We start from the raw sequence: 72,089 nt of genomic DNA, 5'->3' as shown, positions 1-72,089 counted from the left end.
AATAATGCATACGGAATGGAGTTGGTGTCTTGTTTCCGTTTATTAGGACTCACCAGCTCCATAGGGCCAGATGGATAAATTAAATGAGGGGAGAAGAAATGAGAGACCAAAGCACAGAGAGGGAAGGGAAGTTAGAGAGGTCAGAGACTGCTGATTAGACTCCGGTCCAATTCCTACCCGGCCCCTACACCGCCCCAAACCGTGACAGAGTGAACTCTGTTCGTAGTCGCACTCACAGCTGAATGAAGCGCTCTTCTTTAAGGTGTAAGATATAAATACAGTGGCAAGCTTCGGGATGAACACCCCTCTCTCTGGAAAGGACACTTAAAATAAATATCAGAATCAAAATGCTTTATTAATCCTCGGAGGTAAATTGGGTTACTGCTCCCATTCTAGAATAGAAAGATATAACATAGAGAAATGATAAGAAAACATAAATAAGTATCTAAACATATGCGCATTATACTACAACATAATGACACGCATATGACATAAGAAATAAATGAATTATATACTACAATGTATAACAAATAATAATGCTGAAAATGACATCTGATCAAATGAGAAAAAATGCAAGAATAATCTATCTCAATGTCTATCTCAGTTTGAGCAGTTTAGGACGAAATATTTGTCCCGGTGGTCCCGCGGAATCATTTCTACAGAGAATGTTCCATGATGAACACAAAACAGCGTTGCACGTGGTCCGTAAGGGCGGTTGGTTAAGTCGGCACCAATACAGACTCGTTGTAAAAGGATTTTAGAACCCATTACCACTTCCGTCTAATTGGTTTTAGACAGCACTTGAAAAAGGGGGCTGAGGGACTATGTGCAGCATACCGATAAGTCAGGCATGTAAAGGTGGTGGGGTAACAAGGAACAGGAAGAAATGGTGTATAGGGAGAAGAAAGGAGGAAGAAATTAGATAACAGTCGGTGAAGATGAGAGGCAAAGAAGTGGAAAGGGAGAGACAAAATACTGTGAAGAGGAAAGAGGAAAAGGGGTGTGAGAGGGAGAGAAAAGGAGAGGGGGAGGACTGCAGCCAGTCCCTTCATATGAGAGAGAGAGAAGGAGAATAAATCAATACAGATAGAGAAAGGAAGCCATGCATTAGCAGGAGAAAAGGCCACTCAGTGTCTGTTCTACTGCAGTGCGAGGACATAGGTGTGTTTGTGTGTGTGTGCGTGTGTGTGTGCACGAGCAGAGCATGCATCGGCCATCTGATATCCTTCAATCTGAGCTCTATCCCCACACATAGGGCTCTCACGATATTAGATTTTCACTCCACAATTATCATGAAATTCATATTTAACGTTGATCATTGTGCGTTTTGTCTTCTTTTTTGGTATATAAATTACACTCAAAATACAAGTCTGGAGGTGTAGAGAGTCTGTAACCATAAAATTATTTGGATGCGCTGAATTTGCTGAAACACATTCTCACTGCCAACTGTCATCAACGTGATATAAATATTTCATTTTAAAATATCACGGTTATCGTCACTACCAGTAAATTGTGACACGCCTACACACACATTTACATTCTTTGTGAATTTCTCATTACAGCTAATGTGTGCCTTGCAGTATCATTTACACTATTTCTATTAGAAAAAAGAAGAAAACTATTATTTGTTGTTTTACGAAGCATTTATTGTGATAAACAGGGTTTGAAAATGACCTATTCTTTTTAACACGTCTGAAATGATATCATTTTGGTAATAAAATGAAAGCTAAGCCACAATCAAAGTGGTCCTAAAATATATTTTCAGGTGTGTGTGTGTGTGCATGTGTGTGTGTGTGGGTGTATTAATGTGCAGACTGAGAAGGGCAGATGGTGGAAGTCCACTCAGCACATGCCAAAGCCAAATGATGGGAGGGTGAAGGAGGGAGAGCTGCGGAGCAATACGGAGAAAAACTGAGTGAGAAAGAAAAGATAGGTTCAGTAGCATTAAGAGCCAAGCCAATTAGAGGTATGGCTGTTCTGGACGGTGGCCACACAGAGAGTAGAGAGAGAGGGAGGATGACAGACAGTGGTCAGCAAAATAGAGCATTATCAAAGTTTATGTTGGAGAGCTGAAAGACAGATAAAGTGTGTCTGTGTGCACGAGTGTGTGTGTGTGTGTGTGTGTGCATGAGAGAGAAATGTTTGATAATCATGGCATGTGTTACACTTGATCTGCAACCTCCATGACACTCATCAGTTGCCCTCCTTATCACTCAATTGCCCTGCTGTGCTCTGATCTGCGGATTTGCTTCTTTGATCTTCTCTGTAGCTTTCCCCTAGTTTGTGTAAAGGACATCCCAGATAAAAGCTCTTATCCTCTTTCAATTTACTTTCAGACAGGCTGTTCATATGCACGTTTGTATTGTGCCGACAGACCCCTGTTTAGATGAACAAACTGCATATTCTCAATACTGTAGCATGGCTGAAAATATAATTCATTTAAAGAATTCATTATTGATGAATTAATTATCGTCATTATTTCAACCGCGTATGAAATGTGGTAACAGCATATTGATGTACATAAACATATTTTCTCCCGTATCCCTTTAACTGAAAAACACATTTTTCATGTTCATTATATGCTATTATAGAATTTCCCAACTCCATAAGCATGTTTTACTATCATTTATTGCTAAATCAGCTTTTGAACACAAGAACACCATCACCGATATGTTATCACCAATGGCCAGGAAGTGTATAGCTTGGACGTAGGCAATATATGTAACACCCTGTGAGCGATTGCACACACACAATCGTTATCTGCTGATGAAAATCATATGATCGAAACTTCCTAGACTGTTTTGTCAACTGTTGTTTGAAATGTCAAGAATGAATGTTTTGATCAAAAGCTCCAGAACAGCTGCTACACGGACCGTAAAGGCTCTCTAAACGACATTGAAAGCATGACGTAGCAGCAAATAACTGTTATGTAGAGATATAGTGGAGAAATGTCTAATTGAGCAGAGGGTGAAGTTACTCTCCCTCTGTGTGTGCTGTAATCCGAGCGTCTTCATGCTTTGTTGACAGCCGGGCCTTTTTAGTGCATGTGGCTGTCGCTCCGCACTGTGCTCACACGACAGTTACAGCTGATATCGACGTCCCAACCCAAGCCGTCGCCGAGGAAGCTTAGCACCCGGCCTCTTGTCCCCCCCTCAGGTAAACACTGTTAGCTCTGTCTGCACTGTTTGTGATATTAGCACTGTTAGCTTCTAGCCACCGCCTCAGCCGTCGCCATGTTGAGGGCCATGCGGAGGGAACTAGATATGCTCTGAATTTCATATTGAGCACCTTAAAGTTGAGATTGTGCAGTCGGTTGGGATTTCAACTTTGAAAAAAGGGAGCAATCTTATAAAATCATCAGTAAATCACGTGAATTAATATTTGCCACATCTAATTGTGGGTGTATGTAAGGCAAGGCAAGTTTATTTGTTTCGCACATTTCAACAACACGGCAATTCAAAGTGCTTCACATAAAACCATTAAAAGCATCAAAACATTGGTGTGTGTATGTGTTTGAGCTTTCCTATCCCCTTCGTAATACATGAAAAACAACACCAAATTGACTGAAAAACCAAAACAGCCAATTTATTACTATTAATAAGTCACGATACAATAGTGTGTGTCCTCTTAAGAGGCTGTCAGGAATTATGTTGCCTGGACATTAATTGTAAAACACAAGGTATTTAACTCAGCCAATATAATAGATATGCCTAAAGTGCAGCAGTGCCAATATCAACTGTGCACTGAGTCTCCACAGATACTCTGTGGAGTAGTTCAGAATAAATATTCACAGCTCAAAACCTTTGAAAGATACCACCATGGACATGCACGGCAACTGATAATATGGTCATGTCTTTCAAACAAGCATATAGAGAGAACACTTTCACAGCAGTATGGCCTCAAGGCATGTACATCATCCATGAAAGGATCCCTGATGGGCTACCCTGACAGTCTAAATGTACACTGGCCAAGACTGTGTAGAAAATGTAAAAAGACCTAAACCCCATATCTACAATCTATCACAATATGCTAATATGTATGCCCCGAAGGCTCCACAGTCATTTAGTCAATATAAATGACGTTGTTTAGTATTTCCATGAGGCTTTTTTTATGTGTGAACTATATTCAGTCCTGGATCAAATGCAAATCATGAGTCAGTATCTGCAGAGCAACCAGATAGCAGGGAAGGAAGGGCAGCCTCTGGCTAAACTTGTTGATGTCACGCCTCCCCTCATTCAAATTCACACACTGCTGTTCCTGTAAACACAACGAGCTTATTGTATGGGGCCAAACACGCCTTCCTCTCGCCTGTACTGTCATATTGTCTACAGGTGCTTGGGGGACCGAAGGGACGTGAGAGGCTTTTTTGCCGGGCGCTTTTTCAGCAACAGGAACGCAGCCTGTAGCACAGCAGTGTTAGCCTCCCCGTCATGGTCTTATTCATTACACCCACAACCTGGTGTTAGCGCCACTGAAGGCTCTCAACTCACCCCGAGTCTGCTCTGGACCCTCCGCAGATACTCTTCCATGTCGGCCTGCGTCGCTACGGCGTCGCCTCAGATCTCTCCATCGACCAAGTTTCGGCAATAATGCTGCTGATGCGTGCGTGCGTGTTAGCGCGTGTTTTTTTTTTCTCTCTCTCCGCTTCCGAGTCCCCCGCTGCGCTCGCACTGCAGCACTCGGTGCTGCTGAGTGTGCGCCGTCAGTCCTCCCCTTCTCTACGGGGTGAACCCACAGCACCGAGCAGTGGGTGTGACGGCAGGAAGAGGAGATCCGACGGAGGCGCGCTCGGTGATTCAACCGCGCTCCCTGCGGTAGGGAGCCCCCCCAACCGTCCCCTACACATCCACACACACACACACAGACGCACGCACGCGCACACACACACACACACACACACACACACACACACACACACACACACACACACACACACACACACACACACACACACACCTGTCCTATACCGTACATAGCTACACTAAGCGTCCAGTCCACCAACGAAAAACACGTAGTGAATGATCGATAGTGGCTCTCCAGCACCACGGACAGCACATGTTCACTGCCAGTGTCTGTGTTGATTTCAGCTCTTTAGGTGAACAGAAAAATATGTACTTGTTTTTGGTGTGCCGCAATTTCCCCACATGTTTCTATTTTTACCGCAATGTGATCAAAACAACTGCCAGAATCAAAGGACACTGCAATGCCTTTCTGGATTGTGAGTGTGTGTGTGTGTGTGTGTGCGTGTGTGTGTGTGTGTGTGTGTGTGTGTGTGTGTGTGTGTGTGTGTGTGTGTGTGTGTGTGTGTGCGTGCGTGCGTGTGTGTGTGACAGGAAGCACTTTAATTAATCTGAAAGATGACCTGTTAGTAACAACCTTAGAAAATAGAGAACACACGGAGACGGAAGCGCTCTCTCTCTCTTTCTCTCTCTCTCTCTCTGTCACACACACACACACACACACACACACACACACACACACACACACACACACACAGGAAGCCCACTCTGAAACTTTAATATTTAAAATGGACAATATATTTTTCATTGGGTCAGGGTGCCACTGGATTTATCTTATATTTGATCTATCTATCTATCTATCTATCTATCTATCTATCTATCTATCTATCTATCTATCTATCTATCTATCTGTCTGTCTGTCTGTCTGTCTGTCTGTCTGTCTGTCTGTCTGTCTGTCTGTCTGCCTGTCTGTCTGTCTGTCTGTCTGTCTGTCTGTCTGTCTGTCTGTCTTATATACCGCATTCCTCTTACTGTATGCTGCCTAACATTTAGGTGCATTCTGATAATTATTTATTTGTTGGGCCCTACTGATGCCCCACTCACCACCCTCTGTGCATCACATGCTACCTGGCCCCTGGGTTTCCATGTTTCATTGGTATAATTAGATTGAACACAACTTCATTTTGGAACTGCACCATAATTCAAACTGAAAATTACAATAGTTTTTAAAAAGGTCCTCTTTATAAGACAGGGTCACAACCTGTTGATAATAAACACAGGACCTGCAGCTGCTAGAAAACCTTCAGCATGTCCCGTCCAAAATGTACCAAGAACAGAGACAAGGATTGACTACATCTGCCCCATTCTTTAGTCTTTTGTAATAATCCTTACAATTTACTCAGTGATATGTTTTTTTGTGATATTTTTAAAATTTAAGAAGCATTTTATGTGTGAAAAAACAAAGAATTTCACAAAACACAATGGCATTTCACAAAACACTGATATTTCGTGAAGCAAAATGACATATCACATAAAACAAAGACATTTCCCATAACACAACATATTGTAGTTCAGAGTGTACAACAAACAGAAGTAGTTGCTTTTGCAGTATTCTCACTTCATTATTCTTTTTTTCAAGTTCATATGGCAAGTTCTGCCTAATTGTGTTGTGAGCGTAGATATTTTGCGATATTATCAATACATTTAGTGTTCGTGGCAGGAGCCACGGAGAGCCGAGGTCGCCAAGAGTCATCTACACCAGTGGTCTCCAGTCACCGGGCTGTGGACCGGCACCAGGCTGCAAAGCATTTGCTCCAGGGCCACGAGCAAACGTCAAAAACATACATAAAATAAAATAAAAACTTAAATACTACACATGTAGTAACATAGGCTATTTGTGCGGAAATTGAGCCATATCTGCCGATGCAGACTTTGTTGTTGTTTAGTTATAGCAGGTGATACCCAAGGCTCCAGATTTGTTTTTTCACCACCACCATGAAAAACCATTTCAACCACAGTCAAAGAACGGCCACAAATTCTTAATGGTATCCTTCTTCTTTTGTACAGCCAATCTTTAGTGGGTATTTGCATTTGTATTTTTATTGACAAAAAAACTTGGCATTAGTAGTATTATTTATGCAGCAGCTGCTTAGAGGTAGTGTTAGGAAATTACACATGTGATAACTCTTTCATCTTTTCTCGCCAAAAACTATAATATGCAAGATTCATTTGAACACAACACGAAACGTCATAATTTAGCTTTTGTCAGTTCAGATTTTTACTGAAAGCATTACTTGATCGCCTCATAATGTAACTCAATGAAACCTCCATACATTAGCTGTTAGCTCCGGTGCTGCTAACGTTACGTTATCTATTCCAACATGTTGTAGCAATATCAGGGATTGGCAAATAGAAAGCATTAATGCCGACATCTCGATCGCATATTTTGCATGAGTAAGGGTCGATAACGCTCGTCATTGAAACTTGAATTCACACTATGACGGTTTAACTGTGTAATTACTCTGTGATTCACATGCATATGTGGCACCCTGTACAATTTAATGGTTTGGTTTGACTGCTGCTGTAATTCTTGTCTAAGATAAGCAAGCCAGACCAGAAAGGACAGTCGCGATCGCAGAAGCAGATATTCATCTGAGACTGTCTTGTTGTTGTATTCACAGGTGAGAGAAGTACACAGGCGCCACATACATTTATTTTCAGTTCGCTTGCTTTTGAGGTGCCATGTTTTGATGTTTATAAAGTGTTTAATACTGAAACGTAGGGCGGCTAACTAAGGCTACCATCATTAGCTAAACGAGGCTATTTGCGCGCTCGCGGTTTAGCGCCATTGTAACGTCAGTAAGCTGGCCTGATAATTGTATTGTTCCCATGTAAGGTTATATAGAGATACATGGTGTGTCCTGTGACAAATATAAGCAGTAGTTTGTTAGGCTGTATATTTCAGGTTGTGTTCACAATTCATGTAATTCTTGTCGAAGATAATCGAGCTAGACCAGAAAGGTCATCTGACTGTCTTGTTGTATTCATAGCACAATAAATTAATCTGGAAAACTGAATGGACATCATCATCATTCAGTGTGTAACATTTGCACCAAACCAACGCAAGATAAACTGTTTGTAAAAACTCTTTCAGAACGTTGATGTCAATTGACATTACCTATATCGTGGATCCGGCGATCCGAAGACAAACGATGGTGGGACCTGATTTTAAAAGGGAGCACAGTTTGAAGACCACGAGATGACCAGCTTTGTAAAGTCAGGTAGGTCCAAAGTCACCTACCTTCACTCGCCTCATCTGAGGATTAGTAGTCATGCACATACAACCACCTGAACCTGTGTAAAGTTAGTATGTGTTTGTATGGAGGAGCGGATTCAAATCTCACTTCTGACTGCCAGTGATTTTAATTCACTGCCGCTGTTATTCTATAAACTGCCTCTGATCAGCAGATCAACCACTATACTAATTGATTCACAATTTTATGTATATATATATACACAGTATATGATACCTACGTTTTTAAATGTACGTATTTCAACACATACATGTATAAATAAACGCAGTAATAGATAAATATATGAAATATACAAATAAATAAATAGAGGCACAAGGATCTGACTTTTTCCGTCCCTATACCGATAATGAAACCTGGGTTTTGTGTATCGGCCGATACCGAGTACCGATCTGATACCAGTGTTATTAATTAACTGTATGCCTCACTGTGTGGAAGTTCCTATGATCATTATTTTATGTCTAAGGCAAAATCAGGCTTGACTTAAACATTGCATTCCTAACTTTGAAATGCAAAATTAGACGAATAAATACATAGATAAAAATGTGCTGAATTGTTATTTATTTCAATATTGGTATCCAATACCGGATCTGCATGTCGTCACCGACAGCTGATTCAGCTATTTGAGTCAGTTTTGGACTAATATCAGAAATATGTTTCGGTATCGATGCATCTGAAAAAATAAATAATATTAACGATAATTAATAATATACAAGCGTTGGCGCTCTGTCCAGCAGCGTGGGCGGGGCTTCAGGTCTCTTCAGACAGTTGATGATGTCGTCAGCGGGTCTTTACAGCCGTCTGCTCACTTCTGCTGCTGGATGCTGGATATATTAACCTTTCTAATGCATTTCCTTGCCATAAAACCTTGAATTGCAGCTGTGTTTGAAAGGTGCTGTGACATTAAATTAACCTTCTTGCCTTAAGTTCTCAAGCCACTTTAGACTCGTACTAAACCAGCAAAATGTTGCAGAAAGTAATGTTCAGGTGTTTTTAATTTAAACATTCTCTTTAGATGACCAACAGACTATAGACATATTTGGGCCAACATGTCAAATCAGTTGAGCCAACTTACTGTATAGTTTCAGGCTGTTGGGTGCAGATGAGAACTCATCAGTGATTGTCCCTGAATTTATACATCAAAATGTATTTTTACACATTAAAATATTAAACATGACAGTATTACAACTTAGAATTTTCAACAACGATTTACAAGCATGACATAATTAAAACACAGATTCAATTAAATGTATTTATTTAATGCTCTGCCGCCAGTGCAGATTAAAGTACATGGGGACGATATTGTTGATTGTCATAGTGTTCAGCCAATCAGATCTTTAGTTTGACATGTTGGGCGTATTCTTTGACGTGTCAGCGGCCGCTAGCCGCCTATAATGACGTCAGGATTACGTGCAGCTCAGTGTTCATCTGTAGCTTTCCCGCTAGGTGCAGTATGCTGTGATTGGTCAGTGGGCAAGCACGTGACTATCACGAAATGTAACAGCCCAGCTGAGGTTGATGGGTAGTGACTCACAGAACGTGATTTAGGTCAACCAATCTAAATAAAATATTAGACCCATAAAATGCACGGCCGCCACTGCACAAACCACAGTCAGAGCCTTGCTCCCCGCAACTCGTAGGCGCATGGAGGCGACCCTCTCGGTCTCCGGGGAGAACTCCAACACAGCGGCGCTCAGCCGGGGGCTTGTGAGTATCCCCATTCCCACCCGGCGCCTCTCACCCTGGGAAACTCCGGAAGAGGACAAAGTCCAACCCCTCTCCAGGAGCTTGGTTCCAGAGCCAATGATGTGTGTGGAGGTGAGTCCATATATCTAGCTGGTATCGCTCCACCTCCTGCACCAGCTCCGACTCTTTCCCGGCTAGCGAGGTGACTTTCCACGTCCCTAGAGCTGGTCCATGCCGCCGGCGATCGGCATGCCCAGGCCTCCCGCCCGACTCGCCGCCCGGTCTGCATAGCACCCGACCCCGATGCATGTCCCTGCGGGTGGTGGGTCCACGGGGTGGCTGCTCCATGGTGTTTATTCGGGCTGAGCCTGACCGGGGCCCATACGAGCTCCCCTCCTGGGTCTGGCTCCGGGAGGGTGCCCCGGTTTCCCTGGTTCGGGCGAGGTGGCTAAAGTCTGTGGGCTAACTATGGGTCGTTTTGAACCGCTCTTAGTCTGGGCTCTCCCCTGAAACCTGTTTGCCTTGGGCTAATGCCCCGGACAACATAGCTCCCAGGATCACTGAGCCACTCAAACTCCTCCACCACGATAAGGTGGCGATTCGCGGAGGAGTTTTTTTTTCTTCTTTTATTTAAAAAAACATTTGCCTCAGAGGGTTTTACAATCTGTACACATACGACATCCTCTGTCCCAGAACCCTCGCATCGAAACAGGAAAAACTCCCCCAAAAACCCCTTTAACGGGGAGAAAAGAGGAAGAAACCTGTGGGAAAGCAACAGAGGAGGGATCCCTCTCCCAGGATGGACAGAAGTGCAATGATGTCGTGTGTACAGAATGAACCCTAAGGCCGTGGGGTTATTTACTGCACGGGTACTTCTACTTTTGGTACTTTAAGTACACCTTGCTGATTATAACATACTTGACTAAGGTTTTGAATGCAGGACTTTTACTCGTCGTGATTAGTTTCATCATGGTATTAGTACTTTTACTGGAGTGAAGGATCTGAATAACTTGTGTCCTTTTTTTTGAACAACGTTCTCAATGCGTACAGAAGCCCAGTCTACTTTGAATCATCATGATCGCTTTGCAACAAGAACATTCACCACAACAGAAAGAGGGACTAAGTATGAATAGTAGGGGTGTAACAACACGCATATTCGTATTGAACCGTTCGGTACGAGGCTCATGGTTCGTTACGCAACCGAACAATCGTTTGAATAATTTTTTTTTTTTAACCTTTATTGAACCAGGTAGTCCCATTGAGAACTAAAATCTCTTTGGCAAGGGAGACCTGGCCAAGACAGGCAGCAACACAAGAAACACATCGTTAGACAGAACAAGTTAAAATAAATTAAAAGTTATAATACGAGTATAATATAATAATAGTAATAGTATAATAATACTAGTGCATTTGGAAAATGCAGAAGCTTAAATTGTGGGAAATATTATGTTTTCGGGGGAGCCACTGTTCTCAAACTGGCAACCCACATGACGTGCCCACCACCAAAGAAAATCATTCTACTCCAGCGCTGTGAGACACGCTACAGTGTAGCGGCTACACGAAGCTAGCTCGGTGCAGTATGGCTATAGACCAGAAATAGAAGATCCTCCAACGGCCTGCAGGTCTGGTGTTTGGAGCCACGTTGGTTTCTCTGTGAACTATGAGGGCGATGGCGAGAGAGTGGTGGATAAAAAAACACTATGTCGCATTTGCTACACGAGTGTAGGCTACATCAGTGTGAATACCTCAAACATGTTAACCCATTTACACAGACATCACCCCAGTGTGGCAGTGGTTGGAACGAAACGAAAACCTGGAGCAGCACACACGCTTCAAACTCTCCCCGAAGCATTTAAGCAGCTGTTCACAACCGAGTCGAACAGGGCTGAAGCCATCACCACGGCGGTTGGTACATTTATAGCCGCGGACATGAGACCGGACTCTGTAGTGGTAAACGCAGCTTCATGAACCTGCTGAATGTTATTGAGCCCCGTTACACAATTCCTTCACGAGCCCATTTCAGCCAAACCGTAATTCGTACATTTCTCTGGCATTTATAGTTTTCTACTGTACCGAAACGTACCGAACCGTGGCTCCACTGTGTCGTATCGAACCCAACCGTGAATTTTGTGAACCGTTACACCCCTAATGAATAGGCATATGAGAGGTCACCTCAGTGAAGTTCAGTTCAGTAGTTGGTTTATCAGCATGTTGTAAGTATATGCTACAAATCATTTTAATTAGTGAGGGCTGTATTCAGTGACAACACCAATGAAAGACATATACACCAGTTAGTGGGCCAGAAAAGGTATGGAAGGGAAAACTACAGCCTCTGACCCTTCATGTCCCTTTAAATGACTCACAACAAATCAAATAGACAGCTTTAGAGATCGTAGCCATCCTCAAGGAAGGACGTGTGACTTATGGTGTGAAAGCTAAAATTGCTCTGAATTTATAAAAATAAATAAAACGTATACTGATAAGTTGGATCCGGTATTTTGCTTGTTGGTGGTGTGTGTGTGTGTGTGTGTGTGTGTGTGTGTGTGTGTGTGTGTGTGTGTAATGGGAAGAATTACGGTAATGTTGGGAAAGACAGACAGAGAGAAAGAGAGCAGATGAGCAAGCAGGACTGAAGTAATAATCCCTGTCCAGCCCAAAAGTTCATAAAGCATACTGTTGATGCTCAGGTCTCGCCTATAAAATCTGTCTGCAGTGGCGTTATAGTGTGGTTTTTTTTCAGTGCCTAAATGATGACAACATCTTTCAAATTAATAAAGAAAATAACAAGATGTGTGTAATTGTATGTGTTTTTTTAAAATAATGCACATTTGATTTCCAGGTTTATTATTTGTTGTCATTTTCAACGAGATGTTGAAAGTGTCCAGCTCACAGTTAGGAAATGCTACTGCTAACAATGCAAAGTCAAAATTAAGAATGCAAAAGTGCTATAATAATTTAAATGATTCTATTCACATCTGTGTATGAAATTTCCTGAAAAAGTATTTGTACCCTCAGTATTTTGTCAAAATTAAAGGAACACTTTACAATTCAGTGCAGGTCAACAAACTGCAGTTGCTGATTTGGATTTAATTGTTAGACTTTCCTGATATTCTTTCCACTGCTTTCACATTACCATTAACAATATGTTACGACCAGACATGCATAAAATTGCTGGTAAAGAAAGAAACAAATACAAAGCTCATAAGAATTATTCTGGTGAGTTTTCTTATTGTTGTTCTGGACGTTTGAGGTGAGAGAGTTTGAGACTGAAAGCTTTTAAATACAAAGGTTGCCACCGTGATGAATAATGACAGTAATACCTCAGCTGACTGAAATAACTCTTGAAGGCAACAGGCAGACATACAGCTTTGACCCATTAATGTTCCTCCTTGCTCGCTTTATGTGGAAACGGAAAGATCTGTCGTATTTTGCCTCTAAATAATTTCCCATTACACATGTGAGGCTTACAGCGTTTGCACCATAGTCCTGAACTGGTTTAATTTTCCATTGAAAACAATAGGCCTCGCTAATTGATTTTAATGGCTCTCTTCGCGACGATGAGCCCGTTATGACTTGGGGAGAGGTCTTTAAGATTATTATTATTAGTATAATTGCCATTACCCCAACACTTTCCTTTTGCAAATGGGAGACAGAGAAAGAATATCTTTGCCCTTAAGCTGAACAAATAATTATTAGAGACAGGAAACAAACAGACGACCGTCACTCACACGCACGCACACACATATAAACGCTCCACCTTTGAGTGGACCCCCTCCTGCCGACCCTCATTCCCCCCGCCGCCCTCTTCGTGCAGCGTGCCGCTTGTAATTTATGCAAAATTAATTGATACATCTTTTATAATTGATGTGCTGTAAACTTAATGAGTAATTTATGTAATTAGTCAATTAAGGATAATTCCAGCATATGTTCCATATGCCCAGAAGGTGTGCTTTACAACTAGTTATTTGTCCAGGAGTTGGGTGCAGGCGAAGACTGCTGTAGACTACCTAATTAATTTTGTTATGCAGATCAGCCACGGTGTCTATTTAACGGCCCCCTTTGTGAAAACAGATTTAATATTGATCTTTCCCGGGCGTTTAAAGAGGATGCTTTTACCCGCGTTGGCCTCTGAGGGCCTTAGAGTTTTAAAACTCATTTTTCAGGTGCCAGAAAAACAATTTTGCAAACAAAACAAAAACAAAAGCAAAAAAAAAAAAAACACAAGCACAACGACAACTTTCTTGATGTAGAGATGGATATATAAATGTTCCCTCTTTGTCAGGCGAAGTGGCGCGAAAAAGGCGATTGTCCTTGCAATTACATGATGTCTTTAAAATATGCTCTCCGTCGACACAGTTGACCTTTTGAGTGGGCTTGAAGGACTGAGACATAACGGGAGAGATACACCGGCTAATTAATTGACACAGTTTTGAATATTCATACCTAATACAGCGAGCGTGCCCTTAATTACATTGTTGGACTTCTCTCCTAGGAGGCTAAATCACGATAGGCTTAATTATTGTAATGTATTCGGGGCCCCACCGGGGCACCGGGGTAGACAGGAGCCGTCAAGGACCCAGTCATGACACCTGGCTAAAAATTACACGGGAAGGGAAGCAGCTTTTGTTGTTCTCCGCTGAGCAGAATTCAGAGCAGGGGATGAAGTTTGTTTACATCCTTGTAGGATTCACCGGAGAGTGTTTGAACAGACAGACAGCCGCCGGACTCCCCTCTCAGCAATTAATCAACAACAGCCTCCCCTCTCTCTCTCTCTCCTCATGCTGTCTGCGCGTGTTTGTGTGTCTGCACATATGTGTAGTTGAGAGCAGAAGAGTAGCGCACTGATGATTGTGCGCAAAGGAAGACATGATTTATTGTTTGCAAAGTCTGAAAGTGCAATCGAGCAAATTTTGCAAAGAGGTTATATTTATACATTCCATTCTTTACTATTTACTTCCTCAAGTGAAAACGTGTGCTAGTGGGCGATTCAAATCAACATTCGCTGTCTTATTTCAATCATGTTATCTCAGCACAGACATTTTGATTTGTATTAACAGGCAATGTATGCTTTCTGAAATGTTTGTGACATATTTTAGAAATCTTTATATGCAACGCAATGGAGCCCTCCAACACCATACCATTACAGCATATGCACAATTTACAAACTGACTGACTGCTGTTCTTTTACCAGAGAGGTCATAGGTCGGGTCACCAGCACAGAGACTATATGGGATGGAGACATTGAGAAGTATGGCCCCTTTAAAGACAGGTCAGTGATTCAAATCAGTCACTCTGGTTATTTTCTAGTCCCTGTGTACATTATGCAGGAAGCTTTGATTGGCAAACAGGAGATAAGAAGTGTCTTGAACGCACCACCCACCCCTCATTTTTATTCATCTCTTTGCCCCCGTCTCTCTCTCTCGCTCTCTCTCCAGTCCACAGACACACACACGCGCACGCACACACACGGTCACGCACACACACGCGCACACACAGCACTCTGCTCTCCCCTGACGTGTCCCCTAAGTGTCTGGATAACAGATAACAGAGCCAGCGACCTGCGGGGGTCTTACAAAAGCGGGACTCGGTGAGTGGGAGCACCGCACAAGAGGAGAGGAGCACACGCCACACACAGACAGCGGAGTCAAGTGGCCCCTCACATCGTTCAACCGCCGCGGAAACAAAGAGGACCTCTTAACTTTTGCGCACAGAGACTGACTTTTTACGCACAACGCCAAGTGCATATTTTGACACAGAAAAGCCAGAAGAAATCTTCTTGGGATGCAGGAGCTTCTCACGGATCTAACCTGACGTCTGCGGGCCTTTATTGCCAACACTGTATTACTGAAAGAAAATTTACCAGCTTCGAATCTGATGGCTCAGAACTTTGGAACAGATCCGTCAGATGGAGACTGATATGAAATCTGTCAAGATAGCTCCTTGAAATATATTCTTCAAAATAGAACTTTAAAGGTTGTTTCATTTAACAATTCAAACTTATATAAAACAGTAACCAGTCATGCCTCGTCCGGGGAAGAACTCTTACAGCGACCAGAAGCCCCCATATTCCTACATATCACTGACAGCCATGGCTATCCAGAACTCATCCGAAAAGATGCTGCCTCTAAGTGACATTTACAAGTTCATCATGGACCGCTTTCCGTACTATCGAGAGAACACCCAACGATGGCAGAATTCCCTGCGACACAACCTCTCTTTTAACGACTGCTTCATCAAGATCCCTCGGCGGCCTGATCAGCCCGGGAAAGGCAGCTTTTGGGCTCTGCACCCCGACTGCGGGGACATGTTTGAGAACGGCAGCTTCCTGCGGCGACGGAAGCGCTTCAAGGTGCTGCGGGCTGAGCATATGGCCTGCAAGAGCTCCCCGATGATGCATTACTTTCACCACCACCACCACCACCCGGGCAGCAAGCTAGGCACAGCACCCGGCCACCATGACCTCTCAGCCGGGCCGGTAAGCGCCGTGGGTCGGCTCCCTCCCTTTCAGGGTTACGGGGGCATTACTTGCGCACAGTCCGGTGGCTTTAAACACCCATTCGCCATCGAGAACATTATAGGACGGGACTACAAGGGTGTGATGGCCAGCGGGCTCCCACTCACCTCGGTCATGCACCACCTGGGTTACCCGGTGCCCCCGCAGCTCAGCAGTGTTGTCAACTCCATGTGGCCCCACGTCGGGATGTTGTCGGAGTCCATGAGTGGCGTGCACGTACCTGCATCATCCGAGTACGCGCCCTTCGGCGTGTCAGCAAAGGGCCTGTACCACAATGCCAACGGGCAAACCCTGCCCGCCGTTCCTCTGCCAATAAAACCCACACCATCCCTGGGTCCCGTGCCCAGTTTGACGGGGCTGCAGTCCGGCCCGTCCCAGCTCTGCTCATCGGTCTCAGTGATGGAGAAAAGCGATCTGCTGGAAGGGAAAGGCAACCCTCTACACCCGGCTCTCCTGCTGTCCTAACCGGGTAAATTGCGGGTCATTTTTGAAAAGTAACGCAAACAAGAAGGACATTGTTATTGCATAAAGTAAGGCAGAAAGGGCATATCAGCATCATGGTTTAAGTTAGGTGCCGCTGTAGAAGAGTTGTCAAAACTGGTTAACATTGTGCTGTGTAATGAATTTTTCATTAGACCCATGTTGTTTGAAATCATAATTTATTTGCACAATTTGTGAGGGCATTTACCACATACTGTAATGTGGCACTGATAAATACAATCAGACAAGTAGATACGCTGAACCCAAAGAAAAGCTTTGATTTAGGAGACAACAGTCTAAAATTATTCCCAAATGCAAACCACGAACTCTGTTATATTTTGCTCTTATTCTATTTATTCTTAATCTATGGCAGGCCTATTAACTAAAGACAAATAGGCCTTCGTGTTTTTTAATCAGGCCTGTTGCACTTTTTTGTGTGTTACTTTGCAGTGGATTGAAAATGTTATGCTTGTATTATAACACTATTTATCTGAGAATATTCATAAAGAACTTAAAACTGAATCTTCTTTGTTGTTGTAGTTATTTATATGCTCGTTAAATGTCCTCGCTGTCACTGTTTGGACCACAATTGAAGGGAAAAAAGAGACAAATTCCATTAAACGTATATATTCTTATATACAAGATTACGGTGAGATTAATTTGCTGCGATGCAAAAATCACACTTTCAAATGTATTCATTTACGAATCCATCTCGTTGATTTTAGGGTGTGAAATAATTGCTTCCTGTTATTAATTAGTGATCATATCACCGTCTACAACAAGAAATAATAACTGCACATACTTGCCACCAGTTGCTCTCTGAAACACATTATGGATGCCGCAGTTTATTTCCTTTATTTTATACCAGCAGTTTTCAAATACAACAGATCCCTATTTAGACCCCTATGTTTTTAAATTTAAAATATTTGTAACAGTATGGGGAACCAGGGACCATGCAGTAATTTGGCCATTTATACTGAGTCAAAAACATGACATGAAAGTCCCTTTCAACATTATGACCCGACTCACCCAAACAAAGTCAAACGTCTTAACTCTGATTGATCTCAGGGGAACAATTGTTGGGGAACAATTTAGCAGGCGGTTGGTGAAAATGCTCATCATTTCAACATGATGTGAGTCCCCTAAATTCAAGAGATACATTTGGAAAATGAAAATCTGTGCAAAACAAACTTTGCCTGAGCAAAACATTTGCTCAGAAAAATGTTTAGATTTAAGTCAAGCTATCATCTTCCATAATTCATCATTATGTGTACTAAATCAGGACAGTGAGAGCATCATGACATGAATCACATCTGGAATGGGAATATGTGCTGATATACGCGTATGATCTTCATAAGATTGATATGGGCTGCAGCGTCACATCTTCAAAAGCAGGCAGGGTGATCGGATCAAGTTTTGCTCTTTTGTTTGCTCTGTTTAAATGTAGCTTTGAAGCTTCTCCTCTCCAGCAGCACAAAACACCAGGTCCAGCCCACTGAAAATGACTTATATTCAACCTCCTGTCCCCTGTTTTGCATCCCAAAGGCTCCCAAAGCCGACACCATTGTGAAACCAGCTTCTGAACAAATAATTGAGATGCACCAGCGCAGGAGAGGCGTGGGAGTGAAGAATTAAAACCTATTTTGATGTCAGTGCTAACGAGCAGAATACATATAATAGTCATGACTCTCTTCTCCCAAATCATCTTCTTATTTCTACCTGTTCTATATTTCTGTAGTCTTTCCCTGTTGTACCGTGATCTCCAAAGGCTATCTCCTCTCATCTATCACGTTCTCATATCTACTGCACACACATTTTCACCCACACTTTCTCTGCAGGGTGTCTCTGATCTCTAGTTAAAGGGAACTGCAATTTCAATGGCATGCCAGTGTCTATGTGAAAAGTGTGTGCTCTGCCTGTAGGTGTGTGCGTGTGTTGCTTTAATTCCCTGATCAGCAGGCCTCAATGTCTTTAATAGCCCTCACTGCATAAGTGAATAATTAAATGCCACTAATTAAGACACAATAAGAGGAGTAATAATGCAGCCATTATTACCCTCCATGATCCTCTGTCCTCACAACACCGTAGAAGCCTCTGGAATCATAATATCACATGAGGTCTCCTAATGTGCCCATGTGTTTATGCACAGGCTAATAGGTATATGTGCATCTTATTTATAAGCTTTTTTTTATAAGGGTAGACACTGCTGGGTGTGTCAAAGCATTTAACAGCATATGTTAAATATTTCAGTCTGCGGGACAAGTTGGGAAATAGAGATATGTCTTAGATGCTCTTATTTTTGTTGGCATGTTGATGTGCAGGCTCCATTACTGTATTTAAAATTCAATCTGAAGCAATGTGTTTCTACAAAATAGTTGAATTCAATTTTCTTGGGAGAAACAGCTGCACTTGGAAGTTATTCGTACCATCATCACCCGGACTTAGTCTGAACAACCTTTTTATTTATTTATTTTTTCACAAAGAATATCCAACTTAAAGGTGACGATATTGTTGATTATTGTTGAATTATTAATTGATTATACAAACAATTTAGCTCAGAAGAAAAAAAGCCAGCTCACTTAAGCTTCTCTTCCCTTTGAGATAAAAGCGATCAGTGACACTGATCAGTTTTTTTCCAGGTTTTATTTGAATCAGCGGCTTAATGTCATCAAACTGTGTCAAACATATTAGAGTGATTACAGTAAATAAAGGAAAAAAATATGACAAGTACAGAGGGTTGTTTCAGTGTGTCACTCGTCAAAAGTCACACTTTTTTTCAAATAATGCTGAGGTTTTAAAATAACGTGAACGAATGAGAAAATATAAAAAAATGCAGTTTTCTACCAAAATGATTTGATGGTAACTCCTCTAAATATTTAAAAACCTGTTAATGTAACAACTGCAGATTTCCTTTTGTAGACTATTAACATCAACACAGCAGTTTATATTAGAACGAGTTCAAATATAACACAATGCACTTAAAGAGTCAGGCCATTTAAAATTTGTTTCTAAACTCTATGTTGGTTTCTTGCGTAATACTTTCCAAGCATGCGATACTAAATTAATAATATTGAAAACATTGATATACTTTGGACAAGGATAAAGTTAAGTAACTTAGTAGTCAACAGCCTGCAACAGCGTGTACAATTAGTACGTTTGTAAGTTGGATTTGTTTTTCTAACAGGCTGACCCCGTGCGCCCCTTACACAAACCCTAGATTTCGGAGGATATGATGATATTTCATTTGAACAACACAAATGTAATATTACACCGTATGAAACACAGTGATAAAAGTGTTGAGGGCGTTAATATGGAAAAACAGTTAATCATGTGAGATATGAGCTTAAATGAATAATAGGAGTCTTATGAATGAATAAAACATTTAGGTCAGAGGTGTTTCACTGTCAGCCCTCAGAAACGAAACGTTACGGTCTTGAATAGGCGATGATACATTAGTGGTAATTACCCACACTTCATAGGGGCCAGGGTGGCAAATTCTACATGCGTTTTTCTTAATGACCAGCAAGAGCAGGCCATCATAATGAGCAGCTTAATTCATTGATCCGATCTGCTGTTCGCACTAACTCAAGCACACTGACACACACATACACATTCACACGCACGGACATTAACAACTCAAACTTAAATATTATTCTTTGTTTCAGATCGTGGTCTTTTATTCAACATATTGGCAACATCAGATAACAGACATTTGTTCTAATTTCTTTCAATCTATAATAGCCGTATGAGGATTCCTTGTTCAGTGGAACCATTTCAACAATAAATGGAGGCATACAACTTAATTACAGCAACTGTTAACTTTGTTAAATCATTTTAGAGAGAACATAAATCTCTCATCAAATGACCTTCATACAGCCCTCATTATTAAAAGTTAAAATGCATAAAATTGTTTCATTATTTGCAAAATCTGAGTACGGTGAAGGGAGCACATTAGAAAAACTCTCACTACTGGAAATTGGCTCAGGCTTCCTCCCTTTTCTGACCGCAACAATGAGCAATGACAACGAAAGGTGCGTAAAAATAAGCAAAGAGAAAAAGTAACAAGTGCGACAAAGACAAAGAATGCAGATGAGGCAAGAAGAGAAGGAAAGGAGGGAAGGAAGGACAGTGTGAGAGAGAAATGTACAACTACACAAGGTCAGTATAGGTCTCCACATCCTCTTACAGAACTAATGAAACTCATATTCTTTTTGTCACAGAGTACAGGATCATTTCTGACCTCTTAATGCAGTCTGAAGAGATTTGTACATGAGGACCTGTAGACAGACAGACAGACAGACAGACAGACAGACAGACAGACAGACAGACAGACAGACAGACAGGCAGACAGACAGACAGACAGACAGACAGACAGAGACCTATGAGAAACAATTTATCAAATTACGTAAATTGATTTGATTTGAAAGAGACAGTGACAATAAATACAACATGATGCAGTGTTGAATGAGTACAGCGACTCACATTTCTTTGGACTGGTTGTTGGATTCTGCATCAATCAGGAAATTGTAACGACACAAGTTCCAATCAAGTGTGCGTTCCTTTCTTTTACTTCTCATTTTTATCGTAGGAACCCAAATTCCTTAATACTAAATAATACATTGTAGTGTTTTTAAGTTAAACCTAGACGATAAACACACTATATTCTTGACTCACATTTTGAAATGGGAAGAGCTAAAATGAAGATTTAAGTTCCTGTTTGTTTCTCTGTTTGTCCACAAGCAAAGTATCATCTGGGTTTAGATGTCCAAGTTGTGTTCTGTGTTATACAAATACATATATTTATATATATTTTTTAACTCTGTTGGCCATGTGGATATAGAAAATCTGTTACAGTCATGTGTTAGTTTACATGTAAAACAATCCATACGTGCAGATCCATATTCTTCCCATATTTCTTCTTCTTTCACCTGCTGCAGCAATGATCTAATTTACTGAGGCTGAATTGCTCGATGATTATAGACTTATTTCACTGAATATGTAATCAACAGGTAAATACATAGTAATACATAACACATAATGGAGAGATTGTGATAATTAAGAGAAAACCATGAGCAAAAGTGTTACACAAGGACAATTAGATGTGCTAAATAATAGTCCTATTATTCCGTCTTTAAATTATCAATACGTTATGAACAATTTAAGTGGTTTTGCATTTTGAAATTTGACTCTTTGTTAATCAATTTGTGTCTGCGATTAATATTCCATCTCACAAATAGTTTCTCGTTTGCCTGAACAAATACCACATTTCATTTCATTCAGTTTAATGAAGTCACGTAGTTTGTTTGATATAAAGACGTGTCGTTTGTTACACAGAATATTGATGGTCCTACCCACTTCGCAACTTATTTTTCATATGTACACATAACATCATAATATTTTAAGTGAGCACTGTATTGGAGTTTAAAGGCATTAAAATAATTTTGATCAAAACTAAGAGCAGCAGATACAGAAATACTTTTTTTAGTAGTTACTTTGATAGACTATTCATTTTCTATGGCACATGTTTTGGTCTAGAAACACCGATGTTCTTGCAGTAGGGTAAGAACTGGTTGAAAACACACTCACTGCGACTGCTCATATTTTTCTGTATATGGCCAACAGTCAAAACAGTTTGTTTAATTTACCTTCATCAACTTCTTAAATCTACTCTGAGACAATATGTGATTCCACTTCTGCTGTCATCAATCAGGATGAGGAATAATGCTCAATTCCAAATGTGTAGTTTTGCAATTTTAAATTCCTCTAAAACTATCATATCCATACTCCTTATTTAGTCCATTAGTCCCAAAATATGTTTTGGAGATTTTGTATCTCATGTGTATATGGCATCAATTAGAACGTTGTCTCTCTGTGTCGTCTCACACACACCTAAGCCACATCTGTAGCTGCCTGAAGCCCCTCACAGGCCGCTGACTGGTCCGTGCTCTGGCCTACTGGACAGAAACGCATTACTTACCTGAGGAGTTGGGGGTTAAGCGCTTTTGCTCAAGGGCACCCAGTCCAGTGGTAAGCTCATACTAATATTTATCATATTACTTTTCACCTGATGTACAAACACCGTATGCGCTTTAAAGCACATATGGTGTTTGTACAGTTACTGTAATGGAGCATGGCACAATTGTGGTACGTGTGATAACTTATTTTAACAGTACACGTGATTCAGTGCAAGCAGGCAGCCGGCATACGGCTACATCCGCTCTTATCTTGGTAATGGTCTCCTTGCCATATTCACTGCTGTGGTCTTTAATAGTGGGACGAGAGGTCATCTGGCACGAGTGGACGAAAGTCAGCATCAGCCAATGAAAAGGCCATCTGAGGGGGATTAGCATATTGGCATCAGGCCTGGAGACAGAGAGAAGTTGTCAAGGGAGTGAGTCCTAACGACAGGTCACTGTGGACCACGGCACATTACCATAACTCTTCTTCTCTGTCTTTTCTCTATAATGGACCTCATTCTCTTTCTGTGGTTACACTTTTTTGCCTTTGTGCCTCTTACTTTCTATCACTCTGCCATAGAGGATGCAAATGGCTTTCTGAATATTTTTCTATTTTTTTTTCAGTCTTTTCCACCTATTCTCCGAAACAGTTTCCCCCTCTCCCCTACCATTCTTCACCCATTTATCTTTGGCAGCCCCCCCCCTCCCTCTCTCCCTGTCATCCTTTCTCCTTAATAATTAGACAATGAATCACTAATCTGGGGTCAAATTTTATCTGCCTCCTCTGGCTAAAGTGTTTTGTCTCTGCGCTGTCCTCGAAGTAAGGTCTTTTGACGCAGCTCATATCTCCAATCTGCCATCTATCTTTATTGGCTCAAATTATTACACCTTATTAGCCAATATTACATTTTATTGTCGATTCAAAACAGGTCACTGGTTCAGCCATTCTGGCCTCCTTCCCACTCTTTCCCCTTTTTAACTTGCCCACTTTCTCTTAGGAGTTCAGACAAAGAAGTTATCTGGCCAAAAAACTTCAGCAGTTTCATAGGTTAAGTGCTTTGCCCATATAGGCTCATTTGACTCCGCAATAATAGAGATTAAAGTGAAATGGAAATTAGCAAAGTGTGTCATCAACTTTGCTCAGAGTTTGTACTTGGAATAAATCTCATCTCACAATGTCAGAATGTCAGAAGTCAAAAAATAATAATTGGCAGTGTTACAGAAAACTTTATAACGGTTTGGCTTACAAAACTGTGTTGGATCTGGGCAGGACCTGTTTGGTTACATTATCATTAGAAATTGGAGCTAAAGATGCTTTAAACAAAGACGAATCACATAGAATCAACAAAGACTTGCTTTATTGATCCGTGATCATCAGGCACCACAGGTCTCTCATTCACACTGAACTGAATCACCACGAGCACACAGGAGTAAATCCTCTAACTGAGCACATTTGAAAGAGTCAACTTCCACAAAAACAGAGTTGAAGTTTCCATTGTACCTTCTTTGTGATGAAGGAAGGCTAAAAGGTCACTTGTAGCTGTGGGCAGGTGGTTAGCGGGATGAAGTGACAGCCTGTAGGCTTACATCAATTATAAAAAGCAGAAGCGAAGTGTGCTTTCTAACAAACTGGCTGTTTTGCTTTGGTTTGGGATATATATATATATATATATATATATTATATATATATATATAATATATATAATATATATATATATATATATATTATAATATATATATATATATATATATATATATATATATATTATAATATATATATATATATATATATATATATATATTATATATATATATATATATATATATATATATATATATATATATATATATATATATATATATATATATATATATATATATATATCCAGAGAGAGACTCTCACCTTTGAGCCCTGCAAAGGTGTTCACAAATTAACCCTAAGGGGTTTTAGTCGACAAGACCTTTACAGCATTTCGGATAATTAGTTAACATCTTGTTCTACTCAATTAATTAACAAAATGAAGCCCACAAAAAAAAAAGAATTATTAAGTAAAAAATCTGGAGCTCCAGGACAAAAAGGTTTTAACACTAATGCACTTAATAGCGGTAGAACATTTGGCAACAATGCACTGTCCTCCCGTTAGCGTTAATTGCAACTGTGACAGCGGTTAAAGGCAAAGGTCCTCCTCTGACTCCCAATCATTTATCTCTCCGTTACAGAGAGCACTCTGGGTTTTTACTCGTGTAATAAAGTCACAAAAAGCCTCTTGACCCCTGGGTGCTCTGGAGGCCCTTGACTCCTCCCGACTGTATTCATCATCATCATATTTCTTCCTCTGTCACACATGCTGCATGCTGCAAACCGGCAGGCACACGAGCAGAGGTCGCTTCTCACTTACTTTACTGTTTAATTAGAATAATAAGATCATTTAAATGAAGCAAGGGGCAGGTGTATTGAGTATGAATGTGTATTTATGTGTGCAGACTTAAACAAATTTAAATATTTTTTATAGATGTTATAATGTTAATACTGTCTACGATAAATATCAATTAAATCCCACTTATGCCTCGACCGAGACAAACAGACGTCAGAGGTTGCGCGAGAGTAAATATAATCCATGTCCGCCCTCTTGTGGTGGAAGAAGTAATGTCGTTCAAAGGGCCTTCTAGTTCTGCAACCTGATCGCATCTGTGGACAAAACATGAAATTAATGCAGTTTTCTCACATGGTGATGTTTAAAACAAATATATAGCTGCAACGACAGATATTCTTAGATAGAAACGACACATGTTTTATGGATTAGATGTAATATTTCCAAAGAGGTATGAAGAATCCAAAAACGGAATAATCTAGACGAGATAAAATAGACTTGGTACTTATTAGAAACCCATTTTCAAAAGAAAGAAAGTCATATCATGGCAGAGAGGCTAAAGAAACGACATATGAGTAATTCATGTAAAAAAAAAGCATTGATTTTAATATGTAGAACTTCAAGAGTTCCATCAGTGCCAATAAAAAGACAGAAACTGGATCATTTGCACCCTGGAAATGTCTTGGACGACTGAGGATAATGAATTCATCCTGCAGATACAGAATAAGCACTCTGTTCAGTAATTCATGTGCTGAGGTGGCGTTTACTGTTACAAGTTTATTTAATCAAAAAAAGCTGTCAAACTAATATGTGCTGGACAGTATGTTATGTAAGCCTATAATTCTGGCAAAAAGTACAGTGACCACAACCAAAAACACCTTGAGGTCATCTTTCCTTCTGCGGAGAGTAGAGAAGCCACGTACATCTGTGATGTTTGACATACTAAAAAGTAAATAACTATAAAGAGTATTGGTCTAACTGATATTCAGTTAGCTTTTCCTGTAAAGGATCAATGCAAAATCGCAAAATGTTACCTTGATTACGTGAAAACAAGTGTTGAATTCTTTGAAATGAATATGTTGCCCATAATACACATCAGGTGTCTGGCTGTTTAAGGTCAGTGGGTCTTTGAGGAGGTGGGTGCTCTCTGTTGGTCCGGATGCTCCTGTCTTTGAACAAGAGGTCAGCGCTCTCAAAGGCAGGTTATACTGACGTCATCATGACCACAACATGACCCAACTCCATATTTTGTTGTGCGTTTTAAGTTGAATTCAATGAGTAGAGGAGAGTATACGGGGTCGTACATACATAATCTAACAGTTGTGTACAATGGAGATTAAAATTCAAGATATCTAAATATTTGAGCTGAGGTATTAAAATGTATTTGATGTAGTAGGAAAGTTATTATTTGTACATATTTGAATTGCATTTTCAATGTGTGCTGCATGCTACAGTGGAATTGAGAGCATCACAGGTAATGCTTTGTGACTAAGGCTTCCTTAATATACAGTACAATAGGCACATTTCAGTGTTGATGTAAATTACATCAGCTGAAAAGCTGACATCACATCCTTGTAGCACAACTACATGCACACCGATGCACCCGATTCTAATTGCCACCCAACCCACCCAGTGTCCAACACAGAGTGACTGTATACACTGTGTGTTGTTGTGTGTGTATATACATGTACAGCCTGTTTTCTGATGCAGCCGGGGGCGGCAGATCACTGACGTACCACACACACACACACCCCCACACACACACTCCCCTTTAAAATCTGTCTTTGGAACATTCGTCACACTCAGTTCTTTCCTCAGAGGCGGACACATCTATGCAGGTGAGGAAACAAATATTTGTAATTTCGCCAATTGCCAGCAACTTTAACTTCCTCTTTTTATAGTTCTGAATGTGTTCTGTTTCATGCATTGTTTGTTTGATTTATCTAAATTGTAATTTGTATTCTTGTTGCCAAAGGAAAACAGCTTGGACTCTTCAAAGACATCACATTGTATTAAATCATTAGAAAACAACTATGTGGGCATTTGAGAAGATCAGGGAGAGCATGGAGAGCATTCCTCTGGAGCTGAGTCGTTACCTGGGGAAGAGTGAGGAGGATATCTTTCTGTCTTCTAAGGCCAGTCTCTCTCACCATCTGCGCAACAACATCCTCACCCCAGACACGATCCCAGAGTTCTGCCTGCCCCCCAGGCTTTGCAAGAGAAGCCCGCTGCTGGAAGCGGAGACAGCGTCACCTAACCTACACCGTCAGTACCAGATGTCCAAGAGCCGCACCTTCTCAAACACTGCACATGCAAAGACAAAGGACGTGAAGACGAACAATGGCGATGCATCGATGGCTTGGAAAGCTACAAAGAAACTGTTGCCATTCTCTGCAGAGGGGTATGGCCTGGCTGGAATATATGAGAGCCCCAACACTCGAAGGAAAGAGTCTTTGTTCCACTCAAAGCGCCCTGTTTACATGTTTGATAGAAGTCTTCCTACTGCAGCACCCAGGCTAGCAAAGGTGACAAACCTGCCCAAGAAAACGTTGTCTGGGTTTTTACCTCTGTTTTCATCCAAGAGCCTGTCAGAGACAGGAAGCACAGGAAGTGAAACACCTTCTTCCAGTGACTCCTCTCCCCTCAGTTCACGTTATAGTGCTAAATCCTCCCTCTACTTCCCACCAGGCAGTTCATTAAATGACAGAAGGGTGGACAGAGGCAGGTGGAGGAGGGGGGGGGTTAAGTTTAACAAACTCGGCCAGTAGCCCTCCAAGCTTAAAGGGAAGTTCAGTCACCTTAGCCCCACCTGTCCTCTCCCCGTTGGATGTTCTGTGGTGCCAGGAGGTACTTCAGCATGAGCATGTCCTTCCTTTGCACGGCCGTGGTAAGGTGCGCCTCTTCACTGAGCACAGCACATTCCCCACCAACACGTTTCCCTCTCTTTCCACAGTCAGAGTCTGTGTGGTGTCTGTGGAAGGTTTATGGGATGATACTGACCGACAAACCCTGAACTGTACAGTAAATCTGTGTCTGACCCCAGGGAAGCTTCAGCAACAGGAGAGCGGCACCATCAGGAACTGCCGCTGCCCTGTGTTTAATGAGGATTTCTTCTTTACAGAGCTCAGTAGGGAGGATCTGCTGGAACTGCAGCTCAGGTTAAAAGTGGTGTATAAACCTGCAGCTGGAACATTGAGGAGAGCGACAGTGATTGGAGCGACCACCAAACCACTGTGTCAGTTACTGTCTCTTAAAAAATACATCGAGGAATAACTGATTTTGTGTAGTCTGGTGGGAAGACAGGGAGGGACATTAATGTACGGTAGTTTGTTTTGGCTATATGAGCATTTTGCCGCTGCTATGTAAAAATGTCCCAGATGGTGAAAATACTAAGCAACAATATTTAGACATTATACAATTTTAGTTATCAGGTGTTAAAATATGTTGTTGTATTTTTGCTATTCCACCACCAACCAAATTGCAGTGTGATTTGCAGCATGTTTCTATTAGGTTTCCTTGTTCTCAGACAAAACCATACTTATCATAATAGTTTGGGATCTGCATGTCAAATTAGACTTTTGTCTGGTCTCCTTTCTGTAAATAGCCTAAGTAGGCCTACTGATTTGAAAAAAATACTAAACGTAAGCTTTCATACTGTTTGTAAACTGTGTCAATGTTTGGTTTCATTCATGAGGAAATAAATTGAATTTGTGGATATGGTATTTTGCCAGTGTAATTTTTACGACATATAACAAAAAGCACGCAATACACTTAGCCTCGGTTCCCCTCTTGTTGCAGCCATCAAGAGTTGTTTGCAGGAGTAGATTCATTTTCCCGGAAGTAACTAATCGTATGGCGTCAAAGCCCCCGCCCACCGCAGAGCGTCCTAATCTGACGTTCAGGCTAACGAACCCTCAGGATGTAAACATGGTGACAGGTAGATGAAAGAAACGCCAAAATGGTCTTCGAAAGCGTGGTGGTAGATGTCCTCAACCGGTTTTTAGGGGACTACGTTGTCAACCTTGACAGCTCACAGCTAAAGCTCGGCATATGGGGAGGTAACTGAATTTGTGTTTGTCATTTTAGTGGTTCGGGTCGCTCGCCAAGCTAACTAGCTAACGCTAACAGACGATAGCCACCAGTCGCGTGAGAGAGGCTCCCCCAGCTGTCAGTGCCAGTTTATTTAGTCCAGTGTGAGCAACACATTGCAGCCAAATACGAGTTCATAGATAGTTCAGTCAGCAATGTCTGACCTTGTGCCTTATTTCCTGCTGCAAGATTGTTTGCTCAGTATAATGATGCGTTCGGGGTTACACCCTTTCACACGGCCACAGACGGAGCCAAAAGTTATCAGGCATCAGAGCAGTGAGAGGATTAGAAGAGCGGTTTCACTGTTGGCACTGCTAAACATGTACCAACGTGTAGCAACTAGCTACTTAACTAACTGAACCACAGCGCGAACCCCTTCCTGTCGTGTGTGGCTTTAATAAAACATAATTTCTTTTGAATTAAATCAATAGACAAAGGCCAACGAGCTCCTCTGTATATTTGACTGTTTTTCCACGAGTCTCATAACACAATACTAATCTGTTTGACCTGTCAAAATGTACATCGCAACGATCAGTAAACACATGTTCGTGTCGTCACAGGTGATGCTGTTCTTAGAAATCTCGAGATAAAGGAAAATGCCTTGGTAAGTTGCAAATGAATGCTTCAGTAAGTGAGCAATATGAGTCTCGTCATGACTTTCTGGCATTAATGATGGATTTGTGTCGCATTGATTGACTGTTATGTTATTGCAGAGTCAACTCGACATTCCTTTTAAAGTGAGAGCCGGTCATATAGGTGAGAATGTAGTTACTGTCCCTATCCGTCATCTACTCTCCTTATTTGCCACCTTTCTTTTGATACAGTTTTGTGTTTCTGTCATCAGGACAGCTGCAGCTAAAGATACCATGGAAGAACCTCTACAATCAGTCAGTAGAGGCGACTCTGGATGGCGTCTATCTGCTCATAGTCCCAACAGCAAGTAAGATCATCATCTGTGTCCAGCGAAATACATACAAAATGATGAGATTGAAGCACTCATCATGACAACACGTATGCTGTTGATTCCCACCATTTCAGCAGACACACAAAGTGCCTGAAGGATATTCACGTGCTGTATGTCGGTGTTGATGATTATGTTCCACTGTTTACATTTTAGATATTTAAAACTCAAAAACCTGAAAAAGTGAAATCCTGCAGCATAATATCAAGTTCAGTCTAACGAGTGACCCTTTTGATGAGCAGACACAACACAGTGCAGCACAGTAGTCGGACACAGAAGGTCTTTCACTTATTCATGACTCTAAAGTACTTGTCAGGACTAACGGGAAACTCCAACTTAACCCTCTCTATGTTTTATTGTTTCCAGAGACGTGCACACAAGTCATCATTTTTCTTGACCCCATTCTTTCCAGGTATAAAGTATGATGCAGTAAAGGAGGAAAAGCAGCTTCAGGAGGCTCGTCAGAGGGAGCTACAGCGGATAGAGGAGACAAAGCTGAAGGCTGCAGAGAAAGGTCAGGGTTTAACTGTGTGTGTGTGCGTGTGTGTGTGTATAATATCAATGGCCCATCTAGAGCAAGATAGAGCTGACTATAATGTGTGTTTTCCGTTGAATTAATGTGTTGCAGAAACAGTGTTACTTTTAGTCTGAAATAAATGCTTTTCTTCGTTTGTAAACTATACCGCACTGTTGACAGCAGACTTGTCCATGTTTGTGATTGGTCATGTGCTGCAAACTCCACCCCTTTTATGTGAACACGCTGACAGCCAGATTGAGAAACCCTGGGTTGACTTCCCGAGTTGGTAACCGGTGTCGTAGGACCGCTTAGTGTGGTCACGGTTGTTCGGGTTAGTTAAGCCAGATAACCAAAAGATACCCAGGGTACGTTGAGCTTGCTTCAAAGTACAGGCCCCTGGTCTCATGTGTATCATATTGGTCTGTGTTTGACAGAGGACCCCAATCTGGAAAAGCAGGACACCTTTGTGGAGAAGCTTGTCACTCAGGTCATTAAAAACCTGCAGGTCAAGATCTCTAACATCCACGTACGCTATGAAGATGATGTGAGTATTCAGGCTGAGTTACTTCAAGGGTGTGTGAATGTACAGCATGACTCAATTTTGTGTTTGTAAATTAAACAAACTGAAAAACGCAGGGACCAAGACAGCATTAATCATGCAGAGTACATCCAACCTTCACCAGGCTAGCTCTTATTTGATTTCTCTTGTTTGTTTTCCACAGGTCACCAATCCAAATTGTCCCTTGTCATTTGGAGTGTCACTTAAAAACCTCAGTCTTCAGGTAATGCGTCGCAATGTCCCTCCTGTCGCATTATATTCTATGTTACACTCAGCAAATTTATACATCAAACTTAAACATAATTTAAGAACATATGTATACAAATAATGTAATCTCAGGAACTCTCTGTATTTCACTGCTTGTTTTATCTTTCCAGACGTGTGATGAGAACTGGAATCCAAGACTTTTGGATGAGAATTCCCGGCTCTTCTTCAAGGTAACCATCAGCCATACCTGCACTTTATAACCGATACATTCGTTGTCATTTTTCATTACCTTTTGAAAGCTTTTTGGGCAATTTGAGCCAGTTGGTTCGATTTGTCGGCAGTTGTTCAAGGAACCAGTTTTATTTTCGAACTGTTTGCACACTGTTCGTGAAGTTACGTCATCATGGTAAGCATTTGCACTGCTCTAATTGCTTTGTGTTTCCTTTTTTCTCTCAGTTGGTTCAACTAGACAACTTGTTTGCCTACTGGAATGTCAACTCTTTACTCTTCTCCAATCACAGTCCAGATGAGGCCTTGGTGAGTCTTTTTTCTGTCTTATTCTGCTTTATTGAGGTTTAAGATTCAACCTCGTGAGCACACAGTTTCACTTTCAGGCAGTAGAACGGTGTCAAAGTAACTAAGTCACAATGTGAAAGACCCTTTTCTCAAATCCTTTTAAGCTCGTTCTATTAAATTATCTTGGTGAATATTGGAGTCTTCCAAGTCTTCTGCAAATGCTTCTGGGATCAATGAATATTTTGCTAACCATTCATCTCATCCACATGGACTCTTTCTCCAATAAGCCTAATGCCTACAATGTTTTTAAATGGGGCGTTGTGATTGTTTACTCCTGCATGTTGTTAAAGCAGTAACAAAAATGAAATATGTTCAGAAGTTAAGAAAATGTTGAGTAAAGAAAGCGGGTAAAATGTAAATGAAGCTGCTCTCCCTCTGTTTGTTTTGTAGCGATGTCTCCAGAGCAGCGTGGATATCCACAACTCCCTTTCTGTCAGCCACGACTTCAGTGAGTGTCTTTACTGTTATCCTTAATTCACATGTTTTATACTTTTTGTATAACTTAAGGACTTGTTGTCTAGACTGCCTGATGAAACCCATCTAAAGCCACATTTTCGCTCTGACAGTGCAGCGCCTGGAAAAGAAATGTGTGAATCACACAGCTTGGTGCACCGTCACCAACAACACATTGTAACAGATTTTTAGCACATTTTAACAGATTTTGTTTTGAGGCACAATCTCACAGATTTTTGAAGGGCTAACCTTGTTACACAAAATATATTCACAATTTCCACATCCCACAAATGTGTATATACTGTATATTTACCAATACAAAGTAACATGAAGCCATGTACAACCCCAAGGTTCATACTGTAAAGGTTAACAATTTTAAAGTTTTAAATCTAGGGTTGGTAGTCTTGAGAAAGAGTAGGCGAGAACTTCTTAAATTGTTCAACTGAAAAACCCAGCACAGTTGTTCCATCTCTTTACCAATGAAAGTAGCTAGCAGCACCCGCTCTGAGTCGCTAAATGTAGCGAGAAAATGTCGCCAATTCGGCAACCCTGACAGCCCGTTCCTTCAGAATTTCCTCCACAGCCACTCCCCCAAAATGATCATTGTGAAAGGCAAACAATGAACATGCCTATTGTTAGTACTCACAGCTGTTCAGCTAGCAGCTTGTGGAAGACTCCGCTGACAATCAGTGAGCGCACACGTCGACAGGCAGGTAACCCGTCCAATCATTAGCTCAGTACAGTCCTGAGGTCATCACAGATGCACATTCTTTTCTTCTTCTTTTTTTAGAGCATTATATTTATTGATTGCTGTCTGGATGACATGAGAATTTCAACAAATATAACAAAAAAATGTTTTTGTAGAAATGAACCAACCCTAGCTTTAAATAATCCATTCCTTGTTGCCGGTCCACAGTTTTTCGTCCTATCTCAGCCGGCGCTAAACTGCGGATGAATCCCAAGTCAGATGTGGACTTCTCTTCACCCAAAGTGGACCTCATGGTCAATCTCAGTGAGGTGGCCTTTGAACTCAACAGACCCCAGGTAGGTGTTGTTTTATAAACTTGTTTATTTAAAAGCCCGGTGGAAACAAAGTTGTTATTGGGAAGATAGAGGAAAAGAAACGGAGAAGTAAAAGACAACCACGGTGGGAGAATTTAATCGAAAATTGAAAAGGAAATAGTTAAAGCGGTTGTTCAGTCATCTTAACTGCACTCCTGGCAGTACTCTTTGCCAGTGAGTAATTGCTTACTTCCTCTCTTTCCAGTACATTAGCATCCTGGAGCTGCTGGGCTCAGTGGATATGATGTCTCGGAATCTGCCGTACAGGAAGTACAGACCCATGGTCCACGTTAACAAGAATGCCCGCATTTGGTCAGAAAACACTTTGTAATTTGATTAAGAATTACATTATGATTGATATTTTACCAACCTTGCATGTGTTTATCCTTAATATGTCAGAGTGTGGATTTGACTGTATGCTTCTGTGTTCATGCCTTTCAGGTGGAGGTACGTGATCACAGGCATCCTGGAAGTGGATGTGAAGCCTCGTCTCTACATGTGGTCATGGCAGCACATTCGCAGTCACCGGCAGATGGTGAAATGTTACCGAGAGCTCTACAAGACCAAAATCACCAACAAGAAACCCAGCGAGGAGCTGCTCAAGGCACTGGAGGTGGGACAGGGCGGAACCGAGAGGACGGAGATGTGTAGTGTCCCCGTTTATCTCTTAAGATCCTAATATTTGAACCACTGACGAGCTTCATATGATATTAGGAGAATGTTGCCAGGTTCTTGATAAATTTAGGTCTTTAAATATTAGAACAAATGTCTCCTCATCAGACTTCCTCTCCTGTATTATGATGCATTGATTTTAAATAGATAGATACTTTAATAATCCCGCAAGGGGAAATTTGTTCAAATAGATAAAATGATTACATTGCTTTCATATACCAACATTATCTTTAGTTCTGTTGGTAATGCCTTACCCACACATCCATTATGTTTTACATGTTTTTGATTTGTTCACAACTGCTTTGACAGATGCTGTATCTGCCATGCCATTAAGGTCTATTTGAGTGTAGTTAAGGAAGGGTAGGGAAGGTTGAAAGTATTGCTTACTTTTTTATTGAACATCTCAGCCAATCTGTCCGAAATATAATTGTGATTTGATAGCTCCGGACCTTTTTTGTGTAACTTTTGCCTCCCTAAAGCAGACCTGCTGTTGCTGCTCGATTTGTACACTGGCAAATACCCACAGTACTACAGAGGCCACAATTCATTGCCTATAGGAAATGTGAATGTAATATAATATGCAAGTAGTTAATGACAAAGATATTACCATCTCAATATCCTTTCAGTGATGCTTTACTCCAGCCATAATTGCCCACGTATCCAGTGCCCGATAAAGGGATTGATTGAAGTGCATTTGAGATTGATTATGTACCTCAGAAGAAATACAACATTATATCTAAATGTCTTTTCCTCTGCCACTTCTCTGTTCTGGAAGCATCATCTTTTCCTTTCCTGTGATTAGCAATGGACATTTAGTAACTGATGCATTCCTGCATAGCAAGAAGCTGCTGAAAGATCTAATCAGCTTGTCTGGTGTCTATTCTCAGGAGCCTGAGAAGACCTTGGATATTTTTAACATCACATTGGCCAGACAGCAGGCTGAGGTGGAGGTAAGCTCTGTCTCACCTACTGTATGGCGGGCATCTTCACTTTGTACTGTATCTCCAGCGTAAACCGTGGTCACTGTAGCTATGTAACTCATTCTGTGTTCAAATGTCCTTCTAATCCTCATGTCTCAAGTATGCTACTTAAAAAACTATTTAATACTAATTCATTCCATTCATGCGAATGAATTTAAGAAGAAATAGAAACAGAAATGATACAGAGTACAATTCCTTTTCAGAAATGCTCTGTATGTTTCCATCAATATACCACATATTACCAAAGTGATACAACATCACAAAACAGACCACAAAAGTGGTAACAGTTATCAGCAGTTGCATCTAGTGGTTGAGCCGCAGCGGTCAAGTCCTTTAACTTGACAGCTGGCAAGAAATTGTTACATAATCTTACATAAAACAATTTAAAAAGAATACATATTGGTGGCCAACAAAATAATATTTTGTTTTGGATTCATTTCACGTGACACATAATGCAGAGAACATGTGCTTCCTTGATGTATCTGTGTATGTACACAAACTGAATAGAGAAAACTTTTTTTATTTAATTTTTTTTTTTACTTCCCCAGGCAAGCAAGGCAGGCCTACGCATTTACCGTCCAGGGCTTAAGATGGAGGAGGAGGAGTCACAGGGCTGGTTGAGCTGGATGTGGAGTTGGGGAGGAGAGGCTGATGCAGAAACAAAAGAGGTCAAGACTGGAGGTAGGATGTAGAAAACCGCAAGACATGTGAATAAAAGATAATATGCACATGTGGCTAACGGAACCAAAGCAAAATAGTTGATGGTGTTAGCTAATAATCACATTCTTTCTATTCCCTCTTGCCCTGTCACTCTGTTTCAGGCTTTGATGAGCTGTTAACCACCGCTGAGAAAGCCAAACTCTACACTGCCATTGGATACAGTGACACAGCTCATAATCCCAACCTGCCAAAGAATGTGAGTCACCTGTCAACAACACTTGCTTTAGGCTCTCCATCCCGCTTAATGGAATACTTCACCTCCAAAAAGATCATTTATAAATCACTTACGCACCCCACGTCGCCTTGAATTCACCTTGAAAACTAGAACTAAAACAAAAGAAATTCTTGATGTAAATGCCAGCAAAACTGTATCAAAACATCCATTTACAGACTCTCACACATGTAGTATAATCCAAGTCTCTTTTATCCAGTTGTATACTCGCTACTTCCCAAATGCGTACATTTTCACTGAAACCTTTCTATTTAAAACATTTCTTACTCGTCCGGACTCGCACAGACCTGTACAGCGCCTGCACAAGGCTGAGACAGTTAATGCAGAAGTGTTTTAAATAGTAAGGTTTTAACTAAGACGCATGTGTTTGGAAAAGTAGTGAGAATAACACAGGATAAATGACACTTGAATTATACCGCACGAGTAGTGTGAGAATTTGTAAACTGATGTTTTGACATGCGGGAAAAAGACATTTCTATTTTCTGCAAGAATTTAAGGTAACACGGGGAGAGTAATTCAAAGACAAATGGTCATTTTGGGGTGGAAATATTCCTTTTACACCATATTACCAAGAACTAAATGCAAATAGTCTATCAGATACTGTGATTATGTACTATGTTGTCATTTCTTTATAGTTTGAGGACATGAAGGTCAATTTCCACATGGAGAGGCTGACTGTGGCCATCAAAGACAACAAAGACAAGAATGAGATCATCAGGCTGACTGTGGGAGAGCTCAAGTCCACACTCACACAGAGACCGGGAGCACAAGCCATCAAGTTCGTCATAACTATTTGTTTTTGCAATCTTTTTTTAAATAACCCACTAATAATGACCAGTAGAAGCAGTTTGTGGTTTTACTTTTGGTCTTTTGAACCCCAATACTTACAGTACATCTCATATTTAGGATCCTGGCATGGGTGTCACTGACATTTAGTCTCTTCCTCTTTTTATCAGAGTCACAGCTAAGCTTAGTCTGTTTGAAGTCACCGGCCTGGCCAGTGAGCGGCCTGCACCAACCCTCCTGTCATCAAGGAAGGCAGCCACGGGAGCCGGGACCCCGCTGCTCTGCATCCTGTTTGAGACCAACCCGCTGGATGAGAGCGCTAACCAACGGCTTCATGTGGAATCACAGCCCTTGGAAATCATCTATGATGCTGTGAGTGGTGTCCGTCGGTGTATGAGCATGAATGAAACATGAAGGGTGGGGGGTTACATATCAAATGGATTCTCTGTTCGTGTGTCTCTGTAGATAACGGTGAACAGCATGTCAGCGTTCTTCCTGCCTCCTGACGACCTGCAGCTGGATGAGCTCACCAACGCAACCCTCATGAAACTGGAGCAGTTCAGAGACCGCACAGCCACCGGTCAGTCGCACATACATTTACAACCATCTGTTGTTTATCAGGGGTTAATTCCAGGCCTGGTCCCAACCCTCTGGTGGGCAAATGTTTCACAGCCTGCATGCCTGAGCCACTGATTCAGTTGGATTGTGGTCTTCCTGTTTATGTTCTCGAGACTGATTGTTCCCTGAGATTGTTTGCTGAAGTTTCAAGCTCATTTTGTCTCTTACGATGGCATTATTCACTGCAGCTCATTTGGGCACATTCAACGAGGCTCTTATGATGGCTTAAGCTCTCAGTGCTCATCAAGAGGCTGTTGGAAATGAGCTTCAGCTAAATACACATGTACAGTACGCCGGACATGTAATTCATGAACTAAATTCAGCCAATAACTAAATCAGTGCTTATGATAGATCTATGACCATAATTTGCTTTTTACAAACGTGATGCTGACCGTAGTGCTTGATGTTGAACTTTATCACGCTTTCTTTTCTATCATCATCATTAATTAGATAATAGGAATCCTCACATCATTAAGGTCTTCTGTATTAGATAACAAAGCTGATCTATTGGTTTGTTTGTCTGTTTTGGCTGCGATTGATGAGTAAATTACTTTTTTTTTTTTTTATAGGTTTAATGTATGTGATTGAAACACAGAAGGTCCTCGATCTGAAGGTGAACCTGATGGCCTCCTATGTCATCATTCCTCAGACTGGGTTTTTTGACGGCACTCAGAACATCCTGCTGTTGGACCTTGGGCATTTTAAGGTCAGAGAGTACAAATCTTGACACAAATTCTGTCAAAATCCTACTTTAGGTCATGAAGTATAACTAAATGAGCCTCTTGAGTTGTTGTCCAACGGCTTGATTTGAAGGCTTTAGAGTTACAAAGTTTTAACATTTTAATTTTGTTGTCTTTTCAGATGTCCAGTCAAAGCAAGAAGCATCTGCCTCAGCTGTCAGCTTACTCCAGTAACATTGAGGACATCATGTCCAGAGCATACGACAGCTTTGACATACAGCTTAGCAGCCTGCAGTTTCTTTATAGCAAGCCAGGTACACACACTTTTTAGATATTGCAATACATTATACAGTATCATTTATAGAGAGAAAACTGGGTAAGTCTTGTAGCCTTGTCAGCTGTACTTTGTCTTAGAAATAATACATAGATATCGAAAATATATTTTCTCAAAGCTTTTAAGATGTTTTTTTGTGTCTTCGTGTGTGTGGAATAAAAATAAATGTAAAACATTTACTTTGTGTGATAGATGGCGACTGGAAAATGGCCCGTAAGCAAAGACAGTCACCGCTCCACATTCTAGAGCCAGTAGATCTAAAAGTGGTTTTCAGCAGAGCGATGGTCATCAAAGACTCCCGCATGGCAAAGTAAGTTCTTTTTTTATTTATTTATTTATTTATTTATTTTAATTTTTTTTAACCCCATACATCTTGTTATTTAGTATTCCATGTTGTCAGGATGTAAAAGGATGTTAAAGGTCATATGTTTGGGTGTCTATTGTGTTTCCATTTCTGCACACGTCTTCCAGGTATAAGATTTCCGGACAGCTCCCCCTGCTCTCTCTCCGTATTTCTGATGTGAAATTCCGAAATGTTCAGCAGCTGGTAGAAAGTATCCCGCTGCCTGAGAGCAGACCTGCTGCACACGGCGGCGCTTCATCCTCCACTACAAAGGTAAGACCAGCAGGATGGTTCATAATGTTCACGTTTTGTTTGAATCGGATAAATGACCAAGAGGAAATACTAAATAACATTTTTGGGCAAAATCCAGCAAGAATATTTTTCCTGCAGTTTCTTCTACAGTTTGCTGCTGTTGTTGTTGTTGTTCTTCTTCTTCTTAGTAGAGAATGGAGAAATTAATCAATATATCAATTGATGACTACAATGTACTTTAATTATAACAGATCTAACTTTCCTTGCTGATACATCTCATGTTTTGGTGGTGTTTCCTCCTCAGCCGAAGCAGTCCTTCACCCCACAGCTCACTCCCAGAAGACCTCTGATCTTAGCTGACCAGCGGTCCTCTCTCATGTTTGAGTCATGTGAGACCATCAGCGTCACCTCATTGGGTAAGACTCGCTGCACATTCTCTAGCCATATCCTCCTCCTCTCTGCACCCATCGCACCGCCACACATGCATAATCATCACGCTGTGTACCTTGTAACACGCTGTAACACGCCAGTATAACAGATGGGTCATCGTGTGTCTTTCTGTCACCTCTTAGGGTCAGCGGAAGACTTGTTCTACGATGCTCCCAGCTCTCCCATTGACGATCAGTCGTTCTTCCCAGATAATCCCATGCCGCTGAGCTACAAAATAAAAGGGTCAGAAGCTCAGAAGAACATGACAGAATTCACCATGAAGTTTGAAATCAGCGAGGTACAGAGAGGTCTTGTTGAACTAGGGGACAAGCCGAGTCTGTGATGCCGTTTCATTTCTCTAACTGTCTTTCCATTATTGTAATCTGTGTTTCCCTTTGTGCCTCTGTATGTTCTCTTTCTCTATGTCCTCTTCGTTCATCTAGTTTTCTGTTCAGTTGTGTCGTCTGTCCGGGGATCAGGAGGTCACAGTGCTCCACTTGGACATCGACGCTCTGGGCACTGAACTGAACCGACGAACCTTTGACATGACATCTTACACCTACCTAAAGGAGATCTGCCTCAAGTGCCCTGAATACATGGGTCAGTAGATGCTTGCAGGACTCGCGGTTCTTGAGACATTATTCATAACTCAATTTGACTATCGTTTGGTGATTAAAAACATTCTAATAAGCATTTGTGAGAAAAAAAGTCAGACGAGTATCGACAGCAGTCATGTTTTATTTCTCTCAACCGCGTATAGATTCCGAAGAGAAGCAGGTTCGGCTGATCACCACTCTAGACAACACGGAAGTGGACCTTCTTACCCTGGAGTATATTAAAGTATGTGTGATAGGATATGTTGAAGCTTTCAGATCTGTCGGTATCCTGAATGATTATTTTGCAAATGGTGGTAAATGGCTTTCTGATTGAGGATTGTATGTCTTTTCCAGGCTGATAAGAATGGCCCGGAGTTCAAGTCTCAACACAACAACACAGAGCAATTCATTAAGGTGAGGAAAATGTTTATTCACTAGTAATTCAAATGTAGATGCTTCTATATTATTATATCCGCTGTATTGGAATATATTTGGAGCAGGTTTCCCTATCAACTATTCGATGCTGGAAGATAAAGCAAAGTACACTTTAAATATCTGTATTTTCACGACAGCGTAAATACAAGCCAGTATAAGAACAAGAACAATGGTACTTGATGCAAAACAAAAAGCAAAGATGCCATATTATTGTTCGTCTCCACTAATATTTTACTTTTTGACAATGCATTCCCCATCAGGTGGCCGTCTCCTCCCTGGATGTCCATCTCCACACGGAGGCTCTACTTAACACCATGAACTTCCTCAACAACCTCCTTCCTCCATCCACTAAGAAGGAGGGAGGGCAGGAAGAGCTGCCCACCATCCTGGAGGAGGAGGAGGCCGAAGCAGAGCGGGAGGGAGAGAAGAAGGAGGAAGCTACTGTAACCAGGAAAAAAAGTAATCTGTTCTACTAAACCCGTTTCAGAGTTTCATTCAACCTTACATTGCAAAGCCATCAGTCGTCTTGCATTACTCGCCTTTTCTTTCTCTGCACTTTTTTCTCATAGGCACAAAGAGTTCAAAGTTTGCCAATGTGGTAAATCTGCATATCAGAGCTGATCTCCGCTGTCTGAAGGTTTTTATTCGAGGACAGAAAACCAGGATCTCAGAGATTCGTATCGAAGGTACGTAAGGGTTGTGACATCTCTTGCTCAATTTGTCTTGTAATGCAACATTTCTGATTTGGTCCTCCATGCTTGCATTGCATGAAAGTATGCCGTTAATGGGGAAATGCTAAATAAATGCTTTCTCTTTCTTTCTCAACCATCCAGGTCTGGTGTCTGAGGTTCTGATGAGGAAAAAGGAGAGGGAGATTCTGGCAAACCTGAAGAACATTGTGATCCTAGACTGTGACAAAGATGCGCTTTACAAGAAGGTACAATCAGAAAGTGGTCTTTCTTCAAAACGTGAATGCTCTATGCCAGCGGTTCCCAAACTTTTTAGGCCACGCACCCCCTTCTACATCCCGACCGGGTTCACGCACCCCCAAACCCCCCCCCCCCACACACACACACACACCTTAAAAAAAAAAAAGCAACAGAGCCGCATAAAAATCGGACGAATGAGAGAACAGTTTGCTCGCGCGTGGCGTTTGTTTACAAGATAAAAAACACAAAAACTCTTCCTGCACCGTGCCTTCGAAAAGGTAACGGACGTAACGTTACGAAGGTAACGGACGATTGGCCAGATTGGCCACATCTGTAGGCTCGTCTACTTGCAGAGAGTAAAACTCACTCTTCTTCACGCGACCGACCAATGTAGCCAGGATGTCTTCGGACAAAGCATCGATGCGCGCGACAGTGTTGTTGGACACCGGGATGAGGTGAGGCACCCGATCATCGGGTCTGTCAGCCCTCGGAACAGGCCGCGGGTCAATAACTCGTGGGTGGCGGGGTAGAGGCGAGGCAGATCACAGAAAAATAATAAAGACTAGAGTACGACAAAGATATGTTGATGAGAAACGTATTTGTACGTCAAACACAAACGTAATCAGGGAGAAAATACGTTCGTGGTAAAACGTAATTGAGAATGTATTTTAGTTTTGGGGGAACGTAATTTTTAGGAGACAGGACTGCACCGCCATTACATTTTTCCTCTCGCGCACCCCCTAGAGGCAGCTCGCGCACCCCCAGGGGTGCGCGCACCCCACTTTGGGAATCCCTGCTCTATGCTAATCTATCAATGAACTTAATGTGCTCTTAACTTGTCTTTTTGTTCTATAATAATTCAATTCTATGTATTTAAGTCGACATGTATACTTTGTCACTTCCTGTGCTTTTAAAGACTTGTGTTTCTGGCATTCATAAATGTTGAGCACCGAGCACAAGTCACTCAGGATAAGAATAATAGATGATTGATTATTCTGATTTGTGTTTCCCAATAGCTCTTTAATTCTCCCTGTCTCATTTATTTCTTAGGCTGTGTCTATCGCAGATAAGGAAGTGTTTGATTTCCACATGGTGAACTATACAGACGCAACAGAGGGAGATGCCTATCTGGACATGTCTAAAGTTGACACCTCTGTCACGCTGACTGTGGGATGCATCCAAGTCATCTTCCTCAACAAGTTCGTCTCCTCCATGCTGGTAAGTATCACATATCCCTGGAACAATTCAAGCTTTTTTTAATATATAAATGTGTTTATGCAACAGACTTGTTACAGACAGTACAGATACTAACTGTGAATAAGAAGTCTGTCATTTTTCTGACATTTTTAGAAACAGACAGCACAAAATGCACTCATCATCCCAGAATAATCCGCCCTCTTTCCCACCCTCCCACATGTCCCAGTAGGAGAATACACTTCCTTGCTTGACAGATGAAGCAAAACAAAAAAAATACTTGGTCAGGGAGTTAATATAGGAGAGTAAGGGGTCCCAAGTTCTGTGAAATCTTTTAACAGATCTTCTGACTGTGTGCTTGATTGTCTTTCTATGTGGAGGAAAGTCATTCAATCTTTTAACCAAGAAGTTGTGCCAGGGGGGTTAGCACCCTTCCAATGTAACAATATACGATGCAAATATGACAAAGTCAGCCTGGTATTTGGTAAACTTACCTTCAACAGGAGACACACCAAAGATAGCGATCAAGGGGGGCACGGGGTTGGGCAAACAATCCAAGACTTTTAACAGTTGGTCTTGTCCCAATCACTTAATATGTGTGGGATACCGATGGTAGGACCCCACTTTCAGATTTATGTATTTGCCAGGATAATTATTTCATTAATATGAGTCTCAAGATTTCTTTTGTGAGATAGTTATGCAATAAGAACTTTCTAACTCACTTAAAACTAATGATGCATATATATACTGTACGTTAATTTTTCCTTGTACCCAATTATTTCTGCATTCCAACCCAAACTTCTTTTAATTTCTCTCCCACATTCTTTTATTGTCCATCCCTTTTTTATCCGCCCAGGCTTTCGTCAATAACTTCCAGGAGGCTAAAGAGGCGCTGGCTGAGGTGACAGTCCAGGCTGCAGGAAAGGCAGCATCAGGTGTGAAGGAGCTGGCCGAGCGGAGCACTCGGATCGCGCTGAACGTCGACTTCAAAGCACCCATCATCTTCCTGCCCCAGTCCTCCTCTTCCTCAAATGTCATTGTAGCTGACCTTGGTCTGCTGTCTGTCAAGAACCGCTTTGCCAAGCAGCCCTTTAAAAGTGATGCAAAGATCCCGCCTGTTGTGGATCAAATGATTGTGAGACTGACTGACCTCAGGATGTACAGGTCAGAGACCAGTCATCTGAATAAATTATGATTAAATGACTATTTGCTGAAATAGGCTCGGGATAACTTCTCTCATTACTTGTGTGTTGTTGCTTTTTCCAGGACCACATACGTAGATGAAGGTTTTCAGGGAGAGACCCAGCTGTTGATGCCAGTCAGCCTGGATTTGGAAATCCAAAGAAATCTTTCATCCAACTGGTACCACAGCATACCTGATATAGAGATCACTGCTCATCTTAAGCCCATGAGTGTAAGTAGTGCTGTATGACTGCATGGGAAGGAGTTACTAGTTTACAGCAAACGTAGTGTTTCTTATAGACTACGTAGATTTTAATTTGTGCATTTAGAAAATTGGATTAATAATTAACAGGCCTATAGATTAGGATATACTGTATTAAGACTTTGTTTTTGTTTTTTAAATATCTGATTCCAAGATCTAAATCAAAAAACGTTTTCCCTGGCATCTTATTATCAAATCCTGTTTCTGCTCCCAACAGCTGATCCTCAGCCAGGATGACATGACGGTGGTCCTGAGGACTCTTAGTGAGAACTTGTCAGAGAGTTCTGATGCTCTGCCACCTCCAGCTCCTCCACCCACCACTGACCGTTCCTCTGACTCTGTATCTAACAAAGAGTCCCAGGGATCTGGAACCACCGGACCGGCCAGCAGTAAGGCGTTGTGGTTATGCTTGTTTATGTTCATGTGTGTAAAGTAGTTCTAAAAATAAGGCACAATCTTAAAATTGACTAGCTTAGAGCTTGACAAGTGAAAGAGAGGCATCTACAGGCTTTCTAGGACCAGGACCAAATCCTAGAAAGCTTATGAAATCTTTTTAAATAATTTAAATCAAGAACTAATGAACCTTTCTAACGTGGTTTGTGCTGCGTAACTTTGTAGGTAACACGGTAGTGACGGCTGCTGTTGTGGAGCCCCACAAAAGCAGCAAGTTGAAGAACACTCTCAAAGTAGACTTCAAGTTTGACTCAATGACACTCGTCTTGTACAGCCCTAATGGGAGTGAGGTAATGCATATACACACACACACGCGCGCGCACACAGACACAAATGATTTGTGAAATGAAACCTGTCTGTCATCATTTTACAAAACGCAGTCTAACACGGTGTGTATGTCATTATCTAGATCCAGCTGTTGGATTCCCACGATGAGCAGCTGAAGTTGGCAGAGTTTACTCTGGGCACCATCTCCACCTCCGTCCACATGTTCTCCGACAGCTCCATGAAGGCCTCAGTCCGACTGGCGGCCTGCCTTCTGGATGACAAGAGAACCAGAATCCAGATGGTCACCCCGAGGTACTCGGGACGCGCACACACACTCTCATGCACATGTTTATCAGTGTATATATACACAACTCAGGCTGACATTAAATATTTGTTTCATTCAAATTTTACACACCAAAAGTCTACAGTATGCTTTCTTCCATTACAATATACCCGAGCTTAATGATGACATATTCTTGTTGTCTGTCCTCAGATGCTTTATAACACTTCTGTAATATAGTGTGATCTTACTGACAGACTGGTAGATGTAGAAAACTAACACGTCATTGTCATGCCTAAAAATAGCATGTAGGGCAAACTACATTTAATGTTTTATTTATCTGCTCCTCTGCTGGAGATAATATTGTAATCACTACTCATTCTTCACTCTCTCACTCCTTCTTTTATGTCGTTCTTCGTGTCTGACCATCATTTATACTCTCACTCTGTCCACTCCTCCACATCCATCCAGTAATAATATCTTTAACCCCTTTCCTTCGTCTTCTCCAGGATGATTGCAATGCGTCCTGGTGCAGAACAGAACATTATGGTGGAGGTGAACTACCGTCAGGGCCGTGATGGCACCACTTTGGACACCGTGGTGCAGGATGTGTACCTGTGTGCCAGCATGGAGTTCCTTCTCACGGTGGCAGATATCTTTCTCAAGGCCACCCAGCAGGGTTTTGATCAAAAAACTCCAACCAAGAGCAGTAGTGGAGCGGGAGAGAAAAGGAACATTAACTCCTCTACCACATCTAAAGAGTCCAGTGAGTTAACCATATCAATTTAAAGTCATTTTTGATTCAGCAAAATAAAATGATCTGCAAGTTCTCTTGCCAGGGGGAGGGCATGTGGAAGAAATTATGACTGTTTCTCTTTTGGATCATGTATTTTGTGTCTGTGGTAACATAATGAGTCATATACTAACTGTAAATTATAAAGAATTGAATTAATCTGACGTTATTTGTACCCTGTTGCCTTACGACCTGAACTGATGTTTTCCTCTGACTCTCTGCCGCGGTCAGCTGTAGCTCCAGCTGTGGTGTCAAAGACGGAGATGAATGTTGTGGTGCGTAACCCGAAGATTGTGTTCGTGGCTGACTTGACGCGCGCTGACGCCCCGGCCCTGGTGATGACCACGCAGTGTGAACTAGTGAGGAAAAGTGGTGCAGAGGGATCACAGATGACTGCTGTTATCAAGGACCTCAAGGTTTGTATCGTCATTGTAATGCCACCCTGAAAAAACAGATTGTTTAAATAATGAAAAATATGTCTTGCATGCAAAAATTTAATTAAAAATTAAAAAAAAGTTTCTTTGAATTGTTGCCGTTATTGTAGGTAGTGGCCTGTCCCTTCTTAAGAGAGAAGAGGGAAAAAAATGTGACCACAGTGCTGCAGCCGTGTCAGGTGTTCTTCCAGAGCACTCAGTCCCCAACCTCCCCTCAGGCTATGGAGGTCTCCATCAACGCTCTCACATTGAAGGTAGTTTTTTGTTTAATCATCGTTACACAATCTGAATCCAGGCATTTCATCTATGAAAGGCATTTTCTTCCAATGCAGATGTTAAAAGTTTTTCCAGGGATCAAGTTGTTGCATCTAGACGTCGATGATAATAAATGCCTTGCTATTAGCAACTAATGGCCTGTTTTACCTTTTAAACTGTAGTGTAAAGCTTTATTTGTACTTGATGCATCCGCAAGGGTGACGTCACACCATCAGACACGCTCCTTCAGGTTATTCCCCCCCCCCCGTTTCTGCACATCTGATTTTCTAACATCGTGAATGGACAGAAACAATGCTGAAACCATGCTTTAGATGTGAGCTTTTGATACTCTGCCCCCTACAGTTAGTCGTGAGGAGAAACCCACACAGAGGATAAATGATCCAAAAGTTTCCTTTTTAGCATCAAGTGAATGCAAAAATTTTAAAGCAATGGAAGTTTACTATTGTGTATACTTAGAAACATTTAAATTTAACTTTGAACTATGAACTTGGTATAAAACAGTTGTGTATCTGCGACCTGACTCTCTGCCTAGGTATCTCCAATAATCATCAACACGGTGATGACCATCCAGTCTGCACTGACTCCCACAGCGGAGACCCCTGATGAGCTGGATAGTCCTGTTCCCGTTGACCTGTGGGAGAAACGTGGCTGGAAGGAGCTCAAACTTTGGTTCCTAGAAGAGGAGGGGGATGAAGACCCAGAGTCACAGCCCCCACTGATACCACAGGGAGAGTCATTACAGGTATGGCCATGTTTATACTACAAACCTATGATCTGTTTTGCAGGATTTCAGTCTATACACAGACTACAGGTTTGATGTATCAGAGCATTTTGTGTCATTTCATTGACTGTCCATCTCTGCAGGTGACCATCAAATCTGTCTGTGTGACTCTGGAGGCTGGAGTGGGACACCGCACTATCCCCATGCTTCTGGCCAAGTCCTCCTTCCATGGAGATGTCAAAAACTGGTCCACACTCATTAACTTACACAGCGAGCTGAACCTGGAGGTACAGCACATACGCACTGTATTTATTTCCTTAATTTGATCCTCGGACCTTATTCTAATTCTTATATTAACGTGTCACTGTAAAATTGCCCGAGAACTATGTTTGACTTTTGCAGTTGTCTTTGCTTTTGATATTGTTTGGTCTCAACTCAAATATGAGGAATGCACAATACCCTTTAAGATTATCTATTTTGTATGCTTTACATATACTTATTCATGGTAATCTAACACAATACCTCAAACATATTACCACTTGCTATGGTCAGAGCGCATGTGGTTGGAGAGGTTACTGAGATTTTCTTGTGTTTTGTATTTCTGTTAGGTTCACTATTACAATGAGATGATGGGAGTGTGGGAACCGCTGCTGGAGCCCTTAGAAGATGAGACAAGAGATGGCTTTCGATCATGGAGACTGGAACTGAAGGTACTGATATAAATAAACACACATACTGTATTCATACTGTATATACTCAGACATGCATGCATATGACTTTTCTCTATCCTATAACCAGATGAAGAAGAAGTCAGTGATTTACACAGGTTTGTCAGATGAAGTGGATTACCATGTCCCAGACTATAAGACGGTCATCGTCATCAGCAGTAAAGACCAGCTCAACATCACCCTCTCCAAGTGTGGCCTGGCCATGCTTAGTAACCTGGGCACGGTAAGAGAAGAGCTGTACACATTTTTAACAGGAAGTCTAAGAACAGGTGGTCATCTATAATGTTCCTGTTCCTGCCTCTCCCCAGGCGTTTGCTGAGGCTGCCAAACAGACAGCGGGCTCTTTCCAGAAGGATGAAGCTCCGTTTATAGTGCAAAACCGCCTCGGCCTGCCAGTGTCCGTCCGCCACAGTGAGATGTTTTGTCCCATCGGCCAGCAGAGCACCAACGGCACTGTGAAGCTGCAGGACGGAGTAACCGTCGGGATGGACTATTCCACCAAAGCAGACTCCGACCAGTTCACAGCCATGATCTCCTTGAGTGGAAAGGACTACTACATAGAGCCTAGTAAGTTGACCTGTATACACCATTATGTACGTGCACATGTGCAAAAATTAATCGTTAGTTGTTGCAATATCACGAATACACATTACTGCCAACAGGGTTTAGTTTTACACAAAGCCTACAGTACACTCACTTTGTGTTTATCTGTCTTTAGATCAGGAAACACTGATACAAACAATGTTAAAACTGGGCAGTCAACTTAACCTAACAATGAAGTTAAAGCACAAAATGTAAATGATAAACGGTGATTTTATTTTTAAATTATGACCAAATTGATTTTGTGTGTATTTATAGAAGAAAATAACTGGTGATTGTCGTCTCTGCCAAGTGTCGTCATCAATCCCCTCTCTCTCTCCTGTATTTATTTTTGCATCAAAATATGTCATCAAGAAACTATCCCAGAAAAATGTCAAAATATAATACTTTCAGGTGAAATGAACTGCTCTTACTTCCTCTGCTCTCTCCAGTTCCGATGGGCCACACCTCAGCCGGTGTGATCCCCCTGATCAAAGTGGGCGGAGGAATGTACAATGTAATGCACAAAGACTTGGGAGTTACTCGTTTCCTGGTCTGTCAGATTTACTCTGTGGAGGGCAGCAAGTACATCAAGATCCGCTCCCCTTTCCAGGTACTACACTTATCCTGTTGTACAAGTTTAGTCATTTTTATCCTTTTATTTTTAAATATTTCATGACAAAATTACACTTTCCCTTCCAGGTACAGTCTTTAGGGAACTTCATCATTTAAGCTAATTAAATATGTATTGCAATAACTGTATATCAGGTGTCTTGCAGATCACTCAAAAATGTTTACATTTTTTTTTCTCATGTCCTGCAGATCATCAATCATTTCTCAATCCCATTCAAAGTTTTGGAAGGATCAACATGTCTGGGTACAGCTCTCCCTACTGAAGAGTTCTGTGTGCCTCTGGACTCGTATAGGTGAAGGAAAACACAGGAACAATCCTGCACAGATTCATACAGTCTCTTTTTTTTTTGTGTCTCATTTTCTCTCTGCACAAGACAACAAAGGGAGAGCATGACTAAGAGAGGCACATAGTACACACTCCTTCACACACACATGTGGTCTCTGCTGCCCCCCTCAGGTCTGAACTGAGCCTCCAGCCGGTAACAGAGGAGGGTGCTGACGATCAGGGTGAGCAGTTTAAGTGCTCGGAGGGTTTCAGCTATGAAGAATTCCGCAACGCGCAGCCTGAGACACACCTCCAGCAGACATGCCGTCGACATGGAGATCAGGGTGGTGTTCTGATGGTCAACATGGTGCCATTAAGAGATGATGTGACATTCAAACACACCGGAGGTGTTGGGGAGAACTTTGATGTTCCGTTTGTGCTTCACCTGTGGCCTTCCATCCTGCTACGCAACCTGCTGCCTTACCCCATCTCTTACCAACTGAAGGTACGATGTATCTGGTTGTCACCACTGAAAAGGACCAAACCTGGACATTTCCCCACCTGTACAGTCAATTTTTTGTTTTTATTTTTTTAACATAATTGTATCAGATTTAATGCTTTGCTTTATTGGCCAATTATCTTGCTAAAATCTGATACTCCAGATTCCCTTTTGAACTCGATGTCCCTCTCTGCCTGCTGCTCAACAGGACAGCGGAGTCTCTGCCCCTGAGGCCACTTTGGATGCAGGACACTCAGCCCAGCTTCACACTGCAGTCATCGACCAATCCAGACTCGATCTCTGCCTACTGAACTACTTGGCTCAGGACTGGTCTGCTGAGTACAGGTTTGACTTCCGTTTGATTCATTGTGTTGATGTTTTGCTTTCCCGTTGTCATTGTGTTCTTGATGTCGACACTTTGTGAGTATATTTGTCCATTGCGCCATAGGAAGAGATGTATATTAATTTAACATCTTTATAATATAAAGGGTGAATCTAAAATAACGCATCCTGCAATAACATTCTTATTGAAATAAACAAGTTATCCTGTCATACAGTTTTCACAGTGACAAGGAAGAGATCACCTTCATAGTGTTCCAGTCGCTGCGGGAGAATGACGAAGACGACGGTGAAGGGACGGAGAGCAAGAGGGCCGAGTTGGATATAGCCGTGCATGTCAAATATGACCTGGGGCAAACGGTGGTTGCCATCCACTCACCATATTGGATGGTGAACAAGACGGGCAGGTTGCTGCAGTACAAGGCTGATGATATCCACCGTAAACACGCCCTGGACTACGACATGCCTCTGCTCTTCTCCTTCAAGCCTCGTTACTTCCTGAAAAACAATAAGGTGAGAGGGTTTTCAAAGTCAATTAGAAGAAGAGAGTTGATTTGATGTTTTATCTGGATTTTTTTTATTTAGATAATTAATAATTATGCAACATTATGGTGAGAAACGATATCGCCATATCTCCGACATTACAATAACATTCACAAATATACTTTTGTCTTAACATAAGGGTGAAAGAAATTCCTCTGCATTTAAAGTGTGACTGGAGAGGAACATCAAAGGGAAACTGGAGACTTTTTTTGTTTTTTTTTCAATTAAAGCATTTAATGAATTAGCCAAATAAATGCTATCACTATCATTAAACGAGGAAACTACCGCAAGTAGGTTAGCCATGGACAACCTTTCGTTCTAAGGAATATTGAGACGAGCCATATCCATAACCTCTGGCTGTCATTTCTTCGTATATATGAGTTTGATGCCTTTCTTTTCATCCCTCAGGTCCGTCTTATGATCTCAGAAAGTGAACTCTCTGATGATTTCTCCCTGGATACAGTTGGTAGCAACGGAGATGTCAAATGCAAAGGCCGATTCAGAGATTACTTGGTGAGATTTTGCTTCTTTGGCTGATATTCACACATGCATGTGTGTGATTTTTAGATGACTTTTGTATGTAAAGTAGGCAGGTTTGGTTATTGAAAATAATCGTCACGTTTGTATGTGTGCAACATCTGTCTGATATCAGGTCGGTGTGAAGATTGACGCGAGCAGTTTCAGTCTGACCCGCATCGTGACCTTCGTGCCGTTTTACATGCTGGTCAACAGAACCAAGCACAGCGTCTTCATATGTGAAGTGGGGAAGGACAACTGGACAGAGGCTCAGCCAGGACAGGTCAAAGCCCAACCCGGTGTTTGCATCTGTGTTTCCCTGCACATGTGGTTCACTTTAGGATTCTGCTGAAATTCACAATGTCTGGATTAGGAAAATACGTTACTATTAAAGATGTACTTGTTGGGATTTTCAAATACTGGAGGACTTATTTTGTAACATTTTCGGATGAAGCTCATACTGTACAGTGTTATTGAATGTTTTGTTTTATTTTTTATATTTAGTCAGCCATTCCCTTCTGGCCTGGGAATGACACCAAGCAGCTGAAGATCAAAGTAGAAGGCTGTTTGTTGCCTCCTCGGACTATTGACTTCACACGACCAGAGAACTGCTTATTGCTGCATCTGGACAATTCTGTAAGTGCAAACAAAGTTACGTGTAGTCGCTTCATGTTAAATGATTAATTCCGAGATGCACTATAGTAAGAGATGTTCGATTATGTCTAGTGCTGATCAAATGTACTCACATTGGCCTCCAGGTCATTTAGTAAACCCTTGTACTATATCCCAGCATGTAGACCGTTATTTGTTTTTCTTCTGCAGGTGGGTGGGATCGCTGTAGATGTGAACTTGTCAGAGCACTCGGCCACAATCCGATTCTCTGAGTACCACGACGGTGCCGCCCCTTTCCTCATTATCAACCACACAAATGACCAGACTCTGCACTTCCATCAGAGGTGAGCGATCAGGAGGAGCACCGTTACAAGGACGGATGTTGTGTTGAAACTCAATACTTACTGGGTAGGATGTATTTGTGAATCGGCTCAGACTGGGGAGGAAAAAGGATAGAAGTTAGATATTAAACGTGATAAATTAAGCATGTCATCAAACATGTGACACGGCGGGTCTTAATCAAACACGGCTCAATAAAGAAGTGATTGAGACGCAGGAGAGAGGAAGGAGAAGAGTATGTGCTGAAGATGGACTGGCACTGAATACTTCATGTTGGTGAAGATAAATTCAAGACTTAAACAAACCTTTGTTAGAAAATCTATTTGCTTGGTGTACTTGTTATTTACAGTGACGGGTGCATTACATCTCCCACTGCTTTATTTCATAATATGTCAGTGCTTCTATGTTGTAAGTGTTGTCTGTAAATGTGCTTTCATAGTGCTCCAAGTTTCCTTCCAGTTAAGTTGCGGATGTGGCGCTCTCGCCTTAAGATGAGACGATGAGAGAAAATCTCTCAAAGATCATAGTAGGATGTTGTGCCATGCCTATTCATTCAGCCTCTGTGTTTTTCATATTACTACCTTTGTGAACATCAGGTTTAAATTTCACCCCCAAAGGAACATTTCTTCATGCACAATATTTACATTTGCTGTTCATTGATTTGTTTTTTTGCATGTTTCTGAATGACGATACTCTTTCCTCTTGTTGCAGCAGCCTTAAACAGTTAAGTTATTAAAAACTAACAGTGTTTGTTTTTTGCTGATAGCAATTTATGTTTTTGTGTTGTGGGTCATGCAGCGCCCGGACAGAATCCTCGTGGGTGGCTGACGAGCTACTCGACCTCTCCTTCTCACTGGAGGAGGACAGGTAGAACAATATGAAAAGGGAAACTCTTCTGACACACTCTGAGCTCGGATACAGAACGGCCTTAGCTAGCTAGTTTAACGGATAGCTAAAGCCAAATGTGGGAGGGAGAAGAGGAAGAATTAAGTATGGCATGAAAACACGTCCAAAAATCAAGAACGGTGCAAATACCTCTTCAACAATTTTCGGGGGCAGGCAAGAGGGCACAAAACACACAAATACTGCAGTATGTAAATCTGAATTGGTGTAACATTATTCACTTCCCTGTGACATCACACTTAAGTGCAGAGTGCGGTCAGATCAAGAGTGCAGGTAAAGATTAGTGGAAGAAAATGGATTCAGGTTTGTCTGTGTAATCTGCTCCTCACCAATGAGAAATAATTACTCTATCGGACTTTTCGAATATTATATCATACGACGTTATTGTGCTGGCAATATACTTAAGACATGTTCATGATCTGCTGGGATTTTACACTGACTAAGGACCATTGGTTCAGTAGAAGGAGCAGGTTAGACATCTAAACCCATTTACACATGTATTACTATGTTCCTTTGCTCTCCTATCAAGTGCTAAATCATCTTTACTTGCTGCTGACTGGATGGGATTCTGCCAGTGGAATCACACCTCCTGCTTCTTCCAGTAGTTCTGTTGCTTGACTAGTATTCTCTGATTCTCCATCTGCAGATTTATGGCTTATTTAATTTTCTTATGTCTGCTTTGTCTCGTCCGAATCGAGCTCTGTATCGGAGTGAACATGCATATTTAAACCTTCTCTCTCCAGTGGCCGTCGTTCTGTCCTCTTCTTGTCGGTTGGTGGGAATAGTTTGTGTATTCTGTCGAACAGGTACTTTGGATTGTATGGTTGTCGTGGCGGTATATATTCTTGGTTGCTGGGCTCTGTTATATTGTCTTCTGTTTTACTGCTGCGTTGTCTTGCATTATTTGCTTTCTGTCATCTCAAAACAGTGGAATATTGTTTCTTGACTATTTCTTTTAGCAGTGATGAGGAATGTTACTGATATATACTGTGTGTGTGTGTGTGTGTGTGCAGCTCTCAGAAGAAGGAGGCGGAGCAGGAGCAGCTGGAGGCTGGGAAAGCTGTGCACTACACCTGGACTGAACCCACCGGGTCCCGAGAGCTTTGCTGGAAGTGTGGTAGTTACAGTGGGAAGCTGAAGACTGAGGAGGTACTGTGCTGTGCCTGAGACACAATCCTTTTTGTGGTTGAGGAATATTACAATAGTTGTACAGTATGTTGGTTTACTCACAGACACCTCAGAATTGGTCTAGTTCATCCATGTTTCTGCTTCTTTTCGGGCCAAATAATGATCTTTTGCATGTAATAATATTAAACGTAAGCACAGTTTAACCGTCGTCGTGTTTTCGATGTGAAGACAATTGTTAGAGGAGACATTATGATGTTTGTTGAAACGGTATGCGTGTTTGTCTCTATCTTCAGGACCTGCGTGAGGACATGAACAGTGAGGGAAAACTGTTTGTCATCTCCTTTTATGAAGGTAAAGCACGAGGAGCTTGACTAACAATACCCAGACTACTTAAATGCATTCTGTAGGTTTGCTTTACACAGTCTTGTTTTCACTTCAAACGATCCTCGCAATATCCTGTTTGTTGTCGGTGCATGTTGCCATGTACACGTTGGCTAGAACTGTCAAAATATACAAAACAAATAGACATTGAGGTGACACATTGATCACAGGATTCAGGTCTAAGCTCTTGTTTTTTCTTGATGAATTAAATAATGGGTCACGTAACTTCAACCAGCTTTAGGAATATGCTTACTATGACTCTGCTTCTTTCTTTTTTTTTGTCCATCTAAAGGGCTCCAGCGCATCGTGCTGTTCACCGAGGAGCGACGTATCTACAAGATGCTCTGTGAGAGCGAGAAGGCGCAGCTGGCCGAACAGGAAATCACCCTCTCACTACAGCACATGGGTGTGTCTCTGGTCAACAACAGCAGCAGCCAGGAGGTCTCTTTTATTGGGATCACAAGGTAGCCGACCAGCAACATACACGTGTGTACACATACACACACGTGTAATAAAAAGCAGAAAACATGGCCAGGTTCATGTTATATGACCATGGCTCACTGCCGGTTTAATACATCAAAATGTGTATGTGTAACTTGAAGACGCACTTATATGAGAAGAGGGTGCTGTGTTAAATGGTTCTTCTTGTAGAATAACACAGTAGCAACCGAGCCTTTTACCTATAAATCGTGTTATCTGAATACTGCAGTAAGATGCATAAGTATTCGCATGATGCCAGGCCACTCCTGTTGAATCCTGCTGTTAAATACCAGGCAGTGATTTGACAATCCCTTGTCTCTCCTTTCTTGTCACAGCTCTGATGTGGTGTGGGAATTAAAGCCAAAGAAGAAGAGTCGGTGGAATACTCTGAGCGCTAAAGAAGCTGAGATGCTGGAGAGAAGCTTCAAAGCGTACACTGAATCTGGACCCGTAGACCACGCCATCGTCGACCTGGACAACAGCTTCCAGGTTTGAGACTAGATACTGTATATTCTGATATGAACTGGGAAGAAGCGTTTGATCAAATTTGAAAAATGAAACACGAAATCATTAGTTACAGATCTATTAATTAAATTGTGTGGTGTTTGTAATTGTCCTCCAGGTGTCCTTTACTCCCAATGGCATGGACATGAGGATGCTGCAGCCGTGTGATGCTCCTCTCAGGAGGCACTTCCTGCCCGGGGTGAAGGTGGAGTACAGCGTATCGCCACGACAGAGTGCCTACCGTATCCAAATCCACCGCGTTCAGGTGAAAGGAAGTCAAATATACACAAATTCCTCAAAGATCCAGTATATCCATGTCTGTGTTGCAGTATTAAAAGTCACGCAATTGCCTTCCTCGGCATTTGTCCATCAATGTCCTTAGTTCACTTTCTTCTGTTTACTAGCTTTAGGTATACATGCTTTCTATCTACAGATCCAGAATCAGCTGCCGGGAGCCATCTTCCCCTATGTGTTTTACCCTGTAAAACTGCCAAAATCTATCACCATGGATGCAGGTCTGTTAATCCACTCTGTGTGTCATGTTTAAGTCAACATTATTTTCGGTTTATATGCTGCGTTTCATTCTGGAATACGATTTTTTTTTTTTCTTGTTCCTACAGAACCCAAACCTCTAACTGACATCAGCATCGTCACCAGAACAGCAGGACACTCGGACATCTCTCGCATCAAGTAACTGTTTTATCTTTGATTCTCCTCTCGCTTTACTGTCACTTCCTCCAGTGCCCCACCACTGTTTTTGTTAGTTGTAATGCGCTGTACTGTATTTGTGCTCTGTTGTCCATCTGGTAATTGATTGTAATATATACTTTGTTTCTGATATAATCCCTGCAATCATATTGCCCTGAAAACCATTTTATGTATCCACATTCCTGTATATGTTCAACAGTACTCTGAGTTTTCCTGCAAAGTGGTCACGGGAGTGTCTGTCTTCCTCAGGTACTTTAAGGTGTTGATTCAAGAGATGGACCTGAAGCTCGATCTGGGCTTCCTGTACGCCATCCTGGAGCTGTTCACACCTGAGAATGCCAGGATCATGAGCTCAGAACAGGAGGTCAGTGACTCACGTATCCAAACACGGTTACTGTCACATACCCTGTGATTTGTTCAGAATCTGTGGTACTTAATATAATCTTGATCGACTTGAGGAGTCGTCCATTCTGACTTTTGTGCTTCTGTGGCTGTTTCTTCAGGTGGAACTGTTTGAGAAGGACATAGAGTCCATAAAGACAGAACTAAACCATGCCTCTGCTGCCGACACCTCTCCTATCAGCCTCTATGAGTACTTCCACATTTCCCCCATCAAGGTTCGTACACTACAGTGTGTATTTAGGTAATGCTGTATCAATGAAATGATGAACAAATACTAAGCATCACATTTCTCAATTATGTCCAACATCTCTGCAACAACAACACAAGTGCTGAAAATCAACGTGTTTTAGTGTTGAAAAGGAAAAAAACGTGAATAAAACAGCATCAGAATCTAGACGCAGCTGCAAAGCACATTTCTGTTGTGAGTTTTAACACCAGAAACAGCCACGCTCAGTCATGTGTCTTTATGTTGCAGCTTCATCTGAGTTTCTCTCTGAGCACGGGAGGAGACGACGGCCTGAAGGAGAAGCGAGATAAAGAACTCATTCCCGTCCAGTCCCTCAACCTGCTGCTGAAGAGCATCGGCGCCACGCTCACTGATGTGCAGGATGTTGTCTTTAAGTACGAACGCATGCGGACGGCCCAGATAGACGACGCATAAATCACACGCGCAGTAGCATTCGTTTCTTTTTGGGTGAATCCCTGCTGCCTGACCGATCCTGTCCTTGGTTTCAGGCTGGCCTACTTCGAGTTGACCTTCCAGTTTTGTACCACCCAGCAGCTCCAATGGGAGGTCATCAGGCATTATTCCAAGCAGGTAACGTGCACAATGACAACACCACGGTTACTCAGAGACTGCGGAGTATTGTTCATGTGTAATTCATATTTACTTTTATTTCAGGCCATCAAACAGATGTATGTGCTGGTGCTGGGCCTGGATGTGCTTGGAAATCCGTTTGGACTGATTAGAGGACTGTCGGAGGGAGTGGAAGCGTTCTTCTATGAGCCGTATCAGGTAGGAATGTAATACAAGTACTGATGAGTGCTAACATCATGTATCAATGTTGTGGCATTAAAAAACAACAACATTGCGCTCATTATTTAGGGTGAACATTTACATCATACTTTAACTTGAGTATGAATTTATTGTAGGGCTCCAGAGATTGTGAACAGCTGTTAGGTTGACGTGTGCCTGCCTAAAGCCCCAAACAGTACAGGCAGTACAGAGTGTCTTTATGTCTTCTTCCTGTTGAACTGCTATCTGTGGGGTCCCAGGGAGCCATCCAGGGGCCCGAGGAGTTCGTTGAAGGAATGGCTCTCGGGGTGAAGGCTCTGGTGGGAGGAGCTGTCGGTAAGTACAGGGCTTAAAATACTATCTTTTAAAAAAGATGTCTGATCCCATTAGGAGAAACATGACTAATATCTCTGTGGCATACAAATACATTAACACGTTATTGCTCCTTTAACGATAAATGCCATATTCACAACATTGTTGTTCCAGCAAACATAAGGTCTGAATCTCATACAACTAGATCTACATTCAAAAGTAAACTGAACACTTTTCTGATGATTAGTTATTGTGTGTGTCTGCAGGATGTCTTTTTGGAGGGTGGCTGGTGTTTCAGTGTTTGTTCTTTTCTTTTTGTGGTTTATTTAATAAGCACATCCAGTTTTCTTGTAATGAAATGCGCCACACAAATTTAAATTGCCTTTTGCCCGCCGTGTGGACAGAAGATGAAGCGGCAGACAAGAGCACGGGTTTCTCTCACCAAAGACTTTTAAGAAGTAAAAGCAGATATTAAAGAATGAAGTAACTTCACAGTCTCATGTGTGCCATCCAGGGGGTATAGCAGGTGCCGCCTCTAGGATCACAGGAGCCATGGCGAAGGGTGTTGCTGCCATAACGATGGACGAGGAATACCAGCAGAAGAGACGAGAGACGATGAACAAGCAACCCGCCAGCCTGAGAGAGGGGCTGACCAGGGGCGGAAAGGGATTAGTGTCTGTACGTACTCAAACCTGAGAGCAGAAAATACAACAATAATAATAATAAATCAATTTTCTATAGCGCTTTTCAAGATACCCAAAGATGCTTATATATACCTTTTGACACGTTTTTAAGTGCATGAATTGAAAGTAATTACCTTTCTGTTTCAATCGTCATTCAATCATTTAATAGATTAACCAGAAATAATAATAATGTAGCTTTGCCACTGGCCTGAAAGAGGGTCTGCCAACAGGAAGGCTGCCATAATCAATGAATGAATTGCTGCTACTTGTTAATATTGTTGCATTCTCTTTTCAGGGTTTTGTCAGTGGGATCACAGGGCTTGTTACCAAACCTATTAAAGGTATGCTGATTTGGACCCTCCTACAGATTTACGTGATAACGTTTGGCACATGCTGATATGAAACATGAAAGGCTGAAATAGTGGCATAAAGTCGAAATATTGGTACTATGTAACTGCATTCTGTCACGTTTGTGGAACAGCGTACCAGCTCTGTTTTTTATCGGTTTTCACAAATGTGATGATGCGCCGTTGTTGTTTTTTTTTGCAGGAGCCCAGAAGGAGGGTGCAGCAGGCTTTTTTAAAGGTATTGGGAAAGGTCTGGTTGGCGCAGTAGCCAGACCTACAGGAGGCATTATTGACATGGCCAGCAGTACTTTCCAAGGGATCAAGAGGTTTGTGCCACACATGTGTTTACAGCACCAGTGTCTACTTGTGTTACAGCAAACAATTAATGTGGATCTGTGGTGGAATCACAGGGGTGTTAAACACCAAAAGTATTTAAACTTGCACGGTGTAAGTAAGAAGTAGAGTAGCACAGTGGTTGTTATTAGAGCTGGTCTTTAGGTCTGTGTACTCGTATACTTGTGGATGTTTGAGTGCCTCAGCCGTACTGTGTGTTTTGTCTGTTGTGTGTGTGTTCATAAGAAAGGCTGTCTCTCAAAATACATTTGCGTGTCTTGTCTCGTTTTCAGGGCAGCGGAGACTTCACAAGACGTCGCCTCTCTGCGTCCTCCTCGCTTCATCCACGAAGATGGTGTCATACGACCATATAAGGAGAGGGAGGGCCTCGGAAGTCAGATGCTCCAGGTAGGACAAAAAAAGTCACTACATTATCGACTCCACAGTCAGAGCTGGGCAAATAACAGCCGGTTAATCCTCTGCTGTATTTAACAGAGATGAAGAAAACTGAAAGTAACATACGCTTTAAAACAATATCGTTTATGCACTCTAAATGATTTGCCCAGTTTTGCTTTATTCTAACTATCTTTAAACTTTTTTTATCCATTCAATACAGGCCTTACCTGTTAACAGATCCTCAGAGAGCTCAATTCTTACTGATTAATTCACCTCCGTGGCTGTAGGAACATAAAATAACACATTTGCATCAACACATTTCAGAGTTTCAGAACCCCTTTAGTTCCAAAGAAAACATGAGACGAGTGTTTAAGTTCTGTTTCGTTTGTTGGTCTTCCTTTTGCTGACATAGCAGTTATTCTGGATGGAGTGGGTGGAAGTTTCTGATCGCGAGTGTCAGGTCAGCGCTACACTGTTTGGTTCATAGTGAAGATTTACAGATAGGTGACAAATTAAAGTGTCTCATCAAGGTGCCGGGCCACAGCGAGCCTCCAGCACAGCTTTGATGCTCCTATTGTAAAGAGTCTAGAAATGTCTGGATTCTACCGGAGTGTTGTTCCCTCATCTGGTGCTTTGAGCACGGCCGTGCAGAGCGCTGTCCAACAAAAACATCGGTTTGGTCGAGAGCTGGTGACTGCGAAGACTACAGCACGTGATTCACGTCATTTTCATGCTCGTCAAACCATTCTGTAGCCCATTTCATTTCATTTCGTTTCATTTAGGTTTCCCCTTTAATTTGTCACCCATCTGAATCACCAGCCTCAGACTCGGGCTAAGTTTGTGTGTGTCGATGTGTTCGTGATAGAGTAGTCTCCTAATTAGGAACCAATCACACACGCAAACTACGAAACACGAGATGTCACATTTCATGCTTGTGTTTTATATTTATGTTCGTTAAATAGGCTTCAAATAGGTTGTGAGTTAATTGAATGGTGGTTTGGACCCGTCTTTATTCGACGATGTGACGGTAGCTGTCTGGGTAGAAACGTGGTCTCTCTGCTCTGACCCTGACTCTTCTCTCTTGTCGTGTCCACAGAGGAGGTTGGCCTTCGGTGAATGGCAAAGAACTCACTCAGAGGATGAGGGTGATGAGGAGAACTAGCTGAAGTGTAGCGTCAGTGCTTTGTCTTTAGTCTGTGCCAGAGTTGTAGTTCACGTGTGAAAGATTTAAACAAACCGAAGAGTCATTTAAGTGTTTCTATGTATTTCATATTGTTTAGTCGCTTGTTGACTTGATGTGTCTTTGTATTTTAATATCTAACTCCATCACTTTTATTTCATCTTTTTCTCACAAGCCACAAAGGAAACATTTGGTCTTGATTTTTTAGACATTCATTCATTCACTGTCAGAGAAAACTCATAATCATAGAGATTTGTCCACTTTCTTTATTTCTTAATCCGTGTTTTATCATACTGTCCTTCACTGCCCTCTTCTCAATAAAGTGTTCACACTTTAAACTCCTGCCTGCCATTATCTTTGTCTTTCTTTCATCCCATCATCCCATTTTCACTCTTTGTCCAGACGGCCATTGTAGCCGATACATATTTACAGTGTGCAGTTTTTGTGTATATAAATTGTCATGGAACATATACATCTTGGTATCCTGCTAGTTGCTTTTTTTAATTATTATTATTCTTGCTGTTTGTTTAAATATTCTCTCACTTTCTTCAGAAAATTGAGAATGGACGTTTTGCCAAGTACAGGTACTTCGCTCATGCCAAGGTCAATGAGTCCGACTTCCTCATGATCACCAAGAGGTGAGTGTGGTTAACATCCGATTCGGCTACTTTCTCCTTTTGTGTGCGAGCGTTGCGTTTGGTTTTCCTACCGTGTTCTCAAACACTCATGAACGTGTGAAATCGGTAAATCCTCATTATTGTGTGCTTTTACTCAGGAGTCTTCAAAGGACATGTTTGTCGCTTTGCCTCACCTTCTTGATGTGGTTTCTTTTCCAGAGGAATATTTTTCGTGACCAAAGGCACATTTGACCAGCTGACCTGTGAATGGCAGTATCTGTTTGAAGAGTTCACCAAGGATCCAATGATTGTAGAGGGCCGGCGACTTCGCATCGAGGCCAAGGTACAGTGGCAAACTCTCACAACTGAAGTTTACTTTGTCCCCTCAGGAGACTTGTTGATCAACAGATCTACAGGTTTAAACAATAATTTAGCAGATTGTTGCACTAAACACGTTACGTTGTGTTCTGCAGGAGAGAGTGAAGTCTGTCTTCCATGCCAAGGAGTTTGGGAAGATCATAAACTTCAAAAATGCTGAGTTAGCCAAGGTGAGTGGACCATTTGGACTATGCTGCAAAAAGATGCTCCTATTTTATTTATTCTATATATAGATTCATTTTTATTGTTCATTTGTTTAAGAAATGCTTGATTGTCTCTTTATATTCAAACGAGCCCACTTGTTGTCGTGGAACTTGTTTCCTTGTGTCATCAGTTGAAATACGAGTCACAGAAATGAGTTCTAACTTTGGTTCCTATTTGTTTTCAGTGGGTTCTTGCCAGATTGGACGATGCAAGAGACAGTTTACCCAAATACTGAGTCATCAAGAAGAGGGAGAAATGATCATAATTTAACAAAATAAAACGCACACAAAGTCTCTGTGTGTGTGTGTGTGTGTCAGTGCCTTTGTTCTTTACTGCATGCCACTTTGGTTAACCTCCACGTGTGAGTCGTGGTAAACGATGCTGTATGGTGACTGTTGGTGTGTGTCTGGGATGAAAGACTGTGTGTGTGTGTGTGTGTGTGTGTGTGTGTGTGCGCGCGCGCTTACGGAAGTGCTAGAAATGGACGGCTGCCTTCCATTCATTTACCACAGAAGCTCAGAATACACTGAACCAAACATCGCCTCACTGCCTTCCCTCTGATTGCACTCATCTTTTCACACACAGTTGATTTCTGATGATCTCTTTTATGAAACCATAACACAACCTTTAGTTTGCCAGACTTACACATTAAGTCACTCATTTTGATTATTGAACATATTTCAAGTTGTGTTTTGCTGTAGAAGCTTGAATAACAGTGAGGCCAAAATCACCCGTTGTTGTCGCACATTTAATGTTCACTGTTTCGTTTTTTTACTGGATTATATAAAAGGGAAACGAATTAAATTGTTTTGATAGGACTCTTTAAAATGTGCTGTTTTCAAACCTGTTTCCTTTTGCTCTCACGTAATCTCTATTTCTCCTCTTGTTGAATACATTTCTGTTAGATAAAGACTGTTCAGTATGTGATTTAGAGCCGCATGCTATTTTTATACCGTACTATCGAGCTCCATATTGATCTAACGAAGTATATCTGTATATAACCATCTAACACAATAGTCTGTATTACGGCGTTACAGATTGTCATTTTGTGATTTTTAGGTTTTTATACTACACTTATGCAGTGCCAACTCTGTTGATGACTTATGCAGAGAAAAGTATATTTCAAACAAATGAATGCAAATTATTAACAGCTGCTGTTTACGCTGATGTGTATTTTTTGTTTTGGTTGCATAGCAGTTTTAATAAGACTTAATATTTATGTTGCCAGTAATGTTTGTCATTTATGAGCAGAGTGTTCACTGCAGTGGCTTCATTTGTTCCCCCCCACTGTTTGAAAAAAAAAATAAATAATAAAATGTGTTTCAAGTGTATCTCTTGTACCCAGAAAATCTCAAGCACACAAAATGCACTCTTAATTAAGTAACTATAATTCTTTATTGAAAATAACCATAAATATAACTTCCATTTCAGAGAATACACGGTTGAGAAGAGTTTTCGAAAGCACAACTTGGATTATTTACATCTAACGGACCCGAGTAAATAAGGCACTTGCAGGCAAAAGCAGACACGATGTGAGGAAAAAACCATCGAGACAATATTAAAACACCAAACTCACGACGAAAGGGATTCTTGCAGCTATTGCATGAGCAGAAATTGTATACTTGGATCCTATTTCTGATAACTGTATTTTTTTAAAGTAATAAAATAAGTAGCCCACACAATAGGTCAACGACATTCTTACGGCACATTTCTAAAAGGCTGGAATATACAAAACACACAAAATCTGCATTTCAGACACTATAACTAAGAAAAGCGGTCTGTTACATGTTAGTATTCCCTTCAGCTGGATTTTTACAGGCACAAAAGATGAAAAATATTTAAATCTTTGTACTAAAGAAACTATAAATATTTTCAGTGGATCTAATTGTTCTCTGTTTAGCCAGCCAAGAAACAAGCCCTGTAATGTTGTGTGTTAAGTAATTCTCCTATCTTGGCTCTCATGTCTGTCCTCCCTTTCACACCAGATTGAACTCCTTCAGGTTGTGTCTGAGGATGGTGTCTCTGACGGCCACGAAGACGAAGCGGATGTTTTCTGTGTCCGTGGCGCAGGTAAAGTGAGGGTACAGCTGCTTGTCCTTGTCCGGGTTTTGTTCTTGGTACATTTTCAGGATGAATTCTTGAGCAGATGTCGTGTCCTGCTGAGGTCCTGCAATTCAGGTTTGATATTATTTCAATACGTTTTCAGTAAATAAAAAAATAAAATAGTCGAGCTTCTCTAAACATTTACAAAGTGATGAGAGACCAAATGTGACAAAAATAAAAGGCATGCTGGTCCAGAGAACGTTTCTCAGTGCACAAGGATGTAGTTGAACTTTACTGAATTATAAAGAGTGGCTCGTTTAGCCTGTCCTCATTGATGATAACTGGACAAAACAGAAATGCCTCTCAGTATGCAGCTCTGTTGTATTAGACTGCATTAGTTTTAGCTGTTCCTAATAAACTGGCGAATGAGTTGTAGTTCGCAAGCACTAATGAACTAACTAACTAACCTGTGAATTCAGGGAAGTAGGTGGCTACGTGAGAGTGCATGATCTTCTCCTTGAGGATGTCGGTCTTGTTGAGGAACAGTATGACGGAGGAGCGCTGGAACCAGGGATAGGTGATGATGGTTTTGAACAGAGCCTTGCTCTCCTCCATACGGTTCTGAAATGAAAATTGCAGCATGTAAAGCGGCAACAAATGACAAAGGGTCAACGTCTGGAACAGGATCTGCTGTTGAACTCTCACCTCGTTGTCGCACTCGGCCAGCACCTGGTCGTACTCGCTGAGCGCCACCAGGAAGATGATGGAGGTGACGTTCTCAAAGCAGTGGATCCATTTCCTCCTCTCGGACCTCTGGCCCCCCACGTCCACCATCCTGCAGCAGCAACAACACAAAAAGGCGTGCAACATCCCCTGTGATGCCTCCTGGTCCAAATGCGACAGACGTAAGACATTTCCTGTTCCACTGGTATGTTATATCTCACCTGAAGATGACGTTCTCCATGTCGAAGGGGTATTCGATGATTCCCGTGGTCGGCACTCGGACTCTCAGGATGTCCTGCAGGTCGGGTATGTAAGAGGGTTGAGAAATGCGATCCAGGTCGGTGAGATAGCTGGAAAAAAAGAGTAAAATGAGAGGAAATCTAGAGGAGAATGGAGTGGGGGAATTTCGTAGCTATTGAAACAGGTAGGAAGCGACATAACGGGAGAAACCTGATTCAGCTTCCCATAAAATAAAGTGATGTGATCATATGTATATTAGAATGAATGCACATACATGTGGATTGCATGCAGTTATCTGTACATCCTCACCTTAGTAAGTATTGACTGTGTGAGTGTGGGTTTGTGAGACATTGAGGGAAAGTTGAAACTATTGGAAAAGTTTTGCTTCAGTAGAGAAGTACAAATACAGTGTATTTTAGTACACGCTGCATTTGCAGAGCTTAAAATAGCAACCACGGGCTAAAAACGGTTCCCTTTCTTGTTCTTTCCTTTTATCTGGATCGACGGTAGCGTCGCAAAAAAAACAGGATCTTTAATTATGCTAATTTGTGTTTCTCTCCGAGCAGGTACTCGTCTGTGTGGTCAGAAGGGACGCCTTCTGTGCTCATTAATGTTTCTTTTTGTAATAACGGAACACGGCAGCCAGATTGACACAGCAAGATAAAGAGGGTGGGTTTTTTATGCATTTTATCTGCCAACATTTAACAACTAAATGCTCAAAGCCTTCTCCCCAAAACATCTGGTGGAGAAATACAGAGTCCCATATTCCTTTACTTATTTATCTGGTGCTACGAGTAGTTTGATTTAAATATTCTAGAAATCAGCGTAGTAAAAAAACAAATAAATAAATAAATTTCCTGCAGGTTGTTAAGCATAATAAATTCATGGAGTGTGTGTGTGTGTGTGTGTGTGTGTGTGTGTGTGTGTGGGTCAAACTGACCAGTTTATTATTTCTAGACCTTACTCTGTGGAGTTGAGGCTTTACCTTGTTGTTTTGTAACATCTGTGGGAACTACTTGGCAGAGCCGTAGAGAGTAGAATCTCAACAAGTTACAATCTGTACCGCGTGTCCAATGCTCACTATTTGGTGGAGTCGGACAGCTGGTACTCTCTGCGTCTGTCGTAGCACTCCTGTGTCCCTGCATCGTCCCACAGACTCCTGATGGCCACCGCCAGGCTTTGATCGAACTCCTCCACCTTATCCACTTCCACCTCCAGAACTGAGTTTGCATGGCTCTGTATGGACACGCAGACGATCAGAGAATGGGTCGTGCCACATGTCCCACTTTAAAGGGACTCCATGCATGCGGCGTGACAGACAAAGACAAACATTTGCCAAAATGAACTCCAAACATAAGAGCTCACTGGTAGAAAAAGGAGCGGGACCCAGTTCGACAGTGTCTGTACGGTACCTGGTTCTGGGGATCAGCGAAAGAGATGCTCAGCGCCTCCATGGCTCGGATCATGGCCTGCATGGAGGTGAAGATGTTCTGGAAGACCAGTTTGGCGTAGCTCTTCTTGTCCTCATCTGTGTAGCCTCCTCCGTGGATAATCCTCATTTGTTTGATGAAGGTACTCTTTCCACTCTCTCCGGTACCTGTTGAATACAGCCGGGTCATGTCTTTTCACACTCATCTCTGTCTGTGCAACTTGATACGAGGAGTCCAGTTGGAGTTCGATACTATAGTGTTGTCTCCTTTGTATTTAAATATGCCGCAGTGAAATAGAGTGGCGTGGGTTTGGACACAAACCGGCTTTCCTCTGACAGTCAAACAAACAGAGACAGGACGGCCCTCTCCATTTAATGACAAGAAATTATAAATGCACTCCCTCACATGTTCACTGTCTATGTTGAACACGCGCACACACACACACTCTGGCACACACAGATTCTCTGTCTGTCACGTTCCTCCTCAGTTCTGACAGCTAAAGCGCCTAATTTTCTCCTTCAGGCCACATGATGCTGAATGTATTTGTTTAACAAATGTGTTTGTTGCCAGACCTGAATATTGAAAGTTGACGTGCGTGTGTGTCTGTGTGTGCGTGAAACTATACACCTGCTGCATCTGTACAATACAAATTTCCCCCTGGGGATAAATAAAGTACATATCTATCTGTCATCTGTATCCCTGCCTGTCAGCGAAGTGTGTGGAGGCTCTGTGAGGACTCTGAGTGGCACCAGCAGTCTTGTGGTTTCGTGGCTGTTTTGCATGGCTTCATGAATACTTGAGAGTCTTTACATCTTTGTAAACAAGGCTTAGACAAATTGTCTGCATTTGAATGCACCTTGTTTACAAGTCAAGTTTCTTGGAGATGACAGGGGGGGGGGGGGGCAAGACAGGTAAATACTGAGACTGAGGCAAATCGTGCTCCTGCAGGTCTGCTGTGCTGCTGAACAGAGAGAGAGTGAGTCCGCTCACTCAAAGGGTCGAGTAGGATTCATGTAAGCTCATGAAGTTCATCATTTTTGTTACATGTCCGTCTTTAATGTTGCATTTGGCGGCGTTATTTCAGTGGCGCTAACATCCGACTTTTCTTTTTGGAGCTGATGTTCCATTGTTGAATCATCAATCATTATATTCAAACACCTGATTCATCACTAATGTATGCTGTAAAAGGCCATACAGACACAGACATACAACAAGCACTCAGTGCTGCTGTGTACACATTTCTAAGCTCTTTGCATCTGTTGGCCTGCCACTCCGTTTTACCTGATCAGTGAATGTTGACCATCACGTATGGCTTTTTTCTCTTAATCTTCTCTCTCTAAAATGTATAAAAACACGTACAAATTGAGTCCTGAATCACTTACAGATGAAGTACTGTTTAAATGGCTCCACTGATTTCCCTCATGAAGACCATTTGATTTGTCGTTGGGGGAACATGTGTGTGTCTGTACATGAATACCTGCTCATTTGCTTCGATGTGTGTCTTTGTGCACATCTGTGTGTAGATGTGTGTGCATGTCAGTGTGGTGATTGACAGTTTACCTGTGGGTGATGATGCTGACCACAGATGTCTCCACGCACACACACACACACACGTATGTACTGTACGTGCAGAATTTACCACAAACACAATGTCACACCTACACACACTTCCTTGTGACGCCGGCTCTGTGAATGATTGTTGAAATAAGAACTCCTCTCTCCTGTCACACTCTCGTAGTTTTCTCTTCTTTTCTTTTTGCAACCGAAACTGACATTTGAATTAAGTTATAATTAGAATTATATGAAGTTGAAGGTTGGACAATTATTTATAATAATCTGCAATCAAATTATATTTGAAAGTTTAATTTTAATTGAATTCCACGATGTGAGTGTAACGGTATATACCTTTATAATGCATATGTATCTAGTAATAACTATGTAACTAATAACTAGATGTGTTGAGCAATGGCAACACAATATGTTTAGTTACTTGTTTTTCACATGTGATGTGTCCTCCGTAATGACTGCAAAAAGGAAAACCAATAGAAATTTGGTCAACAATAAAATGAAACAAACATACTAAGTGAGGTTTTGGAGGAAAATGTGGGGCACAAAAGAAGAAGTCACTCCAAAAAGTTGTAGTTTGTTTGAACCGTGTGGCAGCCATCACACAAAAACAACCTCTGATTTGATGCCGCTTATAAACATGCATTTTGTCAGTGTACTCGTTCGACATGGTCTATATTTAAAAGTATGTCACACATTTACGGCCCATTTGACTGTTTCTCAGATATTCCACTCGGCTATATTCCTTCTCAGGCACAAGAGCTGTATAATAGTCACGCTAAACTAAAGAGGTTGCAAAGAATCCATGCAAAAGCAGCCTTTCCTCTCAATCCACTGAACCAAGTGACCAATAGCTACTCATGTATTGGACTGTGGAGCGGTGTTGACATGTGCTCATCGGCCTACAGATTTCCATGTCCGGCTGCTGAATGGACAGAAGAGGCACTTTTGTCATCTAATTGCTATATTATATATCGCAAAGATCTACAGGGTAAGATCCAAAGAGACACGATGCATATTGTGTTTCATATAGTGTGTTTTCAATGTCGAAAGGTTTCAATAGTTCCACTGAATCCTGAGCTTTGATCACTAAAGTCGTCTTTTTTCTGGTGACGTGACATACTAATTCCTGCTAAACGGACAGTTAATAATAATAATGATATTAATAACAATAACTTTATGTATATAGCACTCTTTTAAAGTCTTTGACAATGATTCGTGGGTCCATCTACCGTTCGAGTGAGCCGAGAAAATCATTTTCAAACAAATGAAATGTTGGATTCTAATAGATCGTGTGAAGCCCTTTTTCTCAGAGAGCAGTGGAGGCAGACCCACTGCTCGTGTCCTGCTCAGCGCTGGATTTGCATGACTTTTGCATGAGGCGCGCCCGCAGCAGCTAGTTATGGCTTTCTGTCACACCACTGACACCTTGACAGTGGCCCCGGTCCCCTGAGGGGCTCCCGCACTGCTGCAGTAGAACGGGTTGTGTCCAGAGCGCTGACGGTCATGGATGCTCTTTGAGATGCCATGTGGCTGTTCTCTGATCTGCCGCGTGCTGCCAACGCTTCAACACGTGAACATAGGACACGGTATCACAGCACTGAAAGGGTCAAGCCTCAAGCTCTTTCTCAACCGGCCAGCTGAAAGTGTCCATGAGCAAGTCTGTGAACTCTGACCAGGAAGTGAGCTGTGTACCTGAAGTAAAGGAAAGACGCTCCACACTAACATCTCTATGAAAGACCCCACAGTGTTTAAAAAGTCCCCCTGAAACTCACACTGTCTCTCTGCTGGACTGATAAATGACTCCTGGGCGTCACATTCATATTTTCCCCTCACTATTATATTATTTACTCCCTTTTGTCTGCTAATGCTCAGATGAGGCTGGAGTTTATTCCAACAGAGGATGAGAAAACCCACGTGACTGCAGTCCATGATGGAGCAAACACAGGAATCCTCCACCGCGCAGCTCTCTGAGGGAGCTTATCTGGAAATGAGTGCGCTTGTTTTAGTTTCTGTAGACATTCCTGGAAACTCGCACACTTTAAAACTCCTCTTAAACTGTCTAAACTCTCTGCCTGTGACTGTTTTCAACATGTCCGTGGCAGCTGAGAACTGAACGAGTCCAGTAGACTAAATGACTTAAGGTTGGAAATTCTCCACGGTACTGAATATTAACGGTATATATAGCTACGACTATGGCGGCCGAGCCTGAACGCTCGGGGACAGCCAGCGCGCGCTGCACCACATCCGGAGACCAGAATGAGGAGATAGGAAATGTACATCAATTCAACCCATCAAACATCTTAAAAGACAGAGAAGGGACGCCCCTTGTAAAGTGCCTACTTATTCCTAAATCATAACATCTTATTATAATTCAAATAGAGTTCAGTCGACGGGCTGCTGAGTGCTGTCCCACCTGCCGTGACACCTGCACGTCCAGGTGTGGCCAGGAAGCAGCGAGGTTTTCACTCAAAGGAACATTTTAAAGAGCTTTGCAAAAGTATTTCATGGCATTTGGGCAGAACAGATAAGAATGTAGGTACGCGCTAAGAGTGTCATGCCCTTAAAGAGCATATGTTCAGGCTATAGGCCTACTTTACTCCTCTAAACCCTAAATCACCCTCCGGGTTTGAACCCCCGGTCCCCGCCAGTGATGCTCACCTAACAGCAGCAGCTTCAGCTCCCTGCGAGAGTCCTTCTTGTCTCTCCGCAGCTGCTTCTCGATCTCCTCGTTGATCCTCTGGTTCTCTTTGTCCTCCCCCGACACGCAACACCCGGCCATCGTTCAGACTGACCGATGAGCCCTTTTTTTCTTTTTTACTGTCACCGTTAAAAATGCTTCAAAGGCCCGCAAAGGTGTGCGCGCGCGCCGTCTTCTCCACTCACTCGCTTCACAAAGTCAGTGGGAACAGACGCGGAGCATCTTTAAAACGTGGCGCCTTCTTCTTCTTTGTCTTAAGTGACAAAAGTAGAATATGGAGGAAGAAAAATGTTGAATATCCCGCGGTTCAAACGGAGAATCCTTCAAATAAATGGAAAGTCCAGAGTTTATTTCAATGTTTTTTTCGGAATAAAAGGCGTTGACCCGCTTTGATAAGGTGCTGCGGTTGATCTGAAGCAGGAGGACACTTGTTGAACTTTATCTCGGGAGGGCGTGGCACTGGCTGCAAATAGAAAGGGATACATGGGAAGTTAACATCCGCAGCGGGCCGGCGGTGTTGACTTGACTGACATGATGAATAATGAGAACTAAGAATGGTGGAGAAGGGGCCCTCACTCATGCTTCAGTCGAAGAATGCAGCAAAAGCCAAGAAAAGTAGGAGCAGTGGGCCTGGCTTGGATAAACTGGCCCTGATGACATGACTGACATCTGCAAATAGCTTTGTTGGTAAATGTTACACATCAGACGTAACACGATGAGTTCAGTGCGGGCAGCTTCCTCCATAGTTTCGAAGCTGCTTTCGGTGCATCCTCGGACACTGTCATGTTTCCTAACGACCACTAGGGGTCAGGAAGGCCAACTGTGAGTGAATGCATGTGTGCCTGAGTTGTATTCTGGCTTTATGAGAAAAGCTAGTGTTGTCAACACTTTTAATCTTGTTCGAGAAAGGAGGGGAATGGCATTCACAGTTTTAGTTCACAGCATGAGCAGTAGTGTTAGAGTCAATGAGGTGAGTGCCACAGATCAGTGCTCAGTATCATCATTTAAAAA

General features: G+C 41.9%; 4 protein-coding genes across 4 annotated transcripts; 3 read left to right on the top strand and 1 right to left on the bottom strand.

Moving 5' to 3' along the window:
• Positions 1 to 15,755: 15,755 nt before the first annotated feature.
• foxb2 (forkhead box B2) lies at positions 15,756 to 16,715 on the top strand (the record flags this gene model as incomplete). The annotated part of the gene is made up of 1 exon (XM_079271136.1): positions 15,756 to 16,715. One exon carries the CDS (start codon positions 15,756 to 15,758, stop codon positions 16,713 to 16,715), a length of 960 nt encoding a protein of 319 aa, XP_079127262.1.
• A 10,377-nt stretch (positions 16,716 to 27,092) lies between these two features.
• Positions 27,093 to 28,332, top strand: LOC306779051 (C2 calcium-dependent domain-containing protein 4C; the record flags this gene model as incomplete). The annotated part of the gene is given in 2 exon segments (XM_079270787.1): positions 27,093 to 27,794; positions 27,796 to 28,332. Coding segments are annotated over 2 exon segments (1,239 nt in total).
• A 640-nt stretch (positions 28,333 to 28,972) lies between these two features.
• Positions 28,973 to 63,695, top strand: vps13a (vacuolar protein sorting 13 homolog A). The gene is made up of 76 exons (XM_079270875.1): positions 28,973 to 29,117; positions 29,709 to 29,752; positions 29,862 to 29,904; positions 29,993 to 30,088; positions 30,522 to 30,623; positions 31,061 to 31,170; positions 31,349 to 31,408; positions 31,563 to 31,622; positions 31,849 to 31,929; positions 32,359 to 32,416; positions 33,338 to 33,465; positions 33,689 to 33,795; positions 33,925 to 34,096; positions 35,043 to 35,105; positions 35,684 to 35,816; positions 35,957 to 36,051; positions 36,723 to 36,865; positions 37,044 to 37,245; positions 37,339 to 37,453; positions 38,061 to 38,197; positions 38,353 to 38,485; positions 38,698 to 38,815; positions 38,977 to 39,121; positions 39,405 to 39,516; positions 39,673 to 39,827; positions 39,973 to 40,129; positions 40,290 to 40,369; positions 40,480 to 40,539; positions 40,821 to 41,019; positions 41,130 to 41,246; positions 41,394 to 41,497; positions 42,540 to 42,707; positions 43,540 to 43,847; positions 43,950 to 44,097; positions 44,345 to 44,516; positions 44,746 to 44,870; positions 44,990 to 45,159; positions 45,637 to 45,893; positions 46,152 to 46,336; positions 46,465 to 46,608; positions 47,163 to 47,372; positions 47,495 to 47,638; positions 47,960 to 48,061; positions 48,150 to 48,302; positions 48,388 to 48,646; positions 49,111 to 49,271; positions 49,481 to 49,584; positions 49,749 to 50,061; positions 50,264 to 50,400; positions 50,613 to 50,907; positions 51,346 to 51,450; positions 51,590 to 51,736; positions 51,958 to 52,089; positions 52,276 to 52,409; positions 53,203 to 53,271; positions 54,321 to 54,456; positions 54,729 to 54,786; positions 55,109 to 55,280; positions 55,632 to 55,785; positions 55,919 to 56,065; positions 56,234 to 56,315; positions 56,421 to 56,490; positions 56,758 to 56,872; positions 57,012 to 57,125; positions 57,386 to 57,531; positions 57,646 to 57,727; positions 57,812 to 57,925; positions 58,186 to 58,261; positions 58,752 to 58,915; positions 59,216 to 59,261; positions 59,470 to 59,593; positions 59,894 to 60,008; positions 61,729 to 61,814; positions 62,013 to 62,136; positions 62,267 to 62,341; positions 62,560 to 63,695. Exons 1-76 carry the CDS (start codon positions 29,018 to 29,020, stop codon positions 62,608 to 62,610), a joined length of 9,822 nt encoding a protein of 3,273 aa, XP_079127001.1. The 5' UTR covers positions 28,973 to 29,017; the 3' UTR covers positions 62,611 to 63,695.
• A 560-nt stretch (positions 63,696 to 64,255) lies between these two features.
• LOC306778591 (guanine nucleotide-binding protein subunit alpha-14-like) lies at positions 64,256 to 71,159 on the bottom strand (the record flags this gene model as incomplete). The annotated part of the gene is made up of 7 exons (XM_079270169.1): positions 64,256 to 64,542; positions 64,886 to 65,039; positions 65,124 to 65,253; positions 65,363 to 65,491; positions 66,463 to 66,617; positions 66,794 to 66,978; positions 71,039 to 71,159. 7 exons carry the CDS (start codon positions 71,157 to 71,159, stop codon positions 64,352 to 64,354), a joined length of 1,065 nt encoding a protein of 354 aa, XP_079126295.1. The 3' UTR covers positions 64,256 to 64,351.
• Between the last annotated feature and the right edge of the window lie 930 nt (positions 71,160 to 72,089).

Source organism: Melanostigma gelatinosum, assembly GCF_949748355.1.
Source record: "Melanostigma gelatinosum genome assembly, chromosome: 6".
Classification (NCBI taxonomy): Eukaryota; Metazoa; Chordata; class Actinopteri; order Perciformes; family Zoarcidae; genus Melanostigma; species Melanostigma gelatinosum.
This window is presented reverse-complemented; position numbering and strand designations above follow the sequence as displayed.

What these genes read in the sequence shown, in the direction of transcription:
- vps13a (XM_079270875.1), top strand. Translation starts at nt 29,018, where the DNA reads ATGGTCTTCGAAAGCGTGGTGGTAGATGTCCTCAACCGGTTTTTAGGG. An exon ending in ATCCAGATGGTCACCCCGAG is followed by an intron (nt 45,160 to 45,636) that starts GTACTCGGGACG and finishes CGTCTTCTCCAG; the next exon opens with GATGATTGCAATGCGTCCTG. An exon ending in TCGGACATCTCTCGCATCAA is followed by an intron (nt 56,491 to 56,757) that starts GTAACTGTTTTA and finishes TGTCTTCCTCAG; the next exon opens with GTACTTTAAGGTGTTGATTC.